Below are 68,716 nucleotides of genomic sequence, written 5' to 3'. Positions count from 1 at the left end.
AGTCCATACAGCTGCTCCAGCCAATGTCTGGAATTCAGTTACAGTCCAGTAACGGAAGGTACAAATGCTTCCATCCTTGGCATTTTGCCAGACCACCACAATGGCTGTGTGCCTCAGTTTCCCCTTCCATGCCACACAATAGGTTTGGAATGTTCCTTCTCAGGTCAGAGGTTGCAAGACTAGTTACAGGGAACAATGGTGACATTTCAGAGTTACAGACTCCTTCAACATACAATTCATGCTTCTACATCAATGTCCTCATGTCACATGGCTCTTTTCAAACATTCAGTGCATGGTACAATTCTACAGCTTTTGGTAGCAGCACCCCTTGGTTACAGCAGTCAGCGTGAGTAACAGAACAAACCCATTGCAACTGTACATTTACGTTGCTCTTTGGTAGACCACAACTTTTGTGTAACCCCCTTGAGAATCTGGTATTTTGGGGATAAATGGCTGAGGCCTTTCTTAGCACCATCAAGTTCTAATCTTCTCCCTTGCCCCCTGGGGTGGAAATCTGATCTCTCTGGGTGTGCCCTCCCTTCTAACAAGAGCTGGGCCATTGATGATCTCAGGGAGACGGCCCCCTTCCTGCCAGTCTGGAAATTTGCAAACCAAACTGCTTTCTGAGAGTTGTTTTGTGAGTCCCAGATGCAGAATCCACATGGAGGAATCCCTGTTTATCCCTTACTGGCCCACCAGGCCCACAGCTCCTTCATCCTTCCACCTCCAACTACTGCCTCCCCATGGAATCAGAAGTCGAATCCAGTATGAGAATATAAGTGTTTCCACCATCTGGAGATGGGGAATTGCTGGCGCTCTCCTGCATCCTACAGAGATTGGCTGTGCAGCTGTTTTACTTGGTTCTCACAGGGCTGCTCACGTTCCCTGATAGTTTTTACTTTACTTGCACCAGCTTCCAATTCCTGAGAAACTTTTACACTGCCTGCTTTGGACCCTTCCAGAGCACAGCCAGTGGTTTCACACTCAGGCAGGTCCTGGCCATCAGGAGCTGAAACAAACTTCTCCCCAGGCAAAGGGTTGCTCTGGCTCTTACAGACATGCACCTTTCCTGTTCACTCTCCTTCACCTCACTCCCATTTTCTGCAGTCCCCACAGACGGGTCAGGAAAAGTTTCAGGGAAATTCTCTTCCTCAAGAGCTCCGCCAAACAATAACTCACCCCTGTCTGGCTCCACAGGGGCACTGCTCCCTTGAGCCACAACCAGCTCCTGGGTTTCACCTACACCCAGGATCACTTCTGGCCCATTAGGCAGATTCCCACGTAATCCCCCTCCAGGCAGACAGCCAGTACCACCGGACAGAAGGTTAGGATCCCCTTCCTCCCTTCTGCTACCAGCTCCTTTATCTTCATCAGTCAGCGTAACTCCATTGCCCGTCTGTTCTTGTGTCCTGGCGAGAGGATGACTCTGGTAGGACAGAGTCCTCTCACCCCTCCCAGTAACACCTCAGCATCAGGCAAAGAACAAGTACCAGAATCGTCTGGTCTCTGGGATTCCCTGATGATACTAACTGGATTAGACCAAGTTAAAGCATCATCCCCCCTGAGAGACACAGAGGTAGGCCCACTTCCCATCTGGGCTTCAGCTGCCCTCAGATCCAGCTCTGGGATCTTGGCTCCATCTCGAGCCCTCACAGGCTCAGGCAAAGGATTCACTTCCCCAGAAGCAGAAGCACTTTTCTTGCACCAAGGACCAGTGTCCTTAGCAGGGACACCACTGCCCATTCCAGAGCCCTTCCCTCTGCTCCAGCCCCCATGGCCGGATTCAGAGACACACCTGGAATGCTCTTTTCTGGTGGATCCTTCTCCAGCCATCCTAGGCTGGGGAATCTTCCTCAGACAATGGGCTAGTTTCCTCATTGGCACCTTTTCCAAATGCAGGCTCTGCTCTCTCCCCAGGCTGCTGCTGCTGCTGTTCAACACAGACAGACAATGGGAGACACTCTCTCCTTTGTCCCAGCCCCCCGGCTGGTCTCCACACACACACAGAAGGTGAAGCAGCTTCTCTCACAGACAACTTGCCATTCCCAGTGGATCAGCTGCTTTCCTGCACAGACACACAGGCACCTTCCTCGGCCCAGGCCTGGAAACCTCTTCGCAGGTCTGTCTTGGCCACTAGTAGATGATGGGTTGGAATCGCTCCTTCCCTCCTTGAGCTGCGGCAGGCCACTCGGTTCAGAACTCCATGCAGTCCAGGGTTCCCTGCCCCGATCCGGGCTCACCTCTGCAGGATTCTCCCCAGCCCTCAGCTCCGCCACTGCACATCCATGCTGCCTTGTCCAGCTCCTTTAATCTCGATTCGGTTTCCAGGTGCTGCCACTTCACAGTGGAGTTGCTCAGCATGGTTGCAGGCTCTCAGGCTGATGCCCTCTGCACCCCACAATTCCTGGAAGAATCCCTTCAGTGTGCCAGGCTCCTTGCGGGTCACAAGCTGCCCGGGGTTAGGCCGTAGGCCCCTCCGCCCTCTGGGACCGACTCCAACAGACTCCCAGCGGAACCCCTTCTTCAGTGTGACACCCGCTCTTAGGGACCATGAGCACCCTGTCTTGGGAAGGACTCATTCAGCGTCAGCCTCCTTGTGGGTCACTTGTTTCTGGGGGTTGGGCCCTTGGCCCCTCCACCTTCTGGGACCGACTCCAACAGATTCCCAGGAGTAACCCCTGCTCGGGTGTGACACCCCCTCTCGAGGACCACGACCGCAGTTGCTTGGGTTCGGCCGCAGGCCCCTCCGCCTTGGGGAGCTGCACCTCACTGCCCTTCAGCACACCTGGGTCTCGCAGGCCCCTCTTCTTCTTCCGGGGCCCCGGTCACTTACTGCTGGATGCTCCATCCTCGGGGTGCAGAACATCCCACTTCTGACACCAGTGTGATGGGGTTCTGGGGTCCCCCAAGCTCTGCACCCTGTCCGCAGGCAGGAGAGTCTCTCACTCAGCAGGAAAACAGCAGGTTTATTAGCCGATAGGACACAGCATCATACAGAGGAGTCAGTACAGCAGGCAGAGATAGCCAGTCCAATCCATGTTGGGGAGAGGAGGCCCCGAGGGGCCCCCAGAGCTGGGGCCTTGCCCCCTCCTTTGTCTCTCTCTCTCTCCCAGCCCAGACTAACTGCTTCCCAACTCCCAGTTCCAATTCAAACCCCTCAGGCTCCACCTCCTCCTTTGTCTGCAGTACAAAGGTGTTACCTGGTCATCAAGGTTACCCTCAGCAGGAGCCCCACACCCTCTGTGAGCCACTCACACACACACAGGTATCCCCCACTCCATCACAGGAGGGACCCCAGTCTGCTGCCTGCTCCTGAGCTCAGCTGCTCCCAGCTCACCCACAGCACATGGCCTTGGAGCAGCAGCTGCCCTGGCTGCTCTCCTACCACAGACACAGAGCCCACAGGAGCAGAGCCCACAGCTGTCACCCCAACTCCAGAACCTTCTGCATGTGCAGTGCTAAACCTGCCCACCAAAATGACCCACCTGTAACTCGTTCCTACCTGCTCCAGGGGTATCTCCCTCATCAGTACATGGCTCACCTGTGCATCACCACTTTCTCTCACCTGAGGCAGCCCATGGCCCTGACTTCCTCTCTCTCATCCAGCGTCCAGGTGAGAGCACTTCCTCTTCCCACCAGGTGGGAGACAAGCTGTTGACAGTGCTCTCTTGTGCCATTGCACATCCTTCAACGCAGAGAGCCCGGTGGGACCCCCCTCCCACGGTTGGAGGGCGAGCTGCCGGGGGCTGGCCGGCCTTCGCTGCCTGGGGCCCCCGCGGGGCTGCCTTTCCTGCCCCCCCGCTTCTGGGGTCGGCCCCCCTCCTGCCTCGGGCGGGCGGGGCCTGTCCTTCTCCCCCCTCTCCTCCACTTCTCCAGCTGGTTCTCTCGGGGGCTGCTGGGTGGGTGGAGGGTGGGGGCCTCTTGCCCCCTGCCCTGCAGCGGGGGGCCCCCCTGCTTTTTCCGTCCTTTGGGGGGGAGGCTGCTGGCCCCCGTTTGGGCCCGCCTTCCGGCGGGCGGCTGCTGCGTCCTCGCCGCCTGGGGGGGGTGGGGGGCTCTCTTGGGGCGGCGGTTGGGCTCCCTCCGCGCGGCCTCCTGTGGGGTGGCTTGGGGAGGGGTGACTTTGGGCGGGGCCCCTCTCCGCCGGGGCTCCGGGGGGGGGGGCTGCGTGGCCGGGGATGGGGTGTTGGGGCGTGGCCCCTGCCCCGCCCCTGCGGCCACCCCCTCCCCTGCTGCCCCCCCCGCGCCCGGCCGCCGCTGGGGCCCCCTCCGCCTGGGCCCCTCTGGTCGGCTGCCCCTGCTTTCTCCCCTGCCGTCTCGGGGCTCTGCGGCGGCGGCTGCTGCGGGCCTGCCCCTCGGGCGCACGTGGGCACACCCCTCCCCCCGTTGACCCCCCCCGACCCCCTTGGGTTGGCTGCGCCTCCTCCTCCGCCCCCCCGCGTGCCCGCGCCCCTTCCCCCCCTTTTTGTTTGCTTGGGCGCCTAGGCCCCCCCCCAGCCCACACGCACGCACGCGGGCTTTGCTTCCCTCCGCGTCCCAGTGCAGAGACAGGAGCCATCTCACCGTCTTGTGCTGGGAGTTGTGGCCTTTCTTTTGTGTCTCCCTTTCCCTGACCTCACTGCCCTTGCCCTGCCCTTCCCCCATCCGACTGGGCCCTCATGCCCACCAACAAATCCCCGGGCATGGACGGGCTGACCGTGGAGTTTTACCGCGTGTTTTGGGACGTCCTCGGCCCAGACCTGCTCAGCGTCTGGGCCGAGGCCTTGCAAAGCGGGGTCCTCCCCCTGTCATGCAGGCGTGCGGTCCTCACCCTGCTGCCTAAGAAGGGGGACCCCCGCGACCTCAGGAATTGGCGTCCCATCTCGCTCCTCAGCACGGACTACAAGATCATTGCTAAAGCCATCTCCCGTCGCTTGGGGTCTGTGCTGCAGGACGTGGTCCACCCCGACCAGACCTACACCGTCCCGGGCCGCACCATCCTCCATAATCTGTCCTTGGTCCGGGATCTCCTCGAGCTTGGGTGTAGGGACGGCCTGTCGTTCGCCCTCCTGTCCTTGGATCAGGAGAAGGCGTTCGACAGGGTGGACCACGGGTATCTCCTGGGCACCCTGCAGGCCTTCGGCTTCGGACCCCGCTTCGTCGGGTTTCTCTGGGTGCTGTACGCTGCCTCGGAGTGCATGGTCAAGCTCAACTGGACCCTGGCCGCTCCGGTCAGCTTCGGACGGGGAGTACGACAAGGCTGCCCGCTCTCAGGACAGCTGTACGCTCTGGCCATCGAGCCCTTCCTCTGTCTCCTTCGTCGGCGGTTGATGGGGTTGGTGCTTCCAGAGGCAGGGCTGCGGCTAGTCCTGTCGGCGTACGCCGACGACGTGCTCCTCGTGGTTCAGGACCCGGGAGACCTGGCGCGTCTGGAGGCTTGCCAAGCTACCTACTCGGCAGCCTCCTCCGCCCGGGTCAACTGGGTCAAGAGCTCTGGCCTGGTGGTCGGGACTGGATGGCAGACGAGCCGCCTCCCGCCCGCGCTTCAGGCCATCCGGTGGAGCGCGGGTCCGCTGCTCTATCTCGGCGTCTTCCTATCCGCCACGCATCCCTCTCCGCCGGAAAACTGGCAGGGTTTAGAGGGCAGGGTCGCTGAGCGGTTACGGAGGTGGACGGGGCTGCTCCAGTGTCTCTCCCTACGCGGGAGAGCACTGGTGCTGAACCAACTCGTCCTTTCCATGCTCTGGTACCGCCTCAGCACCCTGGTCCCACCCCCTGGGTTCCTGGACCAGCTCCAGAGGTCAATCCTGGGGTTTTTCTGGCCAGGACTGCACTGGGTCTCTGCAGGGGTACTCCACCTCCCCCCGGAGGAGGGAGGACAGGGCCTGACTTGCATGCGCACTCAGGTCCATGTCTTCCGCCTCCGGGCCCTGCAGGGACTCCTCAACACCGACGACAACAGTGCAGAGAGTCCGGCATGGAGTACGCTGGCGCACGCTTTCCTCCGCCGTCACCGAGGGCTCCGATACGACCGGCAGCTCTTTTATTTATCCTGGAGAGACCGTCCGCGAGGCCTCTCGGAGCTGCCGGCCTTCTACCAGGACCTCCTCCGCACTTGGCGGCTGCTCGCAGCCTCCAGGTCCTTGGGGGCCACCGTGGGGGAAGACCTCCTCGCGGAGCCCCTGCTACACAACCCCCACCTTCGTGTGCAGGCGGCGGAGTCCCCCGTGGTGCGCCGGAGGTTGGTCCTAGGTGGAATCACCAGGGTCGGAGACCTCCTGGACTACGACCGGGGAGACTGGATGGACGCCCCGGCGCTCGCCCAGCGCATGGGGCTCTCCAGCCTACGCTCCCCCCGTCGCGTACTCGAGGAGGTGAAGGCCGCCCTGCCGCCCACTGCTCACGTCTACCTCGGCCGGGTCCTGCGAGAGGGTGCACCCCGCCCCCCTCTCACTCCTAGCCCTCCGGACCTCTCCGTGGGCCCCCGGCTTCGCGATCCTGCCCGCCCCCCTCCCCCCCACCACCTCAGCCGGCTGCATACCTTGCAGCCGGTCCCCTTCCGAACCGCGCCTAGACATCTTCTGTACGCGCTCGTGCTTCACACGCTCCACTTCCCCACCCTCGTGTCCCGCCCCGACCACAAGTGGCGGGACCTCTTGCCGCCAGCGCAGGGTGGGGAGCCCCGGTGGGCCAGCCTCTATTCCACTCTGGTCCCGCGGCCCCCCGGGGACATCAGCTGGAGAATCCTCCACGGAGCGGTGAGCACGGGCGTGTACCTGGCGCGGTTCACCCCCATCCCAGACACCTGCACCTTCTGCGGCATGAGGGAGAACCTGGCGCACATCTACGTTGAGTGCGCCAGGCTGCAGCCCCTCTTCCGGCTCCTCCAGAACCTCCTCTTGAGGTTCTGGCTGCACTTTTCCCCGCACCTCCTCATCCTGTCACACCCTATCCGCGGCCCCACAAAGTCGCGGGACCTCCTCGTCTGCCTCCTCCTGGCCATGGCCAAACTGACCATCTATAAAACCAGGGAGAGGAGGCTGGCAGAGGGGGCGACCTGCGACTGTGGGGCCTACTTCCGTTTCTCCCTTCGCTCACGAATCCGGGCAGAGTTCCTCTGGGCGGTGTCCACCGACTCCCTGGACACCTTCGAGGAGCGGTGGGCGCTGGCCGGGGCGCTCTGCTCGGTATCCCCTTCCGGCTCCCTCGTTCTAAACCTTTGACCCTCACTCCCGTCCCTGTTTTTTTCCTTTGTTGTCCCCCGTATTCACTTGGTGACTGGGTGTTTTTAGTGGGCCCCCCCTCAGTGTGAGAGGGGCCTTTTAGCCGTGGGCAGGCTATGCCTGCCCACCCCCCCCAGTAACGCCAATAGGACCGCAGAGAGCCCGGTGGGACCCCCCTCCCACGGCTGGAAGGCGAGCTACCAGGGGCTGGCCGGCCTTGGCTGCCTGAAGCCCCCACAGGGCTGCCTTTCCTACCCCCACTTCTGGGGTCAGCCCCCCTCCTGCCTCGGGCAGGCAGGGTCTATCTTTCTCCCCCCAACCCTCACCCAGTTCTTTTAGGAACTGCTGAGTGGGTGGAGGGTGGGGGCCTCTTGCCCCCTGCCCTGCAGCGGGGGCCCCCCCCTGCTTTTTCCATCCTTTGGGGGAGAAACTGCTGGCCCCCATTTGGGCCCACCTTCCAGCGAGCAGCTGCTGCATCCTCACCACCTGGAGAAGGTAGGGGGCTCTCTTAGGGCGGCGGTTGGGCTCCCTCCACACAGCCTCCTGTGGAGTGGCTTGGGGAGGGGTGAGTTTGGGCAGGGCCCCTCTCCACCGGGGTCCCGGGGGGGGGCTGCATAGCCAGGGGTGGGGCGTTAGGGAGTGGCCCCTGCCCCACCCCTGCAGGCACCCCCTCCCCTACTGCCCCCCCCACACCCAGCTGCCGCTGGGGCCCCCTCCACCTGGGCCCCTCTAATCAGCTTCCCCTGCCTTCTCCCCTGCCATCTCGAGGCTCTGCAGCAGCAGCTGCTACGGGCCCACCCCTCAGGCGCACGTGGGCACACCCCTCCCCCCATTAACCCCCCCCCGACCCCGTTAAGTTAGCTGCGCCTCCTCCTCCGCCCCCCCACCGTGCCCACGCCCCTTCCCACCCCCCCTTTTTGTTTACTTAAGCGCCTGAGCCCCCCCCCAACCCCCACACACACACAAACTTTGCTTCCCTCCACATCCCAGTGCAGAAACAGGAGCCATCTCACCACCTTGTGCTGGGAGTTGTGGCCTTTCTTTTGTGTCTCCCTTTCCCTGAACTCACTGCCCTTGCCCTGCCCTTCCCCCATCTGACTGGGCCCTCAGCCCGGCCGGTGGGGGAGGGGCGGCCACGCCTCACTCCTTCCTTCCCTTCCACTCTCCTCCCCCTCCCCCGCTCTCTCTTAAAGGCCCCCGCCCCCAATAAACTTTTTCCCTCTCAAGACCCACCAATATGGCCCCCACACCCACTGGAGGGTCATCTGGTGACCCCTCCCTCCCTCCCCCCTCCACGGTCACCCCTCCTACCCCCGAAACGGCAACCCACTCGTCCAGGGCTGCCCAGAACTCTACTACCACCATGTCGGCTGAGGGTGCGGGCGCAGGCTCCGGGGCTCCTACTGCCTCCGCCGCGGCGCCCCCTGGCGACCCAGCCCCAAACCCTCCCCCCAAAAGGGCAGGAGGGGCCAGGGGAAAAGAAAGGGCAAGAGCCCCGCCCGGAAGGCCAAACCTCCCGTGGCGGGGACTCTCCCCCAGGCTGCCCAAACACCGAGTGCAGCCTCCCCTTCTTCCCTTCCCCCCGCTCCCTCCACCGCTCCTGGGGGCCCCGACCTCTCGGCCCCCAGGTCATACGCCCAGGCGGCGGCCGCCGCCTCGCACCCTACTCCTGCCGCCTCCGCCGGGACTACCATCCCCAACGGTCACGGCCCCTTCCCCGCACTCACCAGGAGGCACGGAGTCCGCTGCCTCCTGGTGGCTGCCTCGCCCCACGTGGAGACCTACGTGCGGGCGTTGGCACGGGTGGTGGGGCCCGCGGCCGTGGTGGCGGCCTCCCGGATGTTCGGGAAGATCGTTTTCTTCCTGGCTTCGGAGGCCGCCGCCCAGGAGGCGGTGGAGAGGGGCCTGGCGGTTGGGGGCGTGCACGTGCCCCTGGAGCCGCTGGACGACCTGGGCGTGCGGGTGGTTTTTTCTTCTGTTCCACCCTTCCTTCCCAACTCTGCCCTTTTCCCCTTCCTCACCGCCCTGGGCCGGCCTTTGACGGTCCTGAGTCCCCTCCCCCTAGGCTGTAGAGACCCCGCCCTACGGCACGTGCTCTCCTTCCGCCGGCAGGCCCGGGTCCAACTGCCGCCGGCGGCAGCACAGGGCGGGGTGGCCCAGGAGGGGACTATACTGGTGCCCTATCAAGGGGCCCAGTACCGGGTCTTTTATACCCTGGGGGAGGCCCGGTGCTTTATGTGCCGGGCGGCGGGGCACGTCCGGAGGGACTGCCCCCTGGCCCGGCGCGAAGGGGAGCCCGGGACCTCCTCCGACCCGGGGGGCGTCAGCCACGGGATCGGCGGCGCCCCGACCGCGACAGGCCCCGGGACCGACCCTCCTCCTCTCGTCCCGGACGGATCCATCGCCGCTCGGGCGTCGGAGGATGCCCGGACGCATGGTGCCGGGCAAGAAGAAGCAGGCGCTGGCGCCCGAGCGGGCACAAGAGCCGGGCCTGCGGAGGAGAGGGAGGAGGGGCCGGCGGCAGGACCAGAAGGGGGCCCGTCCCGGGGAGGGTCGTCCCTCCCCCTTGCCGCCCCGCCCCCCTCTTACCTGCCTCCCTCCTCGTCGACCCTGTCCCCTGGCCCCTCCTCCTCTACTGCCCAGCCCGCCCCCTCGGAGGGCTGGGTGCTGGTGGGGGGGAAACGAAAGAAGAAAAGTGCGCGCACCCGGCCCCCCACCCTGTCGGAGGACGAGGTGGAGGCGCCGCGCAAAGCGCTAAGAAGAGCCACCAGCCCAGACCCACCTGCCGAACCCCCGGCTACCGATCATCTGCCGGGGGCGACGGGGGCTGCCGCGGTGGCGGCTGAGAAAGGCGACACCCTCTCCGCCCCGGAGCCAGAGCCTCAGGAAGCCGAGAGGGTTTTTTGTGCACCCACGCCCTCCCCCGACACCCCTCCGGCCGCGACCCAGACTACTGCTGCGGAGCATCCGGAGGAGGTGAGCCCCGGCCTCGCCCTCCTCTCACAGGAGGTCGACGCCCTAGGCCTCACGCCGGTGGCCCTGGACGTGGACAGCCTCCTACTGGAGGTCTGTGGGCCGTCCATCCACTCACCCCCACTCTCTCCACTCTCCCCCTCCCCATCTACCAGCGACCCTTTGATTACCACCCCCCTCTGCCTTGGGACGTCCCAGGAGGCGACCCCCCCCTTAATTAGGGATGACCTCCCCACGGGAGCCGGCCAGCCCCTGGGCACCCTGGGGGAAGCAGAGTTCCCCATGTCCCCCGCCTTTGGCCCCGGAACCGAAGACCCCAACACCTACCCCCTCGACCAGTTGGCGCTTCCTGCCGAGCATGTTGGCACTTCGCCCATGCCCCCCTCCCCCGCCCCACCGTCCGAGGAAGCCCCTCCTCCCGAGACACCTTCTCTCCATACCCCCGCCCCTGCTCCCATCTTAGCCCCATCACCTGCCATCATTCCCGTACCTTCTCCTAGCCAACGCCCCGCCACAGAACTTGCAACCCTGCCCCCTCCAGACCCTCCCCTCCCTCCTCTGCCTCCTCCCCCTCCCCCTCCCCCTCATGAACCTCCCCCTCCCCTGATGAGTCTCATCCCCCCTGCCCTCACCCCCACCCCTCCTCCTCCCACCCCTCCCCTTGATCCCTGCCCACTCACACCTGCCCCCGAGACCATAGTCCCTCAGGAGGCCCCCCCTATATCGCCCTCTCCCAGCACTTCCGGGGCTGCTCTCCCTCTGCCACCCCCATCCCCCCCAAAACCAGACCCCAGTCCCCACCCCAACCCTTTCTCTGGCCGTGGGGCCCAAAGCAACATAAGGCCGACGGGTACTGGAGACCCCGAGGCCTCGGCACCCCTTGCGCTGGTGGGAGAGATGCGCCAGTTCTTGGAGGACATTCGTGGCTCCAAGAACAAGGTTGCTCTCGCCCTCCAGCGCTGGGGGGACTTTCATACCATCCTGGGATCCGTGAGGGCCCTTCTCAAGGAGGGCACGGGGACCGGGAGGAGGGACGCCACGGCTTACCAACGGGCCCGCAGCTTCCGTGACGCCCTCGTCACCTTCGGGGTTGGTCACGGTTTGCTGCGTGGCCCCACGGGAACCGTCGGTACTCCCTCCGGCGAGGATCCTCCCCCGCCCTCCACATGGCGCCGATCATCCTTGCCACTCTGAATGCCGGGGGCTGCGGGTCGGGTCTCCGTAGGTGCCGAGTGCTCTCCTTCCTTCGGGAGGGGGGGTACTCGGTCACCTTCCTACAGGAGACCCACACTACCCCAGCCGCCGAACCTAAGTGGCGGCTGGAGTGGGGAGACGGGGTCCACTTCAGTCACCTTTCGGCCCACCGGGCCGGGGTGGCGACCCTGTTCTCCCCAGACCTGCGGCCCGAGGTGCTGGGGAGCGTCGAGGTTGTGCCCGGCCGCCTGCTGTATCTCCGGGTGCGGGTGGAGGGGCTGCCTCTCCATCTCGTCAATGTCTATGCCCCGGCACGCTGCCCGGAGAGACCCCCCTTCTTCCGGCAGGCGGCAGCCTTCCTCGACACCATCGATCCTCGCGAGTGCCTGGTCCTCGGCGGGGATTTCAACTGCACCCTCGAGGAGCGGGACCGCACGGGGACGGAGCAGTGCCAGGCCGCTGCGGGCGTCCTCAGGGAGCTTCTCATCCATCGCTCCCTGGTGGACGTCTGGCGCAGCCACCACTCGGACGAGGACGCTGGCTTCACCCGCGTCCGAGTGGTGGGCCATAAATCTGTACACTCCCGGTTGGACCGCATTTACATCTCACGGTACCACCTCTTCCGGGCCCACGCCTCCAGCGTGCGGCCGGCCCCCTTCTCGGACCACCACCTGGTGGCCGTGAAGGCTTCCCTCTCCCTGGGGAAGCGGGGGTCGGCCTACTGGCACTTCAATAACAGCCTGCTGGAGGACGTGGGCTTCGTGGCGTCCTTCCGGGAGTTCTGGCTGGCCTGGCGCGAGCAACGGCGCGCCTTTCCCTCGGCACGGCGGTGGTGGGATCTGGGAAAGGTGCGCGCGCGGCTCTTCTGCCGCGACTATACTCGGGGAGCCAGCCGGCGGCGGGATGCGCTGATAGGGCAGCTGGAACGGGAGGTCCTTGAGCTGGAGAGGCGTCTAGCCACCAGCCCCAGCGATCCATCCCTCTGCGGCACGTACCAGGAGAAGAGGGACGAGCTCAGGGCCCTCGACGCCCTCCGGGCACAGGGGGCCTTGGTGAGGTCGCGAATCCAACTCCTCCGGGAGATGGACCGCGGCTCCCGCTTCTTCTACGCCCTGGAGAAAAAGAGGGGTGCCGAAAAACACATCCTCTGCCTTCTTGCGGAGGATGGCACCCCTCTTACGGATCCGGTGGAGATGCGCGAGAGGGCCCGCGCCTTCTACGCCACCCTTTTCTCCCCGGATCCGACCGACGCTGACGCCTGCAGGGTCCTCTGGGACCAACTGCCGTCGGTCAGCACGGGCGACCGGGACCGGCTAGAGCTCCCTCTCACTCTGGCCAAGTTCTCGGAAGCCCTTCGTCTCATGCCCACCAACAAATCCCCGGGCATGGACGGGCTGACCGTGGAGTTCTACCGCGTGTTTTGGGACGTCCTCGGCCCAGACCTGCTCAGCGTCTGGGCCGAGGCCTTGCAAAGCGGGGTCCTCCCCCTGTCATGCAGGCGTGCGGTCCTCACCCTGCTGCCTAAGAAGGGGGACCCCCGCGACCTCAGGAACTGGCGTCCCATCTCGCTCCTCAGCACGGACTACAAGATCATCGCCAAAGCCATCTCCCGTCGCTTGGGGTCCGTGCTGCAGGACGTGGTCCACCCCGACCAGACCTACACCGTCCCGGGCCGCACCATCCTCCATAATCTGTCCTTGGTCCGGGATCTCCTAGAGCTTGGGTGTAGGGACGGCCTGTCGTTCGCCCTCCTGTCCTTGGATCAGGAGAAGGCGTTCGACAGGGTGGACCACGGGTATCTCCTGGGCACCCTGCAGGCCTTCGGCTTCGGACCCCACTTCGTCGGGTTTCTCCGGGTGCTGTACGCTGCCTCGGAGTGCATGGTCAAGCTCAACTGGACCCTGACCGCTCCGGTCAGCTTCGGACGGGGAGTACGACAAGGCTGCCCGCTCTCAGGACAGCTGTACGCTCTGGCCATCGAGCCCTTCCTCTGTCTCCTTCGTCGACGGTTGATGGGGTTGGTGCTTCCAGAGGCAGGGCTGCGGCTAGTCCTGTCGGCGTACGCCGACGACGTGCTCCTCGTGGTTCAGGACCCGGGAGACCTGGCGCGTCTGGAGGCTTGCCAAGCTATCTACTCGGCAGCCTCCTCCGCCCGGGTCAACTGGGTCAAGAGCTCTGGCCTGGTGGTCGGGACTGGATGGCAGACGAGCCGCCTCCCGCCCGCGCTTCAGGCCATCCGGTGGAGCGCGGGTCCGCTGCTCTATCTCGGCGTCTTTCTATCCGCCACGCATCCCTCTCCGCCGGAAAACTGGCAGGGTTTAGAGGGCAGGGTTGCTGAGCGGTTACGGAGGTGGACAGGGCTGCTCCAGTGTCTCTCCCTACGGGGGAGAGCACTGGTGCTGAACCAACTCGTCCTGTCCATGCTCTGGTACCGCCTCAGCACCCTGGTTCCACCCCTGAAGTTCCTGCACCAGCTCCAGAAGTCAATCCTGGAGTTTTTCTGGCCAGGACTGCACTGGGTCTCTGCAGGGGTACTCCATCTCCCCCCAGAGGAGGGAGGACAGGGCCTGACCTGCATGCGCACTCTGGTCCACGTCTTCCGCCTCCGGGCCCTGCAGGGACTTCTCAACGCCAACACCAACAGTGCAGATAGTCCGGCATGGAGTACGTTGGCGCACGCTTTCCTCCGCCGTCACCGAGGGCTCCGATACGACCGGCAGCTCTTTTATTTATCCTGGAGAGACCGTCCGCGAGGCCTCTCGGAGCTGCCGGCCTTCTACCAGGACCTCCTCCGCACTTGGCGGCTGCTCGCAGCCTCCAGGTCCTTAGGGGCCACCGCGGGGGAAGACCTCCTCGCGGAGCCCCTGCTACACAACCCCCACCTTCGTGTGCAGGCGGCGGAGTCTCCCGTGGTGCGCCGGAGGTTGGTCCTAGGTGGAATCACCAGGGTCGGAGACTTCCTGGACTACGACCGGGGAGACTGGATGGAAGCCCCGGCGCTCGCCCAGCGCATGGGGCTCTCCAGCCTACGCTCCCCCCGTCGCGTACTCGAGGAGGTGAAGGCCGCCCTGCCGCCCACTGCTCACGTTTACCTCGGTCGGGTCCTGCGAGAGGGTGCGCCCCGCCCCCCTCTCACTCCTAGCCCTCCGGACCTCTCCGTGCGCCCCCGGCTTCGTGATCCTGCCCGCCCCCCTCCCCTCCACCACCCCAGCCGGCTGCATACCATGCAGCCGGTCCCCTTCCGAACCGCGCCTAGGCACCTTCTGTACGCGCTCGTGCTTCACACGCTCCACTTCCCCACCCTCGTGTCCCGCCCCGACCACAAGTGGCGGGACCTCTTGCCGCCATCGGAGGGTGGGGAGCCCCGGTGGGCCAGCCTCTATTCCACCCTGGTCCCGCGGCCCGCAGGGGACGTCAGCTGGAGAATCCTCCATGGAGCAGTGAGCACGGGCGTGTTCCTGGCGCGGTTCACCCCCATCCCAGACACCTGCACCTTCTGCGGCATGAGGGAGAACCTGGCGCACATCTACGTTGAGTGCGCCAGGCTGCAGCCCCTCTTCCGGCTCCTCCAGAACCTCCTCTTGAGGTTCTGGCTGCACTTTTCCCCCGCACCTCCTTATCCTGTCACACCCTATCCGCGGCCCCACAAAGTCGCGGGACCTCCTCGTCTGCCTCCTCCTGGCCACGGCCAAAATGGCCATCTATAAAACCAGGGAGAGGAGGCTGGCAGAGGGGGCGACCTGCGACTGTGGGGCCTACTTCCGTTCCTCCCTTTGCTCACGAATCCGGGCAGAGTTCCTCTGGGCGGCGTCCACCGACTCCCTGGACACCTTCGAGGAGCGGTGGGCGCTGTCCGGGGCTCTCTGCTCGGTATCCCCCTCCGGCTCCCTCGTTCTAAACCTTTGACCCTCACTCCCGTTCCTGTTTTTTTCCTTTGTTGTCCCCCGTATTCATTTGGTGCCTGGGCATTTTTAGTGGGCCCCCCCTCACTGTGAGAGGGGCCTTTTAGCCGTGGGCAGGCTATGCCTGCCCAACCCCCCCCAGTAACACCAATAGGTACACAGACAGCCCCAAACCCCCATGTACATTGTGAGTTTCCTGGGGGGCAAAAGGTGCCCTGAGGAGCTCATCTTGATTCCTTGGGCAGGTAGTTTTAAGAACATCACTTTTATTGGAGAATGTAGGGATCAATCCCACTATCTCTTGCATGCTAAGAAAGGGCTCTCGCATTTGAACTAATTTCCCTCTAAATGAGAAAAGATTCTGCCCCACCCATCTCATTGCAGACTCCACATGTCCCTGCAGCTTCCCTGGCTCCTTTCCTAAAATGACCCTTGTAAGCCCAATACCTACCAGCTGGCTGGCTGAACTGTTCAGACAGTGCTGCTAATAACATCAAGGAGATAGTTTCAAGCTCCAGGTGAGACCTTGGGGCATCTTGGCCTCTTCAGGGACAATGCTCTTAACAGCTTGGAGTATGATATCTTCATGGGGGATATGGATTTAAAGACCCTCTACATCCATGGTGGCCCGGCTGGTGTTTTCAGGAAGGTCATCGATGGACTGTAGTTTTCTGAGGAAGTTGGTGGGATTTTTGCAATTTGTGGGATTCTTTTGAAAAGGACCCCCATGTAGCCGTGTCACATCTGGCAGCATGCTAATGCTAATGAGGCACTGAATATTCAACCCCATTAGTATTCATTTATTTGGCAATTAGCATGGCCATTTCGAAGTTTCCGCCAAGTGTGGCCACAGCCCCAGCGATCCATCCCCTTTTTCTAATTCTCCATGAACTTACCCAGCTCTTTTTTAAGTCTATTAGTGTCTTGGGCTTCACAGCATCCTCTGGTGGGCAGTTCCACAGGTTGGCTGTGTACTGAGTGAAGAGATACTTCCTTTTGTTTGTATTTGTTTCAACCCTGCTTCCTTTAATGTCATTGGGTGACTACTAGCTTTTCCATTACAAGAAAGAGGAACTATCACTTGGCTGGGTACCCGAAAGAAGATAATAGGTCAGCCCCATCTTTCTCATGTCCTGAGATGAATGAGGATAAACCAGCACTGCAAACAACAAGGCTCAAAGTCAGTAAAGTTAGAAGGAAGAATCTCATTTTTCATTCCTTATATTTTCATCTGTATCGCTGCTCCAGAGGGTCCTGCATGCATGGGGGCTCAGGTCCTCTGGTGACTTCTTAGCACAGCTGCTAGTGCATCAGTCTCATAATCTGAAGGTCCTGAGTTCAAGCCTCAGAGAAGGCAATTGGTTTTGCTTCCTGCTTCAGCTTTTCTGAAGGAAATCCCATGGGAAGTAGAGTGCTTTCTGGATCCCCTCTCACCCACCAAACACACCCACACAGGTTTGACTAAGACGTGTACTCTTCCTGTCCTTTCCTGACTGTTGACTGCAGCTGGAAAGACCAAGCCCTGACTCCCATTTCCTTTTCCTCCTCTGTATTGTGGGGGACCTGACCTGTCTTTAGTACTTTGTGCCAGAACATTTTTTCATGGGCAGCATTTCCCAGGAGTTGGGGCTGCATTCTGGCACCAAACTGTCACTAGACTTTGATGGGCAAAAGCCTGTGAGACAAGGAGTCCTTTACTGGGGACTGAAATGCCGGGCCCTGTGTAACTGCCCCTCTCCTCCTCCATAGGCGGGGCTGCCCTGCTATCATTGGCAGCACACTGAGCAGCACAGCTAGCCAGCACTTGACAGACAGGCTCACAAGTGTCCCTTTCGGAGAGGAGCCTCAGGCAGCTGCAGGGACATTGCAGGCTCTGGAACAGGGTGGGTGGGTCAGGGCGGCTGCACCTCAGCAGGGGAACTAGCTCATGTGGCAGAGTGTGAGCTTAGCCTGTGGGAGGCAGTGGGATAAACACCAATGTTATCCAGTCCCGTCCCTCCCCTCCACTGCCTACTTGATCTCCCCCAGTCCTGGAAGGCAGCTCCCAAATGCAAAGTGCTCCTTCTGTGACGGGTGGTGCGATTGCTCCCTCGTCGGTATACAGAGTTGGCCCCTCTGTTGCTCACCTAACCCTTATGTCAGCAACACGCTTCACGCAGGGACCTTTGTGCTGGAGTGTGTGGCCAGAATGCAGGACTCAGACCCTTCCTCAGATATGGGTTGTTTGCCCCCATATGATACTCTTCCACTTAAGCTGTGTGTCTGCCTCTAGCGTGGGCTTTGCTCAGGGACCACGAGAGTGATCTGCCTCCAGCTGGGAGGTCATCAGGCCCCTGCCACCAGTCTGTTCCATCATTCAGTGCGGCCCAGGGAGCTAAGTCACCGTATGCTTGAGTGAAGCCGGGCAGGGCAGGGCAGAGCTGGGTGTGGCCCTGTGTCTGTGGCCATGTTCCCTGTCAGCTGTGCACTTCAGCAGCTGCTCAGGAGAGATTCCAAAGGTGCTCAGACAACTATTTGCTGCTATTGGTGAGGCCCATTTGTACATATCTCAGTGCAAATAGAAATTATCCCACACACGGCTGGAGAAGCTAAGAGGGAACATAGTCTCTGGGTGTCCCACTAGGTTGAGAAAAGGCTGCTCACCATGTGCTGGGCCAGGGAGGTTGTGTAAGTCCAGATGGGGATCCTGAGCTGGGTATGCTCCTGAGATTGTTGGGTTCCATAAAATTGATATTCTCTTCTGAGGTGCGGTGCTTGTTCTGGGGGCTAACGTTAATCCCCATGACACACTTCATTCTGGGATCATGGCTGGAGCCAGGACTCTGTACCCCTTCCCAAAATATAAGGATCCTTCCCTGCATCTGAGACTCTGGTCTACGGAAGACCCCAGAGCCATACGTTTGCTTGGCTGATGTCTCAGCTCACTCCAAAAGGTGGGGAGCCAGTCGAAATGCTCGTGTTCAATGGGAAAGGTCATGGCATTCATTTCTGAGTTCCCCAAAGAATGCGATGGCATTCCTTCTTTCTACATCAGTGCTGTAACTCTTCCTTTCTCATCTCCTGGGTGGGCCTCCATCTTGTTAACAGCAGGCAGAAAAGCAAAAGGTGTCCGTCCCTGTGCCTTAGTGGGTCACAATTGAAAATATCAAAATCAGAACTGCTGAGAAATAGGCAGCCTGGACCCCAAAAGCAGTAGTTAGTCTCCCAGAAGTTGTAGGAAACCAGCCGCAAAAGGGAACATAACTCTATCACCGCACTAGCTATCAAAAAATCACACAAGCTGTCTCCTTCTGTGTTTTATCCTTATTTCACCCCCCAAAACATGGACTTTTCTGATGAGTGGCTGTTTGAAACCAATTCCACCCTACAAAAGTATTCATCTGATCCTGAGGGAACAGCCACACACCCAGGTTGATAGACAGCTCAGATCTTTCCATCTATCAGTCTGTGGCCAATCTTTCTTTAGCTAAAGGATCCTTGATGAGGAAAGAGAAAGCTGAGAGTCCAAACTGGCCAACGCACTCAAAAAACCTACACTCCAGAAATGCCATTCAGCCCCATTCCATTGCCTCAGCTTTACTTCACAAGGCTCAAGATGAGGAATAGGCCAGTCTTCGATGGAAAACGCTCTGCTTTCCATCAGCCTTGCAAAGTTGCAAATGCATTTCTATAGGAAAATGCACAAACAAACGTTGATGTATCACTATCAGAGAGGTCATGGTGTTAGCCTGTATCATTGAGAAATGCATCTGATGAAGCGGGTCTCTGCCCATGAAAGTGAGTGGGAGAAGCCAGGTCAGTGGGGGGAAGCTGTGGTGTGCACCTCGAGAAAGAAAGTTTAATCAAACCCCACTTGTAACACCACTCTGGCTTGGGACAGACAAAGGAACCTGGAAAAGAAGGGTTTGTCCTACAGGGACCTGAAGGTCAGTAACAGAAGCAAGAGTGAAACGTGGGTGTAGGTCAGTGGTAGAGTTTTTGACTTCAGACCAAGTGGTCTTATTTCAAATCCATTCCCTGTCCCCCCAACTTAAAAGGCAACTATTTGAATGACAATAGCTGTGTCACCTTTCTCAATGCACTTTGGGTTTCTATTGTGTGGGGATTCTTAAAATGGAGATGAACCATCAACGTTTGCCAGAGCTGTTGCATGCAAACCAAGCAAACCCCTCCCGCAGCTGAAATCTGGCTCCACAGGGAAACTGACAGTTGATACCGATATGAGGAGTTTTGGGTCTCATTTCTATAAGGAGGTGCTCATTCATCGTCTATCAAATGTATCACATTCAGCGACAAGGTATCTGCACGCTTTGTAAATGTGTGTATAGAGAGGATGTCAATTACTCTGGGAATTCACACACAGGGCCATTATGTGCTTCCTCAGCCAGATATTCATACACAAGTATCACCAAGCTCCCCAGTTTCTGCATTTCTGTTAATTCTTTGGCGGCTGCTTAGTGTAAAAGAAAAATGAACCTGTTTCTTCACCCTGGGGGTTTCAGAGAAATGTTGCCCTCCAGCCAGGAGGGGTTGGCAGCAAGAAGGGCTGGGCTCAGTGGCTGTGCCCACACTTGGCCAAAACTTTGAAATGGTCATGGCCATGCAAAGATTGCTAATGAGGCACTCAATTGAATATTCAGCACCTCATTAGCATTAGGACACTTCTGGCTGCGGCGCTTCCAAAGCGCAACTTTTGAACGCTCGCAGCTCAGTGTGGCTACGTGGGGGTCCTTTTCGAAAAGACCCTGCACCTTTCAAAATCCCCTTATTCCTCTCCAAAACAGCTAAAATTTGTAAGTCCCATTGTGTAAATGGCAGCACCCAAGAGGCTGACTTCTGAAATCTGAATTCAAACCTCTGTGGGACCTTCTGATGCTGTCGTGGTTTGTTGTAAATGTCCCTCTCTCCAAGGGCTGGGCTTCTTTGTACACAGGTGTATCTGAGTTAGAGCTCTTTATCCTGCTAGATAAGTGTGGCCCACTGGAGCTAGGCCTCTGGTTGGGCTGACTCACCCACATGCCTGTAACAGATTGGGGTTCTGGAACTCATCAGACTGTGTAGAGATACAGGGGGACTGAGGCTGTGCATTGTGGATGGAATTGAGGGGTGGAAAAACAATGGAGTAAGACCTTCTGTAGTGTAGCAGTTACCCCATTGGCCTACCACCCAAAAGGTCCCTGGCTCAGAATGAGGCAGAGGTGTTAAAGTTTTCATTCTTGTGCATCCCCTTTATGCCCAGGATGTCTCATCTCCTTCTGCCCTGGCCTGTCCCTCTAATGAGTCCAATTCCTGTGGGACAGAAGGTGGTGACATCAGTTGAGCATTCTCTTTGCTGTCCGCGTGGGTGAGCTACACGAGTTAAACCAGTCATTTTTAGGAGGCTTGTGGCCTGGATCTCCTGCCCTTGGATATTGTCCCCTGGAGGCCAGGTCTTCCTGCTGACCTCCTTTGCTTGAGCTGCTGAAGGAAGAAGTGAGGCAGGAATGGGGCAGAAGAAGGAAGCCAAGACGAGGAAGACAAGAGGAGACCCAAATGGGAAGAAGGGGTTTTCAAATTGAGGGGGATTGTTTTGAAAGGTCCCCAGCTACATGGGCAGCATACGTTTTGAATCTGGCACTTTCGAAGCACCTGTGGCCACCATTATGCTAAGGATGTGCTGCCTATTCCTGGAAGCATCTCTTTAGCACCTTCTGAAAGGAGGATCTAGTGTGCCCACAGCCAGAGAATCTGCCCTATTGCTGGATTATCCAACAAGCACATTGTCTGCTCCTCTGAAAGAAGCACCTGTAAACAGCTGTTTTCTGTGATTTTATGGCTAGGGAGTCTGATTTCATAGCAGCCCATTGCAGTGGGTTTGTTTTGAGACTTTCTTCTCAGCTTCCCTGAAAAAAATGGTCTGGCTCCAGCTGAACTTCAGGAAGGAGTCACTGATTGGCTGTGAACCCTGGATACTTCCACTGGCCCCTTTACTGTCCTAAGGAAGAAGGTGGTGGATCCAGGCTGATGTGTAAGGCACTTTCCCTCTTCCAGATGGGCACCTGGCTCTTTTCTGAGCCCATCGAGTGGGAGCAGGGAGAGAGGTGTCGGGGGCAGGCCTGGCTTTCCTGCCATCTCCTGACACCGGTCACAGAGGGGCAGCAGCTTCCCTGTGTGCTGGTCAGTGGGAGGCCTTCGGTGACTGGTTGTTTGTTGTGTGAGGGGGTGGAAGCAAACCAGGTGTGGTCTGTAGGGCTGTCTGCAGTCCAGGCATGGGCATGGTCCTCCCCTCCTCTCGCCTGGCCCTCCACTGCTCCGTGGTTTTTAAGTCTCTCCTTGGAGCTGTGAGCACCAGCCGCTTCCTGCACCAGGTGCCTAGAGAAGGGAAGGTGTCTGGGCTCCAGCCTGGGGCCCTTCCTCCCTCCCTCCGTCCCACTTTCCCTGACTTTGGATTCTGGCCCTGCTCCTCCTTCCCTTTCGTGCCATGGGGGGGGTGGGGCAAGGGGCACAGGAACCCCCCACCCTCACCCCCCCTTTGGACATAAATTCACATTTTGCTTTATTTCTAAGGAAGTTTGGTAAAAAGTTAAAGCTCTTAATCTGTTTAATTATTTTTATTTTTATTACTAATAACTCCTTTCATATGAATTATTACAACCCCCCTTCTGTTACAGACCTAATACCGCAATGTGAATAATTTAGTATTTGAGGTATTTTGAAGCAAAAACCAAAATGCATTTGTCATCGAGGTGGTTGGCTGGTGGCCCAGGAAAAGGTTTGTGTTGAGCGGGCTGGGCCAGGAGTCAGAAAGTTCAACTTTCACTGAGTCAGCAAGTTTCACTGCTCTGTTGAGACAAAGACAGGGGCGGTGACCAACCCCTGGGTGGGTGCTGTGGAACAGTGAGCCCCAGATGGTCACCAGGCTCAAGAAGAAACTTGCATATGAATTATATTCAAAACTTAGGGCATTTGTCAGGATGGCCGAGTGGTCTAAGGCGCCAGACTTAAGGTGATGCTTTCTCAGTAATCTGGTCTCTGTAGAGAGGCGTGGGTTCAAATCCCACTCCTGACACACCCTTTCTTTAGCCTTGTTATGACCTTGGGGCTGAGGGGCTCAGCAATGGTGGAGGGAGGTGAGTCAACATTGTGCCCTTGGAGCCAGGGAGGCTAAAAGCATCTTGGGGGGCCTTGGCAGGAGAGTTTCTGGCAGATCTTGACACTTTATTATCTCCCCCTTGATTCAGAATTGGTGAGGCCACAGCTGGGCCTCATCTTCACTAGCCACCTCCTGGGAAGGGGACATGTAAATGAGTCAGATCTGTGAATTGCAATGAGGTGCTGTATTGCATACGCAACACCTCATTTGCGTAATCCTCACAGCCCAAACCTCAAAGTTCCCTTCCTCCCAAAACACGTACTGAGCAGCATGTTGTGCGTATGTGGGACACAGGTGATAATGAAAGATTCAAAGGGAAGGCTACTGGCCTTTGAGAGGAGTTGTAGTAGAAAGCTCCGGAGAATGGGATTGCTGTGGAAACTCGCGAAGGAGGAATTCTACAGGAAGGTACAGCCAAAAGAGAATCTGTACAAGGGAAGATACAGCCGTTCGGGCATATCTGCAGAATGAATGATGAATTGAAAACCAAGAGCCTGGTATTAGGCATAAGGGAATGTTCAACAAGGAGAGGCAGAGACCACAGAGAATGGGTAGATGACAAAGCAGATTGGTGCAGAGCTGGGCTACAAAAATGAAGCGACTCCTCATTGGACAGGGAAGGATGGAAGGAAATAGTGAGACAGGCATGGGACACCAACGGCTGCTGAGCCAATGGTGGTTGTTCATGATGATGATGATCCCAAAAGCATCCCTTGTGTGCTCCCTCAACAGCAGCACAGCCACTCTTCAGAGCAGGAAAAGGGGACCCGAAATCACTGATGGTTCTGGCTGGCAAAGGAGACAGGAGACGTTCACCTCTCCCACACCAGCGCTTGACTTTCCAGCAGGCCGTCACGGGCACCTCTCAGGACAAATGCCACAAAAACGAATGGCATTTCAGAGCTGGGGTGAAAGACCTCACCAGCAGAGGGGCTCGTGATGTGCGCTTGACATGCAAAAGGAGCCCGAATCAAAAACGGGCAGAAACACGGCCTGTGGTTCTCTGCAGTTCCCCCTTCTGCCCTGCCAGCTGCTCCTTCTTCATCTACTGGGTCAACCTGGGAAGGAAGGTGGGAATGGGGCAAAGAAGCGGGCCAAGCTGAGGGGAGCAGGCAACATTCAGCTTGCCTGCAAGGGCCACAGGGACGAGCTTCTTTCTCGTGCACTACGGCTGAGCTCGAGAAGCGGCAGTGGTGGAGGCTGCAGAGCAGCTGGCAAAGTACCTCAGCTGGACAAGTGTTGTGCTGAAGCTCTAAAGGTCTTGGGCCCAATCCCAGACTTCGCCAGAGACCTTTCTCACTCTGGAGAAGCAGATATTTGGCTGCTTTCGGGAGACGACAGCTGCCCATGGGACCTTACCTACCAGCTGTCTGAGTTTACCAAAATCTGCCTTCCTGAAATCCATTATCTCTATTGTACTATTTTCCCTTCTACCCTTCCTTGGAATTGTGAACTCTATGATTTCATGATCACTTTCACCCAAGCATCCTTCCACTTTCAATTTCTCAATAATTTCCTCCTTATTTGTTAAAATTAAATCGAGAACAGCTTCCCCTCTGGTAGCTTTTTCAACCTTTTGGAATAAAAAGTTGTCTGCAATGCAATCCAAGAATTTATTGGACAGTCTGTCCCCTGCTGTATTCGTTTCCCAACATATACCTGGATAGTTGAAGTCCCCCATCACCACCAATTCTGGGCCCTGGATGATTTTGTTAGCTGTTTAAAGAAAGCCTCATCCACCTCTTCCACCTGGCTAGGGGGGCTGTAGTAGACTCCCTGGCTCCCTTCAAGCTCCCCCTCTAAACTCCCCTCTCAAAACATCACAAAACTGGTTTGTAAATCAGGAATGTCTTGATGTCTGGTTTGTGCCCATTAACTCTTTGTCTAAGAGAGTGTGAAGTTGTCAACTTTGATTGCTGTTTTTGGTTCTCTATGCCTTAAATATTGAGTCTGTTCCAGTCTGGCTCTGGTCTGAAGAAGTGGCTCAGTCCCAGCCAGAGTCTGAGCTTCAGAGTCTCCTGAAGGGAGGGATGGGACAGACAGACAAAGGGGTGAGAACAGCGTTCCTTTTAATTTCATCTTTCCATGTGCAGAATGAATTGTATGTGCACCAAAGCATTTGCGGATGGACACCACCAATAAAAAACACTCGCTGCCAGCTGTGGGTGCTCTGCTAATCAGCTGGGCAGCATTTGAGGTGTCTGCTCCATGACCACTCAAGCACTCTGCTTATCAGAAGCACTCGTGAGAACAAAAAGCTCCTGGGAGCTGCACTCTCTCATGCTCTCAGAGATGACAGCAACCCACAGAGATGTGGGTGGAGCTGCACTTTGATGAGACATGGATCCTGAGATGCTTCCAGTGAGGTGTGACAGGTGAGCACACCTGAGAGCCGTGCTGAGGCTGCTCTCGGTTATGCAGGATCTGGGCCGATATGGAAAAGTGAGAATGTGACATTGTTGCTCCTTTTGGTTCTCCCATAATTTTACTCGGCACAGTTGGGATCTGGCCTCCTGGAGTTGAGCTGGTAGGATGGTCTCCAAAAGGGGTATGTCCCCCACTACGAGTGGGTAGGATGAAGAGCTCTTCAGTGGCACTTCCCTTAGCTGAGACTGGCTAGACTGGGGCTGAGCTGTCCCAGCCCATCTCAGCGTGGGGATTTCTCTGGAGGGATACAGGCACAACAGAAAGTTCCTCACCGGATGGGAACTCTGATCTAAAGCCCAAGTGAATTGCAGGCAGACAAAATCTGCCGGCCCTGCCCAACACAGCACTGGAGCCTGGAATGATGGCAGCAGGATGGGGAACAAGGGGAACACACCGAGTGACAGGGGTTTGTGCAAGTAGCAAACCCAGGCAGCAGTCAGGCCCTGCTGGGTGTGCCCTGGACCTTGCTGCAGCGATAGGAGATGATTTGGACCATTTCCCAGCCACAGACATTCTGGATGGAGCCAGCCTCACTGGATATGTTGACGATGGCCGCCTTGCTGCAGCTCAGCCCTCTCTGGGGGCTTCCCTGGGCAGCCTGTTTCAGCAAGGGCAGGAAGGCCTGGGCAGAGGGGAGAGCAGAGCAGGCGTGTGGTCAGAAAAGGAACCAGAGTTCTGCTCGGGAGGCCGGGCACCAGAATGGGGGGGGTCTCTGCTCTTTGCACTGATGCCCAGCCCCCGGCCAGCCCAGAAGCAGGAGCCTCGCCCAGGAAGGTGTGCGGAGCCATGGATCCTACTCATACCCTGTAGAGACCAACAATGATCCCCAACTCATGTCCCTGCATTAACAGTCTTCGCGCAAGGCAGATGGCGGGGGGGTCTGTAGCTCTCCACTGATGCCCACATGGGTCTGACCATGACCCACCTGCAGCTGTTCAGCAAGGAGGGTTTGCCCAGGCAAGGGTACCCCCGACCATGGCAGTGGACGGTCAGGTACATACCCCACACAGCACACACCTCCGTGACATGGGGCGGGGGCACCAGACACGACCGGGAGCTGCACGTGCCCAGTGGAACCCGACCTGCAACTGCGCAGTCACAGCCCTGGGCCCTACTCAAAGGTTTCGCACAGGGAAAGCTGGTAAAGTCAGCCCCACCCCCAGGGCACAGAGATTTGCACTGGGCTGGCAATAAACCAAAGGGGTTGTGTAGAGTTGCACAAGTGGGACTGAAGGGCAGAAGGAGACAGAAAGGCAAAATCTTCTCCTTCTTCTAGTTACACTGCATCAAACAATCACTCTGAAAAGCTCCAGCCGGGGCAGCACAGCCCATCCCCCGTGCCGTGAGAGACAGGGGATAACTCTGCCCCAGAGCTGGGCAACCCCTTGCTCCACCCCTGGGGTGCAAACAGGGAGAAAGGAGGACGTAGGGAGCACAGAGTGAAAGTGACGGGGGGGAGTCAGGCTGCGGGAGCAAGGACGGGGAGGACTCCAGGCTCTGCTGGTGGGACTCTGGCGCTGGAGCTTGTGGGGAGAGAGGAGGGTAGATTGGTGGAGTCTGACCTGTACAGCGCAGAGGGAACAGGAAGTGAAAGGGGTTTTTCCTTCCTCTCATCCTCACTATCCTAACAGCAGCAACTCCAGCTTCTGTCGGGCACAATGTCTGTGCTGGGCAATGGGAAGGGGTTGTTGTGGGCAGCCCACCAGAGTGGGTTGGCCCCACAAAAGCTCATCACTTGGTAAATTGTGTTTGGTTGTCTTTAAAGTGCCACAGGACGGCTTTTTGGTTGAAGACACAGACTAATACAGATACCTCTTTGCCAGAACCACACCTTGAGTGCAGGGGGCACCATGGCTTAGCTGGCTAAAGCCCCTGTCTCGTAAACAGGAGATCCTGGGTTCAACTCCCAGTGGTGCCTCGTTGGACATCCTGGATGATGTTTTCCTACATCTGTCTGGGGAACCCAAGAGCCCTCCCTTGGCAATCCCAGTCATTCCTGGGGAAGGCAAAGGCTGATGGGAGAGGAGCATTGGGAAGAATCCAGTCACAGACCAGAGCTCAGGTGAAGGCAGCTGGAACTGCTGTTGGGAAGGTGGCTCCTCTGGCTGCAAAAACAGAGGCTGATCCTCCCAGACCTGTGGTTCTCTGGAGCTGCCTCTGCACAGCAGGTGACAGTGTAACCTCCCCAGGTGGGGCCTCCCTTTGTTTGTCACTGACAAACCCCAAACGAGTTAGGAGAAAAGTCCCAGAGGCTCTGTGGCTCCCCTGGTCATGGACCCCCCAGGGAAGTGGAGATTAGGAAAGCAGCAGCCAGTGGAGCCGGGCCAAATCTTTCTGGCTGCCTCTCACCTGCTTTGCAGCACCTCTGGGCTGTGCTGGCGAGTTCAGAGACCTGCAGGAGGCGGCTGTCATCGTTCTGGAGAAAAAAGTAAGAAACACGGACAGGTGGACAGCTGAGGTGGCTGCAGAGGGGGCCTGGGGAGCACGGGAGGAACCCCAAAGCCCTCTCTCTGTTACTAAGGCAGGGAGGGGATACCCTTGATTTTTGTTATTCACCAACAGGTCTGTGCAGCCCAGGGCTCGGCATTAAGTCCTGGGCCACTGAGCACTGGGGAATCCCATTCACAGTGTGTGTTGCCTCCTGGCCCTCTCCAGACAGGTCACTGCTAACCAGATCCTGCCGCACATTTGTAACACAGACACAATTCCCTGAGCTGACAGGAGCTGCGTTCTGCCCCGTCTGTGGGACCAGCTCCTGCCCCAGACCTGCCTCTGCAGACACACCCCACGCTAGTGAGTAACAGGGAGAGTCTCACTCCCAGGAGCACACACCCAGCTCTGCCCCCCCAGTGGTAATTCCCCTCTCCCTCAGCTGCCCCCAGTGCTGAACTGATGCACCCGCACTGCCTGGGAGCAGCCTGGGACCCTGGGACCCTTCCTGTGGCTTCCCTTTGCTCCCCCCTTAACATCTCCTTATCCTGCTGGGATCATAACCCCTGCAGGGACATAAATGGTGCAGGTGGAAACAGGGCAGGATCCTGCACCCACAAGCTGTCTCTGTTCTCACACAGCCCCTGGGCAGGGCCCAAGGTTTCAGCTGGTGACTGTGCAGTGCAGAGGGAGGAGGAATCCGGCTGCCAGAGGGGAGAGGTGGCAGGTGTGAGGGGAACCCGGGCAGGGCTTGTGGCTGAGGGAGGAGGGGAAAAGGGCAGTGGGAGGGGTGGCAGGGTCTGAGGGGACAAGGGGATCAGGGCAGTGGGGAGGGGTGGGAGAGACAGGATCTGAGGGACCCACTGCAGGGCCCAGGACAGCTGGCAAGGGGCAGACGGGGCTGGGGGAACCCCCAGCTGGGCTCAGAGCAGTGGGGGATGGGTGAGAGAGTCTGAAAGGGGAGGCCAGGCTGGTGGGGGAGGGGAGGAAATCTCAGTCCAGTGGCCAGTAGCCCTGCAGCTGCCTGTTGCTCCTTTCCAAGAAGGCCCCTTGTGAGACTTTTTGCAGCTGGCCGGCTAGCTCAGTTGGTCAGAGCGTGGTGCTAATAACGCCAAGGTCATGGGTTCAAGCCCCATGCTGGCCATGGGCAGGTCTTTTCTCCTTTCCTTCTTGTGGATGTTCTGGGCAGGAGGCCCAAATAGCTGAAGGAACCAGGCTGAGAGGCTGGCAGGGACTAAGTGGGAGTCACCACCCCAGGCAGAGGGAAGGGCTGCAGAGTGGGCCTGGGGGAGGTGAGGATCCCCAGATTCCCAACTCTGCAACACACACCTCCCACAGGAAGGAGCATCAGGAGCCCTCTGCCAAGGGCAGCAGCCCCCCACAGCAGCTCCATTGGCTTTCTCTGCTCCACACCTCCCTGGCAGGTCTTCTGGCCTCACAGGCTCCCTCCCTGGACACCTGCTACTGCAGCACCACAGGCCCAGGTAACTCACCAGTGGTGCCAGTCCCTGCCTGCCCTGCTCCTCTTCCTGCCTGAGTTCTGCTTCTTCACTCAGGTCCCCCAGCTGCTGCTCTGGTGGGCAGAGGGCTGGGGAAGGCAGAGGAAGGGCCCTTGGGGTTGGGGTGCAGAAGCACAAGGAGCAGGCCCTGGAGGAAGTCCATGATGAGCAGCTTTGGCCATGGGAGCTCAGGAGAGGGGCAGAGAGGTACAGGTGACAGGGTGGGTCTCTGAAGAGGTGGGGTTGGCTGGCAGTCCTTGGGGAATGGGGAGAGGCCTGTGGGGAGGAGAGGAGAGAGCAGCAGGCAGCTGGCAGCAGAGCTCAGGGGAAGAGGCAGAGCTGGGATAAGAAGAGGTGAAATGGGAGGAGGCATCACAGGTGGCCTCAGAGGGAGCAGGCCAAGCAAACCAGATCCCCTCCCACTCCTCAGGAGCTTCCAGCCCTGGCACCAGCCTCCCCAGTGCAGCTGTCACAGGCGACAGTGGACATTCTGGTGCTTTACATGATGCTGACAGGCCCTGACCAGAGAGGTGCAGAGTTATTTCAGAAGAGTTTATTCCAGAATTATTCCTCCAAAATAATCTAGTTCACAATAACGCCTTCACGCCACAAGGAAGCCCTGAAATAAACAAAACATGTTTCCAAATGGCACATCCACACACAAGAGAGCCTGTTTTGAATAGAGACCCTGGAGACATGCTGGGGATATCACTGCACAGTATTCCACAGTAGTTGATTCCAATATAGCTCAGTAACACACAGCATGGATTTGGAAATACTGCTCTGCTATTTTGACATTCAGCATCTAGAAACAATGGAGCCTGTTCCGAAGTCCCTGCTTCAAAATAGCAATTGGAACGAGCTAGAATCATGATGCAAAGAGATGCCCAGCCAAGGCTCTGCTCTCTCTCTCTCTCTCTCTCTCTCTCCTTTGAACTCCTGACCTTAGGCAGGAAAAGTGTCTTCTTGTCCTCAGCTCCAGAGAGGAGTAATTCATATTTCTATCACCCTCAGAGTGTGTCTACACTAGCTGGCTACTTCAAAGTCACTGGCAAAACATCAAAATAGCGTGTTGTGATTCTACGCACCGTCTGCTATTTCGATGTTGAAATGGACGTTAGGTGGCGAGCCGTCGAAATCGCTGTTCTCATCCAAAGATGGGAATCGCGCCCTACTTCAATGGTGAACGTCAAAGTAGGGCACATGTAGACGATCCACATCCTGTTACTTCGAAATAACAGGGTCGTCCATGGCAGCAATCAGCTGAGGGGTTGAGATGTGCTGTCCAGCCCCTGTGCGGCTCTATGATTACTGCGCGCAGCAGCCCTTTAAGCACCACAGACCTGGATTTCCTGTGGCAGGAAGCTGAGCGCATGCAGGCAGCAGCACACGCACATGCTAGCCCTGCAAGCCCTCCACCGACCTCGACCCAGCCACCCATCACCATGGCATTGAGCCAGCCCTCTGAGTGCTCCGAGGCTGCCCCCATGAGGGCACCCATGGACCCCCAGCAGCCAAACGGGGGACAAAAAGAGGTGGGACACCTCCTGGTTGGAGGTCGAGCTCTGAGACCTGCTGGGGCTCTGGGGTGAGGAGGACGTGCTCCATGTGATGGGGAGCATGGAGCAGAAAGCAGAAGCATTCACCTGACTGGCCGAGGGCCTGGCCACCTGGAGTCACCCTGCCCGCACTCCGGATCATGTCCATAGCAAGGTGAAGCAGTTGTGGAAGGGTTATGCCTGGACCCAGGACTTGGCCAGCCAGTCTGGGGCTGCCCCCACCGCTTACCCCTGTTCCAGGGAGCTCAGGGCCATCCTGGGCCCCAAGACACCTGCTCCCCCCAGGGTACATTGGAAACAGCAGCAGAGGAATCCCAGCAGGTCTTGGAGCTGGAGTCCATCCCAGAGACCAGCCCAGCACCCCAGGGACCACCCGAGGAGCCAGCCCTGAGGACGGCAGAGGAGGGGTCCAGCAACAAGGCAGGGGGAATCCTCATAGACCTCCATTCCCGGAGCACCAGCCGGGCGTCCACCCACCTGTCTGCTGTGCACAAGCTCTTGTGCACCCCCACTCCTGCACCATCAGACTGAGGTGACACCGAAGCACCAGGCGGGTGGGGAAGGGGCAGATATCGCCTCTCCTCGGGGTGAAGGACACTGAAAGACTTGGCCTGAGGGCACTTTCGAGCTGGGCTCCCAATGCCAGTTCTATCTACACAGCTCCACACTGCCTGCAGGTGAGTGACTGTCGTGTGGCGGGTCCAAAGGGCAGCTGGTCCCTGTAAGAGGAGTCTGGGACCGGGCTGCCTGTGGGATCTCCTGGAAAAGCCAAGAGCCCAGGGGAGACCATTGATTGGCTGCCAAACCCCTGGCCCTGCTCAAAGGTTTCACACAGGGAAAGCTGGGAAGTCAGCCCCACCCCCAGGGGATTTGCACTGGGCTGGTAATAAACCAAAGGGGTTGTGTGGAGGGTCACAAGTGGGACTGAAGGGCAGAAGGAGACAGAAAGGCAAAATCTTATTCTTCTAGTTACACTGCATCAAACGCTCACCCTGAAAAGCTCCAGCTGGGGCAGCGCAGCCCATCCCCCACTCCGTGAGAGACAGGAGATAACTCTGCCCCGGAGCTGGGCCCTCCTCGCCCCACCCCTGGGGTGTGAAGAGTGAGAAAGGAGGGTGTGGGGAGCACAGAGTGAAAGTGAGGGGGGGAGTCAGGCTGAGGGAGCAAAGGAGGGGCAGGACTCCAGGCTCTGCTGGTGGGACCCTGGCACTGGGGCAGGTGGGGAGAGAGGAGGGTAGATTGGTGGAGTCCGACCCACACACTGCAGAGGGGACAGTAAGTGAAAGGGGCCTTTTTGTTCCCTCATCCTCACTGTCTTCTCGGTGCAACTCCAGCTTCCGTCGGGCACAATGTCTGTGCTGGGCATTGGGAAGGGGTTGCTGTGGGCATCCATCACAGTGTTTCAGCTGCATGAAAGTTCATCACTTGATAAATTAGGTTGGCAACCTTCAAAGTGCTGCAGGGCTGCTTTTTGGTTGAAGACACAGACTAACACAGATACCTCTCTGTCAGGAGCCACACTGCAAATGAGGGCACCATGGCTTAGCTGGCTAAAGCACCTGTCTAGTAAACAGGAGATCCTGGGTTCAACTCCCAGTGGTGCCTTATGGAAAGCCTTTGACAACATTTTCCCACGTGTCTGGGCAACTGAAGAGCCTTCCCCTGGCAATCCCAGCCACTGCTGGGGAAGGTGAAGGCTGATGGTAGAGGAGCACTGGAAACATTGAGGTACAGAGCAGAGCTCAGGAAAACACAGCTGTAACTGGTGTGGGGAAGGTGGTGCCTCTGCCTGCAAGAACAGAATCTCATTCTTCCAGCTCTGGGGCTGTCTGTGCCCAGAGGGTGACAGTGCAACCTCTCCAGGTGGGGCAGGGCAGGAGAGGGAGAGTTACTCTCTTCTCCCATCCCTTTGTTTGACACTGACAAACTCCAAACGAGTTAGGAGAAAAGTCCCAGAGAGGCACTGTGGCTCCCCTGGCCGTGGACCTCCCAGGTACATGGGGATTAGGAAAGCAGCACCCAGTGGTGTCTGGCCAAATATTTCTGGCTGCCTCTCACCTGCTTTGCAGCCCCACTGGGCTGTGCTGGAGATTTCAGAGAGCTGCAGGAGGCAGCTGCCATCATTCTGGAGGAAGAAGTAACAGACACTGACAGGTTCAAGAAGTTGCAGTTAATGTTAACTCTCAATGCTAACATTACCTTGTTTGGCAGATTTTCCCAGAGGCTTGCTCCTGGTTCATTAGATAAGGGGTTGGGGGGGTGCAGGCTTTACCACCCCTAAACTTTCATGAACAAAGTTCTTCCTCAGTTGATCACTGCAGTATTTAAGTCCAAACTCTGAATGGACTAATGGGTTACATTTCACTGGAACTCTCCTGGGGACTATCCAACAGGTCACAGCACCCTCCTTCTGAAAACAGATTTACATTGTCACTAGGTCTGACATTTTAGCACAGTAGAAGCTCCTTTATTCAGCAACCCCAAGCAAGCTGCAGGATCATCAAAAGTGCCAGACAGAGAAGTTACTGCCACTGATTGCAAACCCAGCCGCATCTGATTGATTGGTGGGTGTCCTTCAGTAGGTTCTTTTTGTAATCATTGATGATGCTCCAAGCAGATGAGAGAGAGCTGCCCCACACATGCTGGTAATCTGTCTCCCTAAGCGGCTGTAGCTCTGTTAGTGGGAGAAGCCAGAGAAGCAGGGGATGAGCTGTAGTATGTGCATGGACAGACAAAGTTTAATCAAACCCCATTTGTAAAACCACTGTGAGCTGGGGAAGGGACAGAAGCTGGGGGAAACAGTGTTTGCCCTGCAGGGGGCTGAAGATGAAGGAATCCAAGGGGCACTCTTTGTGTGGTGGTACAGTTCAGTGGTAGACTGTGTAAATACAGTTTAAGAGATTTTTGTTCAAATCTAAAGACCTCCCTTTCCCATCACATTCTGCATTTCTATTCTATGTGTGTTTGTCATATGGAGATGAACCCTCAACATGTGCTACTGCCAATGCATATAACCCTAGCAAGCCCTTCCCTCAGCTGACATTAGAGAGTGATATGAACAAAGAGGTGCTCACTGGGAGTCTATAAAATGTATCACATTCAGTCAGATGTATCTGCGCACTTTTAAATGTGTGTGAATTCAGAGCCAGGCTTATTGTATCCTCCCTCACCCAGATATTCCTCGACAATCACCACCAGCCTTTCCAGCCTCTGCTTCTCCATTAGTTCTCTCCAGGCTGGTTACTTGAAAAGAATAATGAACCTGTCTAGTCTCTCTGGAATTAGCAGACAGAAGGGCAGGGATTGATGTCTGGGGGAGGACAGCAGCAGAGATGGGGCAGGAAGCAGTGTCCCGAGTGGCGAAACAGCTTGCGGGTGGCAAGTGCTGCAAGGTGCCAGTTTAAAAAGAGTTACAGGAGCTGAGGAACAAAAAAAAATGGTAGGTCCTATGGTGTAATGGTGAGCACTCAGGACTCTGAATCCTGTGATCTGAGTTCAAATCTCAGTGGGACCTTCTGGCTTTTCACTGGAAATCTCTTCCCTGTCTGTAAATCAAGGGGGATTCTTCATGCATGTGAGTGAGGATGAGTTCCTCTTGGTTCATGAATGAGGTCCTGTGGAGCTCTGTCTCCTGTTGGGCTGGTTCACTAATATACCTGCAGTAAGTTGGGCCTCTAGAACACAACAGCCCTTTCAGGAATTGAGGAGGATCTGTGGCAGGTGCTGCAAATAGAGGGATTGCTGTCAAGGCCAGAGAGAGGGGAGTGCCACATTCATTTCCCCAGGGCAAATGTCTGCCCCTTTCCCAGCTCTGCACAGCCCAGCCCAGCAGCTGGGAGAAACCAGAGCCCCTAAGTCAGCCTTGGGGAAAGGGCCTTTCCTCCCAGGCAGATTCCTATGCCCCTGGGTGACAGCTGTCCTTTCCCCTCTGCCTGACGGAGGCATCACATTCCCAAGGTGTGTTTGGGGCCCTGCTTAGCAGGGGGGAGTGTGGCACTTTTGAGCTGACATCAGAGATAGGTTGGGCCCTGCCATGGAAAATTAAAGCTTCCCCCTCCAGCCTCATGCAGTTACCTTGTGCTTGGAGTCTGCTTGGAGTCTGCCCAGCAGAGGAGCTGGAACCCAGCAGCGTCAGGGATGGGGTGTGCACAAAGCAGGATGCACAGAAGAGACTTCAGTAGGAAAGGAAGCAGAGAGGCTGAACAATAATGGGATTTGAATGCAGTGTGCAGAGTACAACACATTTGCAATCCTTTTCCTTTTCCCCTCAGCCACCTCACCTGAGTGGTGCCTGGGCTTTTGAAACATCCCAAGGTGAGCACTGCCAGGAACCTTTCTGCCACTCCTTGGCTGTCTGGGGACACAGGAGGGGCGGGTGTGGCTGTTTAAAAAGGCTCCCTGTGCTATTGTGCACTTGTTTGCTCCTCCCCGGGCTCACCTTGTCCCACAGACACACACTCAGTGGGCACCTGTGCTGAGCTTATGTCCCTGCAGCTGCCTGGCCTGGGCCTCTGCCTCGGGTGCTGTAGGGCAACCGACAACAGGGAGAGAGAATTGGCCTCATCTGGGCTCTGGCCTGTGCAGCTCCACTGTCCCTCTACAACCATTTACAGTAATATCATTGACACCCCAGACTCCAATCCTGTCCCTGAGCGCACACACACCACATGGCAGTGAGTGTGCCAGGGAAGCTGGGCTTGCATTGGCTGCATGCATTGGCCCAGAGCCCCCTAAATCAAGACATGAGTAAGGCAGGCTAACACCAGCACCACTGCCATGGGTCAGAAGGAGGTCCTGAGAATAAAGGGATGAGACATTCACTGAGTGACACTGAAGCTGAACTGAGATCTTTGGGAGCTGGGTGGAAGAAGTGTCTGGGAAATCCCAAAGCAGTAGTGCTGTGACATGGAGCCTCTCATCAGGAGCGGGTGCTTCCACCCTGGTGTGTGAGGGTTGCGACCTGGCGCTAAGGGATGTGACCTTGAGACAGATTAAAGATCTCAGGATGTGGAAGTTGGTGTTAAGCAGAAGTGCGTTGCATCCAATGGTGGGCAGTCTGGAGTCCCCAGAGATGTAGCACAGGGAAACTGGGACATTGCAGAAAAGGAAGTCGAGAGTAACCACTCTGCTTTGTGGCAAACACCAGACACCAACCTCTGGACATAGCTTAGAAGGCCAGACCGCTTTCCATTGCACCACACACCTCTGGCACACAGAGGCTAGGGACACCCAGCGTATGAGCTCCCCTCTCTCACTCTCCTGGCTAAGAACCATCCATGTCCCTCTCCCTTTATGTACTGGGACAGAGTTGTGCCCCTCACTCCACAGTGACACACCTCTGGGCCCCAGAATTCAAGGAAACAATTCCAGAACTATGAGAAAGATCCCTGCAGGGCAGAACATTTTGAAGAGAGACACAGACGGACAGTCAGACAGACAGAGAGACAGACAGATTATTTGGGTTCTTTTTTATGTGCCTGTTTTGCTCCAGAGCCTTCGGGTGTGTTCACCCAAGGGGCTGCTGGGGGCAGGACATGAGCCCTGCAGAGCTGGGGTGGGTGCGGCAGTGACATCACAAGGGCCTTTTGCAGAGCAGTCACTGATTGGTTAAAGGAGCTGGGGAGGTGATGACCTCACAGACAGTACAGAACAATGGCCAGGTGGGACAGGCTGCAGGACAGGGGCCTTCTCAGAGTCCCCCCCAGGGCTTTGCTGCAGGGAGTCTTTTTCTTGAGAGCTCTGCCCTGGAGGCTGGGGAGAGAATTCAGGGTGAGGAAGATGAGCGTGAGGAGAAGCCTCTTTGGTGTGTTCTACTTCCCCACCACTAACTGCGCTGGATGGCAGACGTCCCTGTGGGGAAGGTCGAGTCTGATCCAGCTGGTGCTGGGCAAATTGAAGGCAGGAAAACAACAGCTTCAGGTTCTGCAATCCCCAATGGAGCCGGACAGTAAATGAATCAGGATTCTCCTTCCAGCTTCCTTGGCCCAGAGCTGGAAAGTGCAACAGTCTGTGAGCCACTAATGCCTTTTTCTCTGGCGCAGGGCTACCAGGCCATCTGCCACAGAAAAGTCTCTTGTAATGTGCAGTGCAGCTGTACATGAAAAAGAGACCTGTTCTACCGACTGCACTGGCTCCGCGCTGAGGTCAATTTTGTCAGCCTTAATTTGTTGTGTCGATATTGCGGTAGGTGTAGGAAGTGTTGGGGACAGCTGCAGCACCAGTGAGTGGCAAGATCAAGATTTCCAAATACAGCATCTACACACAGGAAGCCGATTTCAGATGCAGCCATTGGACGTACTATGGCTGATTTCAAAATAGGCTCCAGTCCCTGTCTTAGCAGCCCCTGTTCCCAAGAGCTGCTCTTACTCGTACAATGAGGTTTACGCCTTTCAAAATAAGCCAACCCCAATTTATTTCTGAATTATTTCAAAGCAGCGGTTGCCTTGTGTTGACGCTGGGATAGTTATTTTGAAATAGCTTTGCTGTGTAGAACCCCCTTATGAACCCAGGTCTGTGACAGGCACAGCAGCAGCTGCTCAGAAGACACCCAGCACTGCAAGTCAGGTTGTCACTCACCAGCACCCCAGTGACAGGGGATTTGGAATGGTAACTGAGTGAGGGGAATACAGGGCAGAGCCTCCCCCACACCCAGCAAAGCATCTGCATCCTGCCACCTCCTCTCAGCACGACTCTGGACTGCTCCCTACAAGCCACTCAACGCCTTTCCTTGATCTTTGGCCCTTGCTGTCTCGAGCAGTCAAGCAAAGGGGAACAGACCAGCACCCTGAAGCTGTCTCCGAGGTAGCAAAGGGCTTAGTGTTAACCAAACAAGCCAGCCAACCCACAGAGGACCAGGCTTCTCCGAGGTGCTTTCAGAAAGGAGCAACTGGCAGTTGCAAGGACAGTATTACCCCTGCAGTGAGATCGCTGTCCCTCCCCCACAGCTCAGCATCCCACCTGCGCATTCCCAAACCCCCTCCCGCCACCATCCTGAGCCCCAACCTGGCTCCTCCCCCCCCCCGCCCCAGTCTGTGTCTCCCATTCCCCACTGCCCTGAGCCTTGGCTAGAAATTCCCTCAGACCCTGCTGCCCCTCACCAGCTGTCCTAGGCCCCTGCCGGGTGTTGCCTCAGACCCTGCCTATCCCAACTCCCACTGCCCTGAGAACGACACTAACAAGGCCCATGTTCCCTGGCAGAGGGGTAACAGCATCACCACCTGCTGCAACGTGCTTCCAACGGAGGCACCCCAGTCTGCTGCCTGCTCCTGAGCTCAGCTGCTCCCAGCTCACCCAGAGCACAGGGCCTTAGACCAGCAGCTGCCCTGTCTGCTCTCCTACCCACAGACACAGAGGCCACAGGAGCAGAGCCCACAGCTGTCACCCCAACCCCAGAACCTCTGTGTATGCAGCACTAAACCTGCCCACCAAAATGATTCACCTGCAACTCACTCACACCTGCTCCCGAGGTATCTCCACATGAGGTAAATGGCTCACTTGTGCATCACCACTTTCTCTCAGCCGAGGCAGTCCATGGCCACGGCCTCCTCTTTCATATCCAGCCTCCACATCAAACGTGTGTCTGTTCCCACCAGGTGGGAGAGGAGATGTTCAAAGGGCTCTCATGAGCCCTTGCACGCAGCTCAGCACGGGGACCTACAGATCCCCCCTGTACATTGAGAGCTTTCTGGGGGTAACTGTGAAGGAGGCACTGCTCTCACATTACCTTGGAAGAAAAGTGTGGAGAATAAAGTTATCATTGGAGAATGTGGGTATCGATTCTACTACTTCTTGCATGCGAAACAAGTGCTCTCCCATTTGAGCTAATTCCCCTGGCTATATGCAAAGTGATTTTCAGAGTGTCCCATCTGGGTGTGTTTAACAGCTGGAGCTGTTAGAATGGGTGATCAAATAGAGGTTCTGAAATGGGGTGTTAATATTCTTTTTAGAATGACGTCATATGAAATAATCATCAGACTCATTGCTCCTTGTCAGTTATCAGCTGCTTAAATCTGATTGTCAGTCCCTATGAGCTGTTCCAAATATGTATTTACAACAAAGATATTTATTTGTACCCATGAGGCAAATCTACACAACACCAGCATTGGTGTCACCCATGAAAAATTCATTCCGCCCCAAAGGAAATTCCTCCAGCCCGAGGATGGGCAATGTCTGAGGGAACACGGATGTGGCCTTGGTTCTCTGGTGGCTGACAAAGGAAGGGATGAGGGCTGCAGAGGTTGAGCCTCATTGGCTGCTGCCCTCCCACAATGGCCAGACCACTGGATGGATGCAGTACAGAAACTGTTATTCTAGATAGTTCTGCAGAAACCTTTTCTCCGTACCCTGGAATTGAATGGGGGGAGGAAGGTGAGGAATCTTCCATGTTACACCACTGAGGGGACAATGCTACTCCTTTTGCCTGACAAATCTCAGATATTCATGTGATTTTTCTGGCCAAGGTTGGGAAACTTATTTATTCAGCCTAGTGCACTCCCCTGTGGGAACAAGAGCCCCCAGAGTGCAGGTGGGCGCCTCCACTTTGGTCTTCATTCCAACTCCTCTCTTGTGGAACCTATGTACTAAGACGTGAGTCCAAAAGGCCTTCTGAGCCACGCTCAGAGAGGAGGAGGTGGCGGTAAGAGTCTTGTTTCAGCCAGCTGGCAGTTTACTCTGCTGCTCTACAAGCCTGCAACAAATTTATTGCAATTGGGGTCGGTAATTTGATGGCTCTCACCATTTGACTGTCAACATTTTCTCCCTTTCTTATTTCTGAAGAAAGCTTTTGAATTTAGATTGTGCGGTGTTGGCACAGTCTGCTCTTTTGGGTAAGAAGCTGAGAGGGAAGGCTGCTTCCAGTAATAAAGAAACTCACACAAAGGTAGTCAGTAGCAGACTCTTAACAGCACCATTCCTGGGTGCACTTGAATCACCATCTTTCCAGTTAACAGCCACAGGACCACCACATGGCTGCAAAGCAACTCGCCAGCAGAACACTCGCCCTCTGCCAGCGTCAGTGCAGGATACTCACCAGACTGCATGCTGGGTAAAGCCTTCACAGCTGAGTGGTGTGGTGTAGCAGAAGTGTGCTGTGCCCAGAACCCAGTGGTCAAGGGATGAAAATGGTTCTCTGCCAGCTGTAGAGACTTTGAAGATACCAGCCTGCCCCACTTCTACTGCAAGGCTGCGTCAAAAACTTTGTGACTGGGGTCTGCAATTTGATGGTTTTGGCAATTTTACCCTCCACCTCGTCTTTCTTTTAATTAATAAACGCAAAAGGATTGGCCCAGTGGGCTCTTTTGGGTAAGATCTTCTGGGTACCTTGACCTGGGGCTGTGGCAGGTCCTCTGGAACTGGAAGAACCTGGGTGGATTTGGTGAGATTGGTTTACGTCTGTGTGAGGAGGATACAGGCTGTGGCACAAGGGAAGCTGGGGTGTGTAAGAAAACTGCTTGTGTGACTTCTTGCTGGCCAGGCTGGCAACAGATGTGCTCTTTGTGACTGATTTGGTGCCATGTGGGGAGAACACCCAGTGCTGGGCTGTAAGCAGCCCTGTGAAGCAAAGGGGTGTTGCACCCCCATCCCCAGAAGAAGGGGAAGCCTGCTGGAGGCCTCAGTGGGTGAGCCCAGAACACCTGTGCCCAGCCCCACAGAGACTGACACAGGAGACAGGACATGCTGATGGCAGGACCCAGGGCGCACTAAAAGGGTGGCCTCTACGCCAAGCAGAGGAGCCTGGCTGAGGTCCTGGAATCAGGAGCCGAAGACCATACACCCAGGTGGCAGATTGGCCAGAAGGGCCCACCTGCTGCTTTGACATGACCCCAGAGGTGGAGATGACCCTCCTGCTTACCTGCTACTCAGAGGTCCTGGACTGACCTGAGCTCTCTGCCCCTCTATGAAATCACTCTCGGGAAGGTCCTGATCTGCTGTCTGCCAGCTACCTGTGCATCCCAGACCGACCCAGGGGTCCAGGACCAGCCTGAGCCTACAGCTCTGCTGTCACTCCACTAGCCCAATGATGTAGGCATGCCCGACTTTCCAGACCTGATGGCGGCTACTTACCCAGAAGACATAGAACTGCCCAACCTCCCAGATAACACGGCGTGGGACCTTGAGACAAGGGAGGTGGAGGTAGGAAGCAGCTGGGGGAACGCCCCATCAGAGCCCATGTCGATGTGTTTTGGGGGATCCCCACTGACCAGAGCTGGTGTGACTCTGCCTCCTACCCATCTCCTTTGCCTCTCCCAACCCAGAGTGCCTTGGTGGTGTGCTTGGTGCTGGACCCTGCTTCAGGGAAAACCCACTGGCATACTGTGTGAACCGCTCCGCCCTGCCCCTGGCCCAGGGCTCTTATATTCTTTGGACTGCCCCGCCCTGCGAACAAGCTGCTGAGGCTGATTAAACGCTGCCCAGCCCTGCCCCAGGCCCAGGGCTTCTGCACAGACTGGGTGTGTAGAGGCTGAGTCTGACTAATGGACTGCCCTAGGGCTGGGGCTTCTATCTTGACTGCCCACCTGCAGCCCTGTTAAATGGGACTGGGGCCCATGGAGACTGCTGTCTGCCCAGAACCAGGCGGTGCCTTGGTTTGGAGAGGTCTTGTGGCCTGCTCCACCCCAGAGGGGGTGCACATGCCTGACCCAACCTCTACACCCAGTTTGAAGCAATTTGCCCTGGTTTGGCTCTCTCAGCTGTACCCAGAGTATCCTCCTGTCTTCCAGACACATGAAGAGAGAGAGAGATCCAGTGTATGGAGAGGTTCCTGGCCACCCTATCCCAGTGACCCCTGCCTGCCTTGGGGACAGGGGCTTCTCGGCCCAGGTTAGGGAGTGTCGGCTGGGATATCTCGGCACAGCTAATTCAACACACTGCATGAGTCCAGGAAAGGTGGTATCATTGCACATGGGCTCTCCCTGGGCCCTCTTCTCTGCAACAGTGAGGTCCTGGGTGTCCTCCTCACCCCGGCTGCCACCCTCAGCCACCCCCTCCCAGACAGCCACCCACCCAAAGCTCCTCCTTCACAGGCCAGCTCTGCACCTTGGCTGTGCGGGGAGGAACCAATGGTCACATGGCAGCTCCACCCAGGCGCAGCCAGTGTCTCCCAGGACAGGACAGAGCAGGCCCGGCTCAGGCAGTGCTGCTGCGTTAGCTCAGTGGGTTTATTGAGGACACAGGCACAGCTGACAGCAGGGTCACTGGAACAGCCTGGCCCAGAGCTGCTGGTGCAGGGCTGGGAGCGTCTCACCAGGGAAGAACTTCCCCTTCCCAGTTCCCAAAGGCCCCATTGTCCTTCTCGCAGAGCGTGGAGAGCACGTGCAGCATCCCTCGGACACTCGCCTCCGCCGTCAGTAGAGCCTGCGGGGGGGAAGCAGAGTTAGGCGGGAGCCTGCCCTGGGACTGACTCAGGACACCAGGGGCCCACAGGCAGGGTCCAGCTGGCATTCCCTTGAATTGTCCCACACCCGAGTGGCATGAATTTTCTTATGTGTGTCGAGGTGAGGGGGTGCAACACGCAGCTGACGTGTGACTCCTCCCCTTCACCCCCGTGCACATAACACAATTCATGTGGTGGGAGTGCGGCCAAAGGGTCTGAGTGGGGGAAGGGCTCCGGGCTGGGACAGAGGGTTGGGGTACAGAAGTGTGAGGGCTCTGGCTGGGAGTTTGGGCTTTAGGGAGGTGCCAGACATTAGGGATTCAGGCTTCCAGAAGGGAGCTCTGGGTATGGAAGGATCTCAGGACTGTGGGTGGCTGTGAGGATAGGGGTCCAGGCTCTGAGGTGGGGTCCTGGAGTGGGTTTAGGCTCTGGGTAGGGAGTGGGGTGTAGAAGGGGTACAGGGTCACAGCTGGGAGTTGGGTTTTGGGGTACATGAGGACACTGGGTGGAGATCACAGATATCACCCCCATGGAAGTACCTGCGAGCTGGTGCGCATGACGACCAGCTCCCCCTCTCCGGCTCCTCACAGCAGCAGCTCTGCTCACCTTCACTCTGGGATGCCAGCAGCTTGAGGAACCAAGCAAGCGGCAGCAGGAGGTTGGAAGCCCAGGGCACAGCACTGAATCCCTGAGGGCATCTGAGTGGGACGCAATCCCTCCATGCAGGGCAGAGGTGGAGGGCAGGGTGGGTTCCAGCATAACCTTTACCCCTACAATGAATATCTGCCACAACATGTGGCTACCACTGGCCTCTCCCAGCGAGATCGCTAACTGGTCAGAGGTGGAATTCCCCATGTGTGTCTGCACAGCACCAGGGTGGACAGCAACAATCAGGATCCCGTCTCCGCCGTACCCCAAGGCCTGGCACTTGGTGAGCATGTTCAGAGCAGCCTGTGGGCGAGATGCCATGAGCAGAGACAGCAGAGTGTGGGGGAGGGAATGAGCCCTGTAGGAAATGACTTGCCCTTCCGAGGGGAGGGACGGGAAAGGCTGACAAGGAAGTGAGGCGGCATTAATTTTAATTTTGTCTTTCCATGTGCAGAACAAATTTTATGTCCACTGAGACATGTGTGGATGGGCACTGCCAAGAAAAACACATGCTGCTGGCTGTGGGTGCTCTTCTAATCAGCTGGGCAGCATTTGGATTTCTCCTGGATGGCCTCTCAAGCACTCAGCTTCTGGGAAGCACTCGTGAGAACAAAACACTCCTGTGGGCTGCACTCTCTCATGCTCTCAATGACGACAGCAACCCACACAGATGCGAGTATAGCTGCCCTTTGATAAGCCACTGATGCTGAGGCCTCCAGTGAGCTATGACAGGTGAGCACACCTGAGAGCCGTGCTGAGTCTGCTCTCGGTTATGCAGGGTCTGGTTGGTTAGGGAGAAGTGGAAAAGTGACATGGATGCTCCTTTTGGTTTTCCCATAACTTTTCCAGATGCAGTGAGGATCAGGCCCCCCTTCAGTTGAACTGGGGATGGTCTCTAAATGGGGTATGCCCACCCTTAGAAAGGGGGTAGAATTAACAGCTCCTCAGTGACCCTTCCCTGAGCTGACACTGGCTCGACTGGCGCTGAGCTGCACCTGGCCCATCACTGCATGGGGATTTCTCTGGCGGGAGACAGGCACAACAGAAAGTTCCTCACCGCATGGGAACTCTGATCTAAAGCTGTGAGCGTCCACGGCTGTAACTGCTGTTGTACGCAGGGGAGGGAGAAAATGGCAGTGGGTGAAATAAGAATATCATACTTGCCCTTTATAAAGCTATGGTATCCCCACGTCTTGAGTACTGTGTGCAGATGTGGTCTCCTCACCTCAGAAAAGATATATTGGCGTTAGAAAAGGTTCAGAAAAGGGCAACTAAAATGATAAAGGGTTTGGAAGGGGTCCCACATGAGGAGAGGCAACAGAGACTGGGACTTTTCAGTCTAGAAAAGAGGAGAGTGAGGGGTGATATGATAGAGGTAGATACAATCATGAATGGAGTGGAGAAAGTGGACACAAAAAAGTTATTTACTTGTTCCCATACTAAAAGAAGTAGAGGACATCAAATGAAATTAATGGGTAGCAGGTTCAAAACTAATAAAAGAAAGGGCACAGTCAACCTGTGGAACTCCTTTCCAGAGGAGGCTGTGAAGGCCAGGACTCAAACAGAGTTTAAAAAAGAGCTTGATAGATATTTGGAGGTGAGGTCCATAGATGGCTATTAGCAAGGGGTAAGGGATGGTGTTTGGCCTTTTGTTGAAGGCGGGAGACGGATGGCAGGAGACAAATCGCTTGACCATTGTCTTCAGTTCACCTCCTCTGGGGCATCCGGCACTGGCACTGGCACCAGCATGGCCGTTCTTATGTTCACCTTATAGACTGGGTAAGGGCAGCGATGTTCTTATGTTATTTCTTAACACCCTTTCTGTGGGCACTGCTGAGCAGGGACCCCAGGGGCTCCAGGGTGGGACAGCCACATGGACACCTGCCTCAGGCCCTGTTGCTGGTGCTGCAGACTGATCTATTGCTCTCAGTTTCAGAGAGAGGGGAGTGTGACATTCAACCCCACAGGCAAGTGTCTGCCCCTTTCCCAGCTGTGCACAGCCCAGCTCATCCCAGCTGCTGGGAGAGACCAGAGCCCCTGAGCCAGCCTGAGGGACAGGCCCTTCTCTCAGAGGTAGCTGCCCATGTGAGTGGCTGCAGCTTAGCCAGGGCTGCCGCCAACCTTGTCCCCATGTCTGGCTGGGGTGCTGCACCCCGGCTGTATTTGGGGCCCTGCTCACCCCAGGAATCCACACTGCAGGGAACAGGAGTGAGAGTAGCACTGCCGGGCCAAATCTGCCCATCCTGTGTCCCTGGCCAACTAGTGAATTGCAGAAAGGTTCCTGGCAGGGTTGACTTTGGGACATATGAAAAACACATAACAAGAGAAGATGAGGTGGCCGAGTGGTTAAGGCGATGGACTGCTAATCCATTGTGCTCTGCACGCATGGGTTCAAATCCCATCCTCATCGCATCTTTCTTTGTTGATTTCCAGCCTTATATTGGGATGCCACTTCCACCACAGCTGAGCCTGCTGCCTCCAAGCACGGGACACCTCTGTGAGGCTGAGCTGAGCTCCAGCTGGCAGAGGTGGGGGTGGGATGATTTCATTTGCCCTGAAAGTGCCAAGCCTGACTCCAGTGTCAGCTCCACTCACCTCTGCCCCCTGCAGTGCTGCTGTGTGGAGCTAAGCAGGGCCCCAAACACAGCCAGGGCTGTAGTTCCCTGGCAAGGAGGGGGCAGCCCTGACTCAGCTGAGGTCAGGCACAGGTGCAGCTGCCTCTGAGTGAAGGGCTGGTTCCCCAAGGCTTGATGCAGTGCTCTGGTCTCTCCCAGCTCCTGGGCTGGGCAGTGCATATCTGGGAAAAGAGCAGATACTTGCCCAGGGGGAAGGAATGTTTCTCTGCCCCTGACAGCAATAGATCCAGCCACAGGGCCTGGGGCAGGTCTCCATTCAACTGTTCCCCGCTGGGCAAGCCCTGAGTTTTTCTGTGCTTCTCAGCAGCTGGGAAAAGCCTCTTTGGCACATATCTCCTGCTCCACAGCTGAAAGGAGCACACAGGAGCTGCTGGGTTCAGCTCCCAAGGGTGCCGGGCTGCTACCTTCTGCAGCCCCTGGTGTTGGCCCTGACTGGACATGGGGCTGAAGGGACCTTTGTTCTGACCCACAATGGATGTTCTGAAGGTTCACATGCTGGTGACAGGCCAGTGCTCCAGGCCCTCCTGGACACTCCTGCCCTTGTGGGAAAGGAGCAGCTCTGGGCTTTCACGTCAAACTGCACATAGCGACTGCCACACTGTGGGGTGGCTCTTGCAGTGCTGCTGAGCCCGGCTTTGTGTGCTGTGTCTGAGACTGGAACCCGCAAGCCCCTTTGGGGTAACGACTGCAGCAGGACAGGTCAGTGTCCGGGCTCCAAAGCAGCCAGACCCACTGAAATGCCGGAGAGTCCAGGGAAACACTTCCCTGCCCCTGGGCTGTTTTCACCGGCTTAACTCCCTTCCAGAATTCACCTGAGTGAGACGCTGACACGGCCACTTCTCAGCCCCAGCCAGGGCACTCAGCCACTAGCACACCCAGGTGCCGCTCTCAGAGCTGGGACAGCTGGGTTTGGCTTGTGCTGCAGGGCTGTAAAATGCCAGGGGAGTCACTTACCTTGAGTGCTCCTTCCTGCCCCATCTCCCCCTGCCCACTCCCAGCCATCGCTCCCAACCCTTGTTGCTACTTGCGCCAACTGGCCAGAGGGGAACATTTCTCTGACGCCCCCAGAGCTCATTTTTCTTTTGTTTGCTTTTCCAGTTACCAGTCTGGAAAGAAGTCATGGAGATGCAAAGATTGACAAGCTTGGTGGTGATTGGGTGGGAATATCTGGCTGAGGGAGGCCACAACAGCCTTGGTTGGGAGTTCACAGAGGCTCTGGCCACACTAGCCTCTTGTTTGAGAGGGGCTGTGGTAATGAGCCACGTCGCCAGATGCTAATGAGGCACTGCCGTGAATGTGCAGCACCCCATTAACAGAATGGCAGCCACCCTTGCTTTGAAAGTGCTGCTTTCAGAATACACGCTGTGAGTGTAATAGGGGACCCTTCGAAACACTCCCCTGGATTTCAAAAGCCCCTTCTTCCCAAACAGCATCTGGTACAGGTGAAGAAACTTGAACTCAGAACGTTTCTTTGCAATATTTGCCCCAAGCCATTGCACTACTGAAAGACGAGCAGCTCACCGATATGTACACCTCAGAGCTCAGCTCAATCACTGCCAAGGCTGGATCAACAGCTCAGAGACCCTCACCGCTGCATGGCTTTTTTGGGGGTGGCAGCCAAAAAGGAAGAGGAAAGACACTGAGCACCTATGGTTAGACTGCAGGTGTATCTCAAAATAACTGGCGCAATTTGTGCATTGCCAATTAAGTGGATGATTTCGAAATACCTTATTTGAAATGTGGGCCAATTGCAAAGGTTCCATTTGCCCTCTCTGCAGGAGGGGGAGCAGAACCAGAGTAGAGCACTGAAATGTCTGTACCTCTGTGTCTCTAAATAGCAGCTGCAGTCTAACCATCCCCAGGAAGCAAGCTGCAGGATCATCAAAAGTGCCAGATAAAGAAGTTACTGCCACTGACTGCACTCAGCAGCATCTGATTGATTGGTGGGTGTCCTTCAGCAGGTTCTTTTTGTAATGATAGATGATGCTCCAAGCAGATGAGAGAGAGGTGCCCCACACATGGTGGAAATCTGTCTCCCTAAGTGGCTGTAGCTCTGTTCGTGGGAGAAGCCAGAGAAGCAGGGGATGAGCTGTAATATGTGCATCGAGAAACAAAGTTTAATCAAACCTCATTTGTAAAACCACTGTGAGCTGGGGAAGGGACAGAAGCTGGGGGAAACTGTGTTTGTCCTGCAGGAGGGTGAAGGTGAATGAATCCAAGGGGCACTCTTTGTGTGGTGGTATAGTTCAGTGGTAGACTGTCTAAATACAGTTTTAGAGATTTTTTGGTCAGATCTAAAGACCTCCCTTTTCCCATCACATTCTGGATTTCTATTCTACGTGTATTTCTCATATGGACATGAACCCTCAACATTTGCTACCGCCAATGCATATAACCCTAGCAAACCCTTCCCTCAGCTGACAAGAGAGAGTGATATGAGCAGAGAGGTGCTCACTGAGAGTCTATAAAATGTATCACATTCAGCCACATCTATCTGCACACTTTTAAATGTGTGTGAATTCAGAGCCAGGGTTATTGTACCCTCCCTCACCCAGATATTCCTCGACAATCACCACCAGCCTTTCTTGTCTCTGCTTCTCCCTTACTTCTCTCCAGGCTGGTTACTTGAAAAGAATAATGAACCTGTCTAGTCTCTCTGGGCTTAGCAGAAAGAAGAGCAGGGATTGATGTCTGGGGGAGGACAGCAGCAGAGATGGGGCAGGAAGCAGTGTTCTGAGTGGCAAAACAGCTGGAGGGTGGCAAGCACTGCAAGGTGCCAGCTTAAAAATAGTTACAGGAGGTGAGAGAAAAACCAAAAGACTGCTCCTATGGTGTAATGGGCAGCACTCAGGACTCTGAATCCTGTGATCTGAGTTCAAATCTCAGTGGGACCTTCTGTTTGTTCACTCTAAGCCTCTTCCCTATCTATAAATCAAGGGGGGGGTGGTCTTTATGCATGTGAGTGAGGATTTCTTCCTCCTGGTTGATTAATGAGGCCCCCTGGTGTTGGGTCTCTTGTTGGGGTGTTTCACTAATATACCTGCAATAAGTTGGGCCTCTGGAACACAGCAACCCTCTTAGGAATTCAGGAGGACCTGTGGCAGGTGCTGCAAATAGATGCATTGCTGTAAAGGCCAGAGAGAGGGGAGTGCCACATTCATTTCCCCAGGGCAAATGTCTGCCCCTTTCCCAGCTCTGCACAGCTCAGCCCAGCAGCTGAGAGAAACCAGAGCCCCTAAGTCAGCCTTGGGGAAAGGACCTTCCCTCCCAGGCAGGTTCCTGTGCCCCTGTCTGCAGCTGAGTCACAGCTGTCCTTTCCCCTCTGCCTGGCTGAGGCATCACATTCCCCAGGTGTGTTTGGGGCCCTGCTTAGCAGGGGGGAGTGTGGCACTTTTGAGCTGACATCAGAGATATGTTGGGCCCTGCCATGGAAAATTAAAGCATCCCCCTCCAGCCTCATGCAGTTACCTTGTGCTTGGAGTCTGCCCAGCAGAGGAGCTGGAAGCCAGCAGGGTCAGGGATGGGGTGCGCAGAAAGCAGGAGATGCACAAGAGACTTCAGTAGGAAAGGAAGCAGAAAGGCCAAACAATAACGGGATTTGAATGCAGTGTGCAGAGTACAACACATTAGCAATCCTTCTCCTTTTCCCCTCAGCCACCTCACCTGAGTGGTGCCTGGGCTTTTGAAACATGCCAAGGTGAGCACTGCCAGGAACCTTTCTGCCACTCCTTGGCTGGCTGGGGACACCCGAGGGGCAGGTGTGGCTGTTTAAAGAGGCCCCCTGTGCTATTGTGCACTTCTTTGCTCCTCCCCTGGGCTCACCTTGTCCTGTAGACACACACTCAGTGGGCACCTGTGCTGAGCTAATGTCCCTGCAGCTGCCTGGCCTGGGCCTCTGCCTCGGGTGCTGTAGGGCAGCCGACTACAGGGAGAGAGAATTGGCCTCATCTGGGCTCTGGCCTGTGCAGCTCCACTATCCCTCCACAACCATTGACAGTCGTATCATTAACACCCCAGACTCCAATCCTGTCCCTGGGCGCACACACACCACATGGCAGTGAGGGTGCTGGGGAAGCTGGGCTTGCATTGGCTGCATGCATTGGCCCAGAGCCCCCTAAATCAAGCCATGAGTGAGGCAGGCTAACACCAGCACCACTGCCATGGGTCAGAAGGTGGCCTTGAGAGTGAAGAGCCAAGACATTCACAGAGTGACACTTGAGTGGCTGAGGGTTCAGAGCCAGTGCAGCCAACTGAAGGGGGAGGTGTAGGAAGGAGTCCATGGAGGAGTAGTGAGAGCTGGGAGGGGAAAGCCCAGTTGTGCTGGGAGTAGGGTCCCTCAGGGGCTGGAACCAGAGGGAGGATGGGCCTAGGTTCCCCCAGCTGCCACTGAGGTCATGGTGTGGACCAGGCCTGTGGCAGGGAATGAGAAGACTGCAGGGTCACTGTGGGAGTGACAGAGAATTGAAGGACTTGGTCCCAGGAGGGAGGAAATGCCAAGTTATCCAAACAAATGCTGAGTCAAAAGCTGGACCTTTGCAGCTTCTGCCAGTGAGAGGTGCTGCCACAGCAAAGGGGACAGGTGTCGTCACAGCAGGGGCCACATCTTGAGCAATTGAAGGGAAGAAAAACACACACAAGGACACCAGCCCCCTCTTGTCCTGACACACTGTCAGAGAAAGGCAGAAGAAGGGCTAGTTTGGGCTTTGGAACCCTGGAGCTTTCTCATCCTGAGCAAGAAGCGCACCCTGAGACCACCCTCAGAAAAGAAGCTCTGGGGGCTCTTCAGGACCACGTTTCAGCAAAGAGCCAGTAGCTGATAAAAACAACAAGAAGTCCTTTGGCGCCTTTCAGAGGAGCAGCTATTTAGGAGCAGATGCTTCCGTGGGTTTCGTCAGTCCTACTGATAAGTCCTATGTCAAACTTCAGGACTACCACTGTGCAGACGTAACTTTGTGTGCCCCAGCCCCAGCCATGAGGCAGCTGCAGGAACGCTGTCGCCTCTGGAATGAGTTCAGTGGGTCAGAAGAGCTCATTCAGCCCGAGGGGAATTGGCTCAAGTGGCAGAGCGCTTGCTCGGCATGAGAGAGACAGTAGCACTGATGCCCACGTTCTCCAGGGGGAGGTGTGTTTTTATTCCCTCTTCTCCAAGGCAGTGTCAGGCCAGGGGCTAAGTGCTTCTAGTGCCTCCTTCCTCTTCCCACTTGGTAGCCCCCCACCAAAACAAGCCCACGCAGGGCAGAAAGCTGCTGGTCCCGGCCCTCTGAAATACGATTCAAACCCATCAGGGTTTTTAGAGACACGTCACTTCTTAGTTAATATTTGAGGACGAAAAATATCACTCACATGGAAATTCTTTCCCAGAACGGCCATTCCCATTGCATGGAGCACCAGTGCTCCACAGAGCAGCCTGGGAATGACTGGCTGAGAATCAGCACACGGGATCATTTCCAGGGCAGAAGGCAATATGCCGCCTCTGTGATAGACCCAACCTGGAAAGCAGCCTATGGAAACCGGAAACACAGAAATGATCCAGGCGCACGGACAGTACAGACAGAATGCCTGTCCACACTGGAGCTGGGGACAGGAGCTGGCTGGCTTATGTCGGTGGACAGCAGCAGCCTGGAGCTGTTTGCTGCCTTTTGACTCTGTGCAGATGAGAAAGGACAACTTGTTTCCAGCCACAGTGGAGGGTGGGGAGAAAAGAGGAGCTTTGCAAAGCCATGGGCCAAGTCATCCCTCCCACCCACCCCATATGCTGTGGCTGGAAGCAGCTCCTGTCCCTTTCCTCCGACACACATTACAAAAATTGCTGCTGGGCACATTCTGATGGGAACCCTGACAGAAATCTGGGGTGGGCGTGTGACCCTGCAGCCTGCGTTCTGCTGGAATCCAACTGAACTTGCTCAAACTTGAGGAATTTTACGGGTGTCCCGTATTCAGCAAACGGAAACACGGTCACTCTCGGGAAAGTGCTGCCTTGGATTGTGGAAGAGACTCCTTGACAAGAACCCGACCTTGTCTCTTGCAACAGTGTAAGGTCTTCTCCAGCTCTAGCGGGGCTGGGTACAGGCACCTGACCCATTGTCATTACCTCTACAAATACACATCTACATCCTTAGCCGTGCACAGCCTTGCCCTCCGCTTTGGAGCCAAAATTAACAAGCCACAGAACTCTACTGCAAAATCCTGGCCTCCATCTACATAATCTTACAGTCCTTCACTCATTCCCACTTTCTCCCTCTTCTGCGTACAGCACCTCTGACAGCTGTGGAAAGTGGATCATCATTGCAGCGACTCCTCGGTCAGGGCACGGTCACCGCAGCGGTGTTGCCCTTCTGCACAGGAACGTAGCCAGAACTTGATTGGCCCTGCACCAAAAGATGAGGAAGTAGCAAACCAAACCAAACCGACCAACCCGCTCACCTGAGAGGAGGACTAACAAATAGACAAATAAGGTCTGGCTTATTGGAGCACTTTCTGTTTTGTCACCTGATAGCAGCAGAGTTATTTCCCTGGATGTATCATTCCATAACCCCAGCTGTGAGCAGGCAGGGAACTCAGGGCTCTGACTAGGGCAGCTCTCACTGAGCAGAGGCAGGGAGGGACCATGGCTGGCTTGAATCTCTGCAGCGTTCTGGTGACCGGGGCCAATCAAGGAATTGGTCTGGAATTCGTCAAGCAGCTTCTGGGGAACTCCAACCCACCGGAGTGGGTCTTTGCCACCTGCCGGGAAGCAGCAGGAGAGCGAATGCAGGTGAGAACGGGGCGAGGGAGATTGAGTAAGCAGTAGCTGGAGGGGGAAGCAGAAGCTGCCCAAGGGGCTTCCAGTGTTGCAGCACTTGGGGCTGAGACCCACACACTAGAGCAGGCAATGACTGCAGACCCTGCTCCAGCTCGAAGGTGCACAGTTGCACCCCAAACCCTCTACACCTGGCAGCTCAGGTCCCAGAGCAGTGAGGATGTGGCAGCACTGGCTGAGCCTGGGGCAACTACCCAGGGGCTGTGGACCGGCTCGCCCAGCATAGGTGAATAATGACTATAGCACAGCTATACCCAGTCCCACCAGCCTCCAGGGAGCCCAATTCATGAGTCTGACACCTCCCTTGTCTGTCACTGCCTCAGGCCCTCTGTCTTCTCAGCTCTGCTCACACACCCAGCCTGGGGAACTGCAGGTTCTGAGTAACTTCTGGGTCATGGCACCAGCTCCTTCCTCAGCTGAGAAAATCCCCAATCACAAGCAGCTCATGAGAGCTTGTGTCACTGTCAACTCCCAGCTGCTGGGATGGGACTTCCCTTACCTCTCCTGGGGGAACTGCCCTCCAACCCCTTCCTCCCACTCCCCATTAGTGATGGGGAAGTGATTTGTGTCCCAGACTCCATCGCCCTGAGTTAGACAATGGCACTGGAAATGCTCAGGGGCAATTAGAAGCCTCCTACTGCTGCAGAACCCAGGGCAGGTTGTTGCACAAGGAGGCTTGGTGGAGAAAAGCAGTTAAGACATTGACTTGGTTCCCAGGATCAGTGGGGATCTGGATTCTGCCCAGCCTGGCCCTGGGCGTGGGCCCAATGTCAATAACCATTTACTTCATTCTTTTTCAGGAATTGCAGAAGCTGGAGGCCAAACATCCGAACCTGGTGATCATTGCGCTGGGTGGGTGCCCGGCCCCAGGCCCAGAGCTGAGGTTCCATCTCCCTGCGGCATGTTCTTCCTGTTCCTATCCCTCTCTGCATCCCCCACCTCCCAGGTTCACCCAATCCCAGTGAGGAGAACAGGACCAGAGTCAGTAATTGCTGAGAGCCCTTTGACACCTTCCACAGCCCCAGAGGAGGCAGGTGTGAGTGGAAATTCTGGCAGGGTTGGTTGGCTCTGGAGAGGCTGGAAAGCCCCAGGACCACCATGTGGCAGGTTGCTCCTGTGAAAATCACATAAGGGCAGCTCTGTCCAGCATTCCCACTTCTGGGATGGAGCCCTGCACGTCCAGCTGGGGACTTCTCTCACCTACAATGCATCACAAGCAATTCTAAATCATCCACTTCCTTTGTCTAGGTGAGATCAACGCCACACGTATGAACTAACCACTAACTCCAGCACATTTCCATTTTCTAGGCTACTCAGATTGTCCAAGGAAATGATCATAATTGTCTCTCTGAACTGGCCTTTCCTCTTGTTGCTCCAGCACAGCTCCTCGTGCCTGGACCCAGCAGCAGTTCCCACCCCCCGACTCCCTTCCCCAACCCCTCTCCCACCTCTGAGCCCAATGGAAGAAGCTCTGTGGCCCAGGGGGCCGTACCCTGGTAGGGGTGACATCGGAGAGGAGGAATCATGCTCTTGACCCCCTGCTCTGTCACTGCAGATGTCACAGACCCAGCCAGCATCAAGGCGGCGGCAGCCAGAGTTGAGACACACCTGAAAGGCTCGGGGCTGAATCTGCTGATAAACAACGCTGGGATGGCGAAGTTGAGCACACTGGAGTCAGAGACACCAGAGGACATGGCCCTGGTGTACGCGACCAACGTGACGAGGCCGTTGCTGGTGAGCCAGGTAAGGGCCCTGACAGAAAGCACATGGCCAGATGCACCAGGGTTTGACGGCGCTTGGGCAAGGAATCCTCCCTTCCCTGGGATTGGGTAACTGGGTCAATGTGGGGCCTTGGCTGGGAGCACAAAGGCTGCAGGTGCATCATGGGACTTGAACCTCTCAGAAAGAAAACCTCACCCCCAGATCCCTGCATGGCCCTGGCTCTGCACACCAAAGGCACCGAGTGCTTGTGAGCATCTGTCTGAAGCCCCGGGACCCCCTGGGCAGCTCATGAGGCTCACAAATGGGGGTCTGGGTCCGAGCGCTGGCAGGTGTCTGGGTGAAGGAGGGGCCACTGGTGCCTGCTCCACCCCATGCCCTGCCCCCACTCAGCCTCTTCCCCTGATGCCCCACCCACACTGCACCCACACTCAGCCCCACCCCCACTTCATCCCCAGCCTGAGGGAATTTTTGAGTCACTCGCACCAGGAACTGGCACTAACTCGACAGCCCAGAAAATGAGCTTCCCCGTGTGTTCACTTCGAACCCATCTCAGTGCTGGGTGCTCAGCAGAGTGATGGCCCCCGGCTGGGCTCACCTCGGCTGCCTTGCGAGCAGCAGCCCTGCTGACCCTGCGTGTGGGGGAGCACAAGGGGCTGCGGGGGGGCAGGACAGGCTCGGAGGGCTCCACGCTGGGTGGGTCTGTCACTGGCCTGTGTACAGAGACCGAGTGTGGCGCAGACCGGGGAGTCAGGGCTTGTGTGGCAGAGGCTGGGGGGTTCAGGCACCTGCTCCGGAGCTGGCACAGACCAGTTAGCTTCATGCCAAGGGCAGGTGGTGGGGAGATGCCTCAGAGCAGGGGAAAGAGATTCTTCCAACCCCGGCAGGGCTGTGGGGAGGCTCTGTGCCCTCCCTGGTCCTCATCCTTCCACTCCTCTCCCCACACACCCTAGCTCCTGGCCAAGCCACAAGCTGTAGCCTGGCTGGGCAACTCAAACCATTGACCTGCCCAGGGTAGGCAGGTGGGGGAGCAACATCCAGCCTGAGTCCCTGATCCAGGGGCCTCTTGCTCAGGATATAGGGGGGGTTCCCACAGGTGTCCACATGACTCTTCCCCTGCCCTGGCTCTGGCTTGCAGCCTGGCCCAGCAAAGACTCACAGCTGAGGAGCTGCAGCTGGGCCATGCTCAGAGCCATGTGGGCAGCTGTGGGGTGCCGCAGACCCCCCATCTCTCTGCCCTGGATGGGGACTCTGAAGGCGGGAACATGAGTTGGGTCATTCTGGGCTCCTACCTGGGCATGAGCAGGGTCCACAGCTCCCCACACCTGCCTGTGTGGGGCTCCTTCTTCTGGCTTGGCCGGGGGTTGAGTTTCAGGGGGAAGAGCAGAGACCCACCGCATTCTGGTGGCCTGTCTCGCGAGCACGAGGCTGGTTCCTTTTCTGACCTCACGGCTGCTCTGCTCTCCCCACTGCCCAGGCCTTCCTGCCCTTGCTGAAGCAGGCTGCCCAGGGAAGCCCCCAGACAGGGCTGAGCTGCAGCAAGGCGGCCATCGTCAACATGTCCAGCGAGGCTGGCTCCATCCGGAATCTTTACCTCTGGCATCTGGGACAAGTCATCTCCTATCGCTGCAGCAAGGTGCAGGGCACACCCAGCAGGGCCTGACTGCTGCCTGGGTTTGCTACTTGCACAAATTTGTTTAACTCGGAGTGTTCCCCTTGGTCCTTGTCCTACTGCCACCACTCCAGCCTCCAGCTCTGTGCTGGGCAGGGCCGGCAGATATTTGTCTGCCTGCAATTCACTTGGGCTTCAGATCAGAGTTCCCATCCGGTGAGGAACTTTCTGTTGTGCCTGTATCCCGCTGGAGAAATCCTCACACTCTGAGGGGCCAGGGCAGCTCAGCCCCCGTCCAGCCAGTCTCAGCTCAGGGAAGGTCACTGCGGAGCTATGAATTCTATCCCCCCTGGGGTGGACATTCCCCACTTTGATACTATCCCCAGTTCAACTCAAGGGGGTCAGATCCTTGCTGCGTCTGGCTCAAATGTCGGGTACCCCAAAGGAGCATCGATGTCACATTTCCACTTTCCTCTAACTGCCCAGATCCTGCGTAACAGAGAGCAGCCTCAGCACGGCTCTCATGTGTGCTCACCTGTCACGGCTCACTGCAGGCCTGTCAGCATCAGCGGCTCATCAGAGTGCAGCCACACCTGCATCTCGGTGGCTTGCTGTCCTCATTGAGCCCATCAGAGACTGCAGCTCCCACGAGTGTTTTCTTCTCACTAGTGTTTCTGACAGGCTGAGTACTTGGGCAGCCATCCTGGAAAAACTCACATGCCACCCAGCTGATCAGCAGAGCACGCACAGCCGGCAGCGTGTGTTTTCATTGGTGGGTGCCATCCACACATGCTTCAGTGCACACAAAGTTTATTCTGCACATAGAAGGACAAAAATAAAAGGAGCTCTGATCTCACCCCTTTGTCTCTCTGTCTCTCCCATCCCTCCCTTCGGGAGGGTGGGTCGTTTCCTACAAGGCTCATTCCCTCCCACACACTCTGCTGTCTCTGCTCATGGCGTCTCACCCGCAGGCTGCTCTGAACATGCTCACCAAGTGCCAGGCCTTGGGGTATGGTGGAGACGGGATCCTGAGTGTCGCTGTCCATCCTGGCTGGGTGCAGACAGACATGGGGAATTCTGACTCCATCCAGGTAGGTGCCTCGCTCGGAGAGGACAGTGATTGCCAAGTGTTAGGAGCAGATGTTCATTGTAGGGGTAATGGCTGTGCTGGAACCCATCCTGCCCTCCGCCTCTGCCCTGTGTGGAGGGATTGTGTCCCACTCAGAGGCCCTCAGGGATTCCATGCTGTGCTCTGGGCTTCCAACCTCCTGCTGCCGCTTGCTTGGTTCCTCAAGCTGCTGGCATCCCAGAGTGAAGGTGAGCAGAGCTGCTGCTGCTGCTGTGGGGTTTTTATGGGCACCAGCTCACAGGTACTTTCATGCAGTCATGTCTGTGTTCTCCACCCAGTATCTTCATGTACCCCCAAAGCCCAAATCCCATCCTGGACTCTGGACAGCTTCAACTTACCACTCTCCAGCCAAGAGCTGAAACCCACTCCAGCTCCCCAGCCCAGATCGGGGACCCCCATCCTCACACCCACCCCCCAGTCCTGAGCACCTTCCACATCTTCTGGTAGCCCAAATCACTAATTTCCAGCATTTCCCTAAAGCCCAAACTCCCAGGCAGAGCCCTCACACTCCTGCATCCCAACCCTCTGTCCCAGCCCAGAGCCCAGAGCCCCTCCCCCACTCACACCCCTTGGCCCCATTCCCACAGCATGAATTGTGTTACCTGCACCAGGGTGAAGGTCATGCATCACAACACAGCTGTGTTTTGCACACCCCCTGCCTTGGGACACACAAGAAAATTCATGCCACTCAGGGGAGGGACAGTTCAAGGGAACTCCAGCTGGGCCAAGGGCTCAACTTGGTCCTGTCTCTGGGCCCCTGGGGTCCTGGGATGCTCCCAAAGTCAGCTCCCCCACCTCACTCTGCTTCCCCCACCCACAGGCCCCAGTGACGGTGGAGGCGAGTGTCAGAGGGATGCTACACGTGCTCTCCACGCTCTGCGAGAAGGACAATGGAGGCTTTGTGAACTGGGAAGGGAAAGTTCTTCCTTGGTGAGATGCTCCCAGCCCTGCGCCAAGAGCCCTGGGCCAGGCTTTTCCAGTGACTGTGCTGTCAGCTGTGCCTCTGGCCTCAATAAACCCACTGAGCTAACGCAGGGGCCCTGACTGAGCCTGGCCTGGTCTCTCCTGTCCTGGAAGCCACCGGCTGCACCTGGGTGGAGATGCCATGTGATGACTGGTTCCTCCCTCCACAGCCAAAGCCCAGAGCTGGTCTGTGAGGCAGGAGCTTTGGGTGTCCAGCTGGGAGAGGGTGGCTGAGAGTGAGGAAAACACCCAGGACCTCACTGCTGCAGGGAAGAGGCCCAGGGAGAGCTCACAGGCAATGACACCCCTTCTCCCGCACTTGTGCAGTATATTGAATTAGCCACCCTGAGTTATCTTGGCCAATGCTACCTAACCTGGGCCAAGAAGCCCCTGCCCCCGAGGCAGCCCAGGGGGCACTGGGAGGGGGAGGCCAGGAGCCTCTGGATACACTGGGTGTCTCTCTTCATCAGTCTGTCATACAGGAGGATTGTCTGGGCACAGCTGAGAAAGCCAAACCAGGGCAAAATGCTAACACAGTGTGTCCCGGTGTGGGCCAGGGTGTGCCCCAACTCGGGTGGAGCAGGCCGCAAGACCTCCCCAACTCTCAGCCCTGCCTCGTTCTGGGCAGGCAGCAGTCCCCATAAGGCCCAGTCCTCCTTATCTGGGCTGCAGGTGGGCAGCATATAGGCCCTGTCCGTGGGGCAGGATTGGCCACATCCCACTTAGGCAGTCAAGATGTAAGCCCCAGCCCTAGGTCAGGGCAGGGCCACAGTTGATTAGTCAGGCTCAACCCCTACAGCAGGGCAGGGCACACACAGTCTGTGTAGCAGCCCTGGATCTGGGGCAGGGCTGGGCCGCCTTTAATCAGGCTCAGCACCTTGTTAGCAGCTTGTGAGCAGCCACGGCTAACCTGCCTTTGCTTTGAAGTAGCCCAGGCACTTTGAAGTACCGGCGGGTTAGTCACTGTGAGAGACAAGCTGGCACTTCCAAGTTTGTTGCTTCAAAGTTGCGCGGGGGGCCCGCGGGAATCGAGAATTAGCTTAATGAAGTGCTGCTTTTGCATCACAGCACTTCGTTAGTAATCTCACAACACCCTATTTCCCATGCTCCCTTCCAAGATGGGAGCCAGTGCAAACACAGCCTGAGACAGCTGGGCAGGTTACTGAACTAATTAGAAATAGTGGATGGCTTTTTTTGAGGTCTTTAAGCCTCATTCTACTAGGAATAGTGCCTATTCCAAAAGAGAGAATGGGGGCTGTACGGACAGATAACTGGGGCTCTTTCAAAGAATAGTTTATTCCAAAATAATGCTGCTGTGTCGCCATAGCGCCAGTGTGCTTCAAGGGCTCTAATCTGAACTAGGCTCTCTGGTGTGGGGACGTGCTGTTTTCCAATAGGTTTTGTTTATTCTGGGCCTTCCTTGTCACGTGAAGGCTTCATTATCAAATGGCTTATTTGGGAGGAATAATTCTGAAATCAGCCATTCTGATATAACTCTGTAGTGCAGACAAACCTGGAAAATCTCTGCCCTGGGGAATAACAGTGGTGGTGAACTGGCAATGTGTAAAGACAAATTCCTGATTACAACCAGTCACAGTGTGGGATTATTTTGGGTGTGTCGACACTACAGAGTTTATATATATATATATATATATATATATATACATATGAGGATACACATGTCACGGAAGTGGAAGGGACCTCAGGAGGTCATTAAATCCAGTCCTCTGCCCTCCTGGCAGGACCTAACACCTTCCCTGACAGGCATTATTTTTTATCTCTATATAGGGCTTGTCTACACTGCCTCTACCTCCCCACTTGGAAGGGAACATGGTACGTAGGGTGTAGGGAGATTGTTAATGAAGTGCTGTGCTGCACAGGCAGCGCTTCGTTAAGCTAATTCCCCCCCACCAGCAACTCTTTAGTGTCGGCTGGTGTGTAGCTGTGGCTCACCTGCCCGTACTTTGCACTGCCTGGGGTACCCGAAAGTACCTTGAGTCCTCAAAGTTTGGAGGAGTTTAACACTTTGGAGTTGCCGGGGGCGGGGGAGAATTAGCTGAATGAGGTGCTGCGTATGCAGCACAGCACTTCATTGATGACGTCCTCACGCCCTGCTCACCAGCCTCCCTTTGAAGGAGGGCAGTGGTGTAGACAGACCCATTTGCCCCAGACTCCTAAATGGCTCCCCTCAAGGGCTGAGCTCACCCCCCTGGGTTGAACAGGCCAATGCTCAAAGCACTGAGCTCGCCGGCCTGCAGAGCAGGACCTTGGAAATGAGCAACAGGCGGCTGCAGGGCCCCTGGCCACTGAATGAGATTTCCTCCCCTCCCCCACCAGCCTGGCCTCCCCTTTCAGACTCTCTCACCCATCCCCCACTGCTCTGAGCCCAGCTGGGGGTTCCCTCAGCCCCGGCTGCCCCTTGCCAGCTGTCCTGGGCCCCTGCAGTGTGTCCCCTCAGATCCTGCCTCTCCCACCCCTCCGCAGTGCCCTGATCCCCTTGTCCCCTCAGACCCTGCCAACCCCCCCCACTGCCCTTTTCCCCTCCTCCCTCAGCCACAAGCCCTGGCCGGGTTCCCCTTCACACCTGCCACCCGTCCCCCGCTGGCACCCGGCCTCCCCCTCCCTCCGCACTGTTTGTCACCCACTGAGGTCTTGGGCCCTGCCACAGGCTGTGTCAGAACAGAGATGTCAGGGATTTTTCATCCCTCGGGCATTATCGTCCCCGTGGGCCAGGGGAAACAAGCCTTCGGCCTTTAAATGTCATTACAGGGGCAGGTAGACTCTAAGAGGTACATAGGCCGCCAGTTAGCAGCCCCCTGTAACGGTCACTCTGTGTCAGTTGGTTTCCCCGGTAACCTGAACTCACAAACACTTCAAAATCATGGATTTGAAATCCAGGCTCCTCATTGGATACAGGTGAGGCAGCTTCTAGAGGAGGACCTGTTTGAAAGCAGGACCTTCAGAATGTTCATATGTAAATAGCCTCATGAATAATGTATGAGATCATGGAATATAAGGCGGCGCCGCACGGCGCTCGCCGGCCCTTGGTGCAGATACGACTCTGCCACCTACATGGGGAGGTGCTGGCCCCTGAGGCGTCCACCAGCCCCAGGCCAGCTGCCTCTGAGGCGAAGCCTTTTCGAAGAGCTCCTGCCTTTTCAAAGACTCCTTGAAGCAACTCCATCTCCACCCAGCAGGGCCCGCCTGCTGAGGTACCAACCGTATCTAACACACTAAAGCTGCGTCTACACGTGCACGCTACTTCGAAGTAGGGGCACTAACTTCGAAATAGCGCCCGTCGCGGCTACACGCGTCGTGCGCTATTTCGAAGTTAACTTCGACGTTAGGCGGCGAGACGTCAAAGTCGCTAACCCCATGAGGGGATCGGAATAGCGCCCTACTTCGACGTTCAACGTCGAAGTAGGGACCGTGTAGACGATCCGCGTCCCGCAACGTCGAAATTGCCGGGTCCTCCATGGCGGCCATCAGCTGGGGGGTTGAGAGATGCTCTCTCTCCAGCCCCGTGCGGGGCTCTATGGTCACCGTGTGCAGCAGCCCTTAGCCCAGGGCTTCTGGCTGCTTCTGCGGCAGCTGGGGATCCATGCTGCAGGCACAGGGTCTGCAACCAGTTGTCGGCTCTGTGTATCTTGTGTTGTTTAGTGCAACTGTGTCTGCGAGGGGCCCTTTAAGGGAGCGGCTGGCTGTTGAGTCCGCCCTGTGACCCTGTCTGCAGCTGTGCCTGGCACCCTTATTTCGATGTGTGCTACTTTGGCGTGTAGACGTTCCCTCGCTGCGCCTATTTCGATGTGGTGCCGCGCAACGTCGAAGTTGAACGTCGACGTTGCCAGCCCTGGAGGACGTGTAGACGTTATTCATCGAAATAGCCTATTTCGATGTTGGCTTCACGTGTAGACGTAGCCTAAAAGAGCAAAGGCAGCAGCTCTGAGGTAAATTAGGCGGGAGGCGAACTGGCCTCACCCCTAGGGTGAGGTACTGCGCTCCTGCCTGTTAGCACCCAGAACCTGCCATCACTGCGGCACCCTCGACCTCGCCGCCAACAAGCAGCTCAAAGGTGGATCTGGTGTGTGACGAACTGGCCTCACCCTTAGGGTGAGGTACTGTGAACACACCAGCTGAAGCTTAGAGCCTGCCACCTTCATGGCACCTACGCTCCCACCGCCCGCCATCTTGATTCTTCTTCACCGGACTGGACTTTGACAGAACTGGACTTAGACACGTAAACTTACTTTACTTTTATACCCACTCCCACCTGGGAACTTGGGACCCTCTACGAGGGAACGGAGGGTGGCTCCTCTGTTGTTCCCTTCCTTGACGAGGGGAGGGAAGTACCCGGGGACTCGACCATCTGTGGCCGGGTCTGGACATTCCAGGCAGGGATTACCACTGCAGCCAAATACCGGCACATTTAGTTAATAATTGAGGTATGTTGTGAAGGTTTAAGTTGTTATAGTTACATTACTCTTAATAGAGCAAAGTATAAATTTTAACTAACCCTCTTCCTTTATCCTGTCCCCCTTATCCTTGCTCACCCCTACTCCATATACTGCAGGAGAAGGCACTGCCTCCCTGTCTCCCTATCTGTTTATCCTACCCAGTGACCTGGGAAAAGCACAAGCCTCCCAGGAACACTTGTTGGGCCCATTAAGAGGGTACCGGGGACCCCTACAAAATAAAGGGACAGTCCTGACTGGCTCTCAGGTACCAACCCCTTGGGTCGGGCTAGCAACTTGCCCCCGCACGGAGGTGGGGTTTAGCACCCCCACCCCGGCTCTGTAAGGAAACAGCAGGGACCTTCTAAAAACCTAATAACCCTCATCCCTATAAACCTCTCCCCCTCCTCTTTTATCCCAATAATCAAATCCTTTTTATTTTGCGGAAAAATAAAAAACAGTTCAAGACTTAAGACCAAGCTGTCAAATGGATACTGTTATGAATGTACGTATCATTAGAGTATAAGAGAGTTACATTTAGAAAGTTGTTACTTGTTATAGATTTAATCCTGTTGTGTTTTTTAATAAAGCTTGTGGTTACTTTGTTTAAACCAGTCCACCCTTGTCCTAGTCTCACTGTTCCTGCTGGCCACTCCCTTCCAGGAGGCTCGGGGCGGAGCCCAGGCGCTCACCTGTGTGGGCATTATCCGGGCTGGGTTTTGTAGCAGGGTTTTGGTTTGGGTCTCGGCGTCCAACGCATAGGGAGTCTGCTCCCTTGTTCAGGGACTCATTAAAATATTCTTAATTACTTTCTCATCCAGAGAGTCCCATCAAGAGACAGCCCGTGGGTGCAGCCCCTGCCTGGGGGGATACTGCGGCTGTGACTTCACGTGCCGCTGCTTCCAGAAGTGGCGTAATAATGAGCTGTCTAGGAGATGCGAATGAGGCATGGATGGAAATGTTCTGTACCTCATTCGCATATGGGCGCATTATTTGGAGTCCAGAAGAAGCTCTTCCAAACTCCAAAACACACGTTCAGACGCGCGTCCCACGGGGATCTTACAGAAGGAAACGCTCCCTCCAGAAGCCCCTGATGTATTTGATCATCTCTCCCATGAGCTTATCATTTCCAGGGCTTTTGTTTTTCTTTAGTCATCTCACTGCTCTTTCTGCTTCGTCCTTCTAAACACCAGATGAAGCTCTGCTATGTGCACACGCCTGACTCCCTGCCAGCCCCAACTCCTGGGCCTGCCCAGCTTTGATGGAGTTTGGATCTTGTAATGCATGGGAGCAAGCTGAGCTTTTTCTGGGTGGAGTCACATGGACCAGGCAGGTAAAGAGTGGTGAAGGACTGAGCCCAGCCACACCAGCCCCCTGAGCTGGTGAATCTCACTCCAACCAGGAGGGAGTGTGGGGAAGTCCTGGGCAAGGTGAAGCCAGGTGCAGCTGGTGTGTGGGGCTGTTTGGTTTTAATTTTGTCTAAAATTGTGAGAAGTGACGTTCGCTTTTTGTCAGAAGCCGGGTTTGTTTTGCAAGGCCAAGTGTTGCTCAGGGAGCAAGAAGTCTTGAGTTGAACTCCCTGATGCTCCCCCCATAGAGTGTGTTTGTTTCTCTCCCTGACCTTGTGTTGCCTATATTTTTCTTACACACAGTGTGGTTTGTGATCTGTCCTGAGTGTGCAGTTGGTTTCTTGGTCCAAAGCTGTGAGGAGAGCTTGGAAATGACCTTGGAAAGGTGAAGTTAAGTGTAGGATTTATCAGAGCACTGGGGGTTTATTGAAACCTGATTCTGTGGAAAGCCCAGTGCTTCATTTTTCAGGCAGGGCTTGTTGGTCTAGGGGTATGATTCTCCCTTCGGGTGGGAGAGGTCCTGGGTTCAAATCCCAGACAAGCCCTTGTTCTACTGTTGTCTAATAGTTGATCCAGACAGTTTCAGGGTTCTTGTCCTCTTATGTGATTTTCCTCTGTTCATTTGCTCAGTGTAATGCAACAGCCACTTGTTTCTGGATGGCTCAGCTCAAGCACCAGCTCTGTCAAGAGATGGTCCTGCCAGTGACTACACCTCTCCTGTTCACTGTGGCAGCCCGTCTGGGTGGTAGAAGCTGCCACTGTCCAGCTTCTGACTCCCCTTTTGTCTGGATGACTTGGCTGTTCTCCCTTCTGAGCTACAGTCCTTCATTTCTCTGGCACTCCCAGTCACCCAGACAATCCTCTCATTCCCTGCCACAAGCCTGACCTGTGCCCTCAGTGGAGTTGGTGGAACCCAGGTGCTCCCTCCCTCTGGTTGCAGCCCAGCAGGGACCCTACACTGAGCACTTCTGGACTTTTTCCTCCCATCTCTCCCTGCTCCTTCCCTGGACTGCTTCCTAGAACTCCCACTTCACTTCTCTGAACTGGCTATGAACCCTCAGCCATACCAGTGTAAGGAATGTGCAAGCAGGCACTCAATGCTGCTGAAGGCTGGAAGGAATGTGTCTCCCACAGACCATTTGCATCAGTGCAAAGGGGTGCATATGTGACACCTTGCAAACAAAACCTGATCAGTAGCAAGGAAGCAATGAGCATTGTCTATTTTAAACACATTGTTGTAAAATCAAAATTTATGCTCACACTCAGCATAAGAATTGTAAAATCTCACGAATGCTCCAAGCTGTAGTGCGGGACAGGGCAGTCATCGTAACTGCACAAGACATGGATTGCACAGGGCTCCCCTGCTTTAAAACATTGTGAAAGAAAAGGTACAGAAGTATGGATTGAGCTAGTTATCTGAATGCTTTTGTAATAATGTTCTGAACTTGGTTTTATTACTTTTCCATACCTGATAAAGTTAAGAGTGAAAGCCAGTGTTTTTTATGATCCCCAAGAGCTGCTATCATAGGTTTTTGTCCCAGGGGAACACCCCAGCAAATAGATTGCCAAGCAGTTGGTTATTAGCACCAGCAGTGGATGGGTGGGGCAGCTGAGAGGGAACAAACTGAATGCTGGACCAACGCATAGGTGGTCTTGGCTGAGGTTCAATGAGGGAATGCATCAGTGTGATGTGTGGAGTCTGCATAAAATACAGACTTGATGGGTCACTTTTCATCCTTTGTCATCTGAATGCTAAAACCAAAATGCTTGAGAGGCGCATCATGGAAGCCCTTTTTGCTGATGACTGTGCACTTTTGGCACACAAGGAATCTGATCTCCAGCTCATCGTCAACAAGGTTCCTGATGCCGCTTGCCTCTTTGGTTTGACCATCAGCCTAGGAAAGACTGAGGTCCTGTTTCAACCTGCTCCAGGATCTGTGGCTTTTCCCTGCTTCAAACTTTTTTAAAGGGAGAGAGTTAAAAACAGGAGAGGAGTTCAATTACCTTGGCAGTGTGATAGCCAATGCTGGCTCCCCTGTCAAAGAAATAAAAGCTGGGCACCAGGATGTCTTTTAGGAGGCTTTCCTACAGAGCATCAGGCAGAAACGGTACCTCAAGTTTTACAGCCCTTCCACTTGGAGTTTTACTAAAGCCTGAGATTGAACCAGGGACCTTTGGATTTTCTATCTAACTTTCTCTCTACCAAGCTACTTCAGCATCTGCCCAAGCCCTTCTGAGGACATCCTTTCTCACTTGGAGATGATTCTGTCAGCCATCCCAAGCAAGAAATAAGTGATGGCAAGTGGCCATGCCTGCTTCCCTCAGCTTGACTCACTTCATTGTCCTTTCCTACTTTATTTCTCACATTGACCCAGTGGTCACAGGGGACTGCAGCACATTGATGGTGGGGAAGCAGATGGGCTGTGACATGACAACCGACAGGCAAAAGGATCCGACTGCCTCCTTCTAACAGGATCCTGGTGTGACCTATGGGTGGCCAAGCTTTTGGGGAGGGGAAGGAGATAGGCAGGGCTACTCTTGTATGAAAGGGCTAAGAGGTACAAAGATGAAGCGGGTGTTTGCCCACAAAAGTTTATTCCGCACAATATCTCTCAGTCTGTCAGCTGCTTCAGGACTTCTGGTTGTTTTACTGAAACAAAGCACCCCCGAGATGATCCTTTGAAGAAGTGACCTGTAGGAATGCAGGACCCAATTCTGTGACTGCCTGAGGGAAGTTGGGAGAGGTTGATTTCCCAGAGGAAGGTGAAATCTCAAACAACAAGCTGGTTTGATCTTCTAAAAGTGAAGGTCTCTGCCAGACTCTCAGCCTGTTTCCTTCACCTCTTCTGGCCTCCCTGACTTTTGCAGTCAGGTAACTAAAAGCAGGGAATCGCCTGAAAATTGGCTTCACCCCATGACTTTAACACTGTGAGCACCATGTTCAAAGCAGCTGAGGTAGCTGAGTGACTCACAAGGAGGAGTTTTGTAAAGGAGCAAGAGGCAGCTGCAGGGATATTGTTGCCTCTGGAATGAGATTGCTGCTGCTCCCCACTGCTCTGAATCCCATCCAGGCATCCTGTCAGAGTGTCCCCCGCCATCTGAACACCAAACTGGCATCTCCTCAGACTCTGTCACCCATTACCCACTGCTCTGAGCCACTGCCCGGAGACCCCTCAGACCTGGATGCCCCCATCATGCTGTCCTGCTGGAAACCCCTCAGACCCTGCCACATCTCAACCACCCACACGACCCTGGGCCAGACCTCAGTATCCCCTCAGATCCTGCCACCTGTCGTCCACTGCCCTGGGCCCTGGCTGGGTGCCCCTCAGATGCTGCCCCTCCTCCTCACTGCCTTGATCCCTGAGCAGGTATCACCACAGACTGTTAGACACGCGACTCAGCAGTGGGACTCCCCCCCCAACTCCGCCCACGCGCTGGGAGCCAAGTTTGCTGTTGCACGTCTGTGTTTCTATGATGGTAACCCTGGGCCCTGTGATTATTTCCAGTTTATCTGGTCTTGCAAAAGCGTTGGCGTCCTGGCTGAGTAGATAAAACTGTGGGGCAGACACCCTATTGGATTTCTTTTCTCAAGTTCAAATCTCGCTTGCAGAGAGGCCAAAGCTTTGGAAAAACCCCTAACCAGGACAATTCACTTCACTAGTGTTTCCTACAATCTGTGCACTTTGGCGTCCATCCAGGAGAAATTCAAATGCCTCCGAGCTGATTAGCAGAGCATGCACAGCCGATAGCCTGTGTTTTCATTGGTGGTGCCGATCCTCACATGTCCCGAATGTGTAGCTGCTTTCTTGCTTCAAAGCTGTGAGGAGAGCTTGGAAATGAGCTTGGAAAGGTGAAGTTAGGTGGAGTGTTTATCAGAGCACTGGGGGTTTATTGAAACCTGATTGTGTGGAAAGCCCAGTGCTGCTTCTACAAGAAGGGCTTGTTGGTCTAGGGGTATGATTCTCCCTTAGGGTGGGAGAGGTCCTGGGTTCAAATCCCAGACAAGCCCTCTTTCTGCCATTGTCTTACAGCTGATCCAGAAAGTTCAGGGACTCCTGTCCTCTTATGTGATTAACCTCTCTTCGTTTGCTCAGTGTAATAGAACAGGCACTTGCTACTGGATGGCTCAGCTCAAGCATCAGCTCTGTCAAGATAAGGTCCTGCCAGTGATTCCACCTCTCCTGTTCACTGTGGCAGCCCCTCTTGCTGAGAGAAGCTGCAACTGTCCAGCTTCTGACTCTCCCTTTTGTCTGGATGACTTGGCTGTTCTCCCTTCTGAGCTACAGTCCTTCATTTCTCTGTCACTCCCAGTCACGCAAACAATCCTCTCATTCCCTGCCACAAGCCTCATCTTTGCCCTCAGTGGAGTTGGTGGAACCCAGGTGCTCCCTTCCTCTGGTTGCAGCCCAGCAGGGACCCTACACTGAGCACTTCTGGGCTTTTTCCTCCCACCTCTCCCTGCTCCTTCCCTGCACTGCTTCCTATAACTCCCACTTCACTGCTCTGTACTGGCTATGAACCCTCAGCCGTACCAGTGTAAGGAATGTGCCAGCAGGAACTCAATGCTGCTGAAGGCTGGGAGGAATGTGTCTCCCAGAGATCATTTGCATGAGAGTGCAAAGGGGTGCATATGTGATACCTTGCAAACAAAGCCTGATGGGTAGCAGGGAAGCAATGACTATTGTCTATTTTAAACACATTGTTGTAAAATCACAATTTATGCTCACACTCAGCATAAGAATTATAAAATCTCACCAATGCTCCAAGTCATTGTGGGGGAAAGGGCAGTCATCCTAAATGCACAAGACATGAATTGCCCAGGGCTCCCCTACTTTAAAGCATTGTAGAACAAAAGGTAGAGAAGGAGGGTTGGAGCTAGTTATCTGAATGTTTTTGTCATATTGTTCTCAACGTGTTTTTTTTTTACTTTTCCCCAGCTGATAAAGTTAATCATGAAAACTAGTGTTTTAGTGGTAGCTAAGATCACCAAGAGCTGCTATCATAGGTCTTTGTCTCAGGAGAACACCCCAGCAAACACATAGAGAAGCAGTAGGTTATTAGCACCAGCAGTGGATCGGTGGGGCAGCGGAGAGGGAACAAACTAAATGCTGGAGCAGTGCAGAGGTGGCATTGGCTCAGGTTCAATGAGGGAATGCATCAGTGTGATGTGTGGAGTCTGCTTAAAATACAGACTTGATGGGTCACTTTTCAACCTTTGTCATCTGAATGCTAAAACCAAGATGCTTGAGAGGCGTGTCATGGAAGCCCTTTTGGCTGGCGACTGTGCACTTTTGGCACACAAGGAATCTGATCTCCAGCTCATCATCAACAAGTTTGCTGATGCCGCTTGCCTCTTTGGTTTGTCCATCAGTCTAGGAAAGACTGAGGTCCTGTTTCAACCTGCTCAAGGAACTGTGGGTCTTCCCTGCTTCAAACTTTATTTCAGGAAGAGAGTTAAAAACAGTCGAGGAGGTCAAGTACCTTGGCAGTGTGATAGCCAATGACGGCTCCCTCGTCAAATAAATAAAAGCCAGAATACCTGGGCATTAGGATGTCTTTGAGGAGGCTTTTCTACAGAGCTTAAGAAAGACTCAGTACCTGTAGTTTTACAGCCCTTCCACTTGGAGTTTTGCTGAAGTCTGGGATTGAGCCAGGTACCTTTACATCTTCAGTCTAATGCTCTCTTTACTGAGCTACTTGAGTGCTTCTGAGGACATCTGTTCT

At 55.8% G+C, this 68,716-nt stretch overlaps 1 protein-coding gene and 10 non-coding genes across 11 annotated transcripts; all 11 read left to right on the top strand.

Annotated features, from left to right (window-relative positions):
• The first annotated feature begins 16,552 nt into the window (after positions 1-16,552).
• Positions 16,553-16,625, top strand: TRNAM-CAU (transfer RNA methionine (anticodon CAU)). Its single transcript has one exon. It is a non-coding gene; the product is annotated as a tRNA-Met (tRNA).
• Positions 16,626-22,215: 5,590 nt separating this feature from the next.
• TRNAL-UAA (transfer RNA leucine (anticodon UAA)) lies at positions 22,216-22,316 on the top strand. The gene is given in 2 exon segments: positions 22,216-22,253; positions 22,271-22,316. It is a non-coding gene; the product is annotated as a tRNA-Leu (tRNA).
• Positions 22,317-26,671: 4,355 nt separating this feature from the next.
• Positions 26,672-26,745, top strand: TRNAT-CGU (transfer RNA threonine (anticodon CGU)). Its single transcript has one exon. It is a non-coding gene; the product is annotated as a tRNA-Thr (tRNA).
• A 1,582-nt stretch (positions 26,746-28,327) lies between these two features.
• On the top strand, positions 28,328-28,401 carry TRNAI-AAU (transfer RNA isoleucine (anticodon AAU)). The gene has a single exon. It is a non-coding gene; the product is annotated as a tRNA-Ile (tRNA).
• Positions 28,402-31,846: 3,445 nt separating this feature from the next.
• On the top strand, positions 31,847-31,920 carry TRNAT-AGU (transfer RNA threonine (anticodon AGU)). Its single transcript has one exon. It is a non-coding gene; the product is annotated as a tRNA-Thr (tRNA).
• Positions 31,921-33,757: 1,837 nt separating this feature from the next.
• On the top strand, positions 33,758-33,829 carry TRNAQ-CUG (transfer RNA glutamine (anticodon CUG)). Its single transcript has one exon. It is a non-coding gene; the product is annotated as a tRNA-Gln (tRNA).
• Positions 33,830-44,662: 10,833 nt separating this feature from the next.
• Positions 44,663-44,744, top strand: TRNAS-GCU (transfer RNA serine (anticodon GCU)). Its single transcript has one exon. It is a non-coding gene; the product is annotated as a tRNA-Ser (tRNA).
• Positions 44,745-47,792: 3,048 nt separating this feature from the next.
• Positions 47,793-47,864, top strand: TRNAQ-CUG (transfer RNA glutamine (anticodon CUG)). The gene has a single exon. It is a non-coding gene; the product is annotated as a tRNA-Gln (tRNA).
• Positions 47,865-51,577: 3,713 nt separating this feature from the next.
• On the top strand, positions 51,578-57,163 carry LOC142005151 (C-signal-like). The gene is made up of 6 exons (XM_074982840.1): positions 51,578-51,724; positions 52,570-52,621; positions 53,325-53,512; positions 54,966-55,124; positions 56,072-56,191; positions 57,050-57,163. The coding sequence occupies exons 1-6, from the start codon at positions 51,578-51,580 to the stop codon at positions 57,161-57,163; spliced, it is 780 nt and encodes a 259-aa protein (XP_074838941.1).
• Positions 57,164-63,465: 6,302 nt separating this feature from the next.
• On the top strand, positions 63,466-63,537 carry TRNAP-CGG (transfer RNA proline (anticodon CGG)). Its single transcript has one exon. It is a non-coding gene; the product is annotated as a tRNA-Pro (tRNA).
• A 3,392-nt stretch (positions 63,538-66,929) lies between these two features.
• Positions 66,930-67,001, top strand: TRNAP-AGG (transfer RNA proline (anticodon AGG)). Its single transcript has one exon. It is a non-coding gene; the product is annotated as a tRNA-Pro (tRNA).
• Positions 67,002-68,716: the final 1,715 nt, after the last annotated feature.

This window comes from Carettochelys insculpta, chromosome 33 (assembly GCF_033958435.1).
Source record: "Carettochelys insculpta isolate YL-2023 chromosome 33, ASM3395843v1, whole genome shotgun sequence".
Taxonomy (NCBI): domain Eukaryota; kingdom Metazoa; phylum Chordata; order Testudines; family Carettochelyidae; genus Carettochelys; species Carettochelys insculpta.
The sequence above is the reverse complement of the archived record's forward strand: the minus strand, read 5'-3'. Positions and strand labels throughout refer to the sequence as shown.

Bases quoted from the DNA above. Each gene is read 5' to 3' on its own strand.
- LOC142005151 (XM_074982840.1), top strand. From the start codon at position 51,578: ATGGCTGGCTTGAATCTCTGCAGCGTTCTGGTGACCGGGGCCAATCAA. The intron at 52,622-53,324 runs GTGGGTGCCCGG...CTGTCACTGCAG, and splicing joins CCTGGTGATCATTGCGCTGG to ATGTCACAGACCCAGCCAGC. The intron at 53,513-54,965 runs GTAAGGGCCCTG...CCCACTGCCCAG, and splicing joins GGCCGTTGCTGGTGAGCCAG to GCCTTCCTGCCCTTGCTGAA.